The sequence below is a fragment of the Triticum aestivum genome, chromosome 5D, assembly GCF_018294505.1.
Source record: "Triticum aestivum cultivar Chinese Spring chromosome 5D, IWGSC CS RefSeq v2.1, whole genome shotgun sequence".
In the NCBI taxonomy this organism is placed as follows: domain Eukaryota; kingdom Viridiplantae; phylum Streptophyta; class Magnoliopsida; order Poales; family Poaceae; genus Triticum; species Triticum aestivum.
This window is the reverse complement of record NC_057808.1, coordinates 353164189-353236277: the sequence shown is the minus strand read 5'-3', so window position 1 is coordinate 353236277 and position 72089 is coordinate 353164189. Positions and strand designations below refer to the sequence as shown.

Sequence of the window (72089 nt, the reverse complement as noted above, 5' to 3'; positions counted from 1 at the left end):
AACTTGATATGGTCATGGAAGAGTCTTTGGTGATATAGTCTTGAAGCAATGAAGGGAAATGAAGAGTTCATTGTGGCTTTCAAGAAAGCAAGATGGAGCTTGGAGTAAAGATGTTGGTTGACCAAGATGAAGCTCGAAGATTATATCTAAGTGGTCAACTCTCAAAGCACAAACATTGTACCACGTGAGATCAAGTGATCTAGTGGTATGGTAAGTAATTGTGAATTGTGCTTTGTTACCTAACCCATGCTATGTGTTTGGTATGTCTATGTGGGTTAGGTGTTTCTCATGGGCTTGCATCAAAAGGAAAGATTTCAAGTAGCCTATGTGAGGATGACATCAAGTGGTGATGGTCATCGGGTTCGAGGTGTCCAAGTGCAAGATGAGAAGCCGGAGGTTATATGCTTTGAAGCTTGCGGTCCACATCATGATAATGCACATGTGAAGACGGGCTTAAGTTAAGGCTTCTCTCATTGCAATATGAGGAAGCAATTCGAGTATCTTCACCAAGTGGTTGTGGACAAGAAAGGGATTCCAACTTGAGGCATGCATTAAAGTCATCATTAATCTCAAGTTGAATATGCAAGGAAAAGGTATAACTTAGCTAGGTTTTTCTAGTTTTGCCGATCTCATAGTGCTTGGTGGGAGACCGGATTATAGGTTTGATAGCCGTACTATCAAGAGGGACTCTCGGGCAAGTAGCTTGATCACGTCGCATGTAGAGAGCTCAAACCTTTGCATTACTTGCATCATTCTTTCTTGTTGATCATGGGTGGTTCTCTATCTGAGGACCTTGGGCTTTTCCATAGCTTCAAAACGAGCCCAAGATCATCGAATTTGGAGTCCGTATGCCAAAGTTATCAACGTTTTAGTGGGCTGCTGCTGGCTGTCCTGGGGACTCCGTGTGCACGGGGTATTTGACCCCTGTGGGCACGGGGCCCCATGTGCACGGGGCTTGTACCGTGCGCACGGGACCCCGTGGGAACGGGTTCTAATCCCCCGTGCGCACGGGGTGTCCAGGAAATGCCCGTTGGAGCCCCAACGGCTAGTTTTGAAGTGGCCAAGGGGGGGACTTGCCCCCCAAGTCAAGTGGGCGCCCCCCCACCCCTAGGGTTTCCAACCCTAGGCGCAGGGGAGGCCCAAGGGGGGCGCACCAGCCCACCAGGGGCTGGTTCCCTTCCCCACTTCAGCCCATGGGGCCCTCCGGGATAGGTGGCCCCACCCGGTGGATCCCCGGGACCCTTCCGGTGGTCCCGGTACAATACCGGTGACCCCGAAACTTTCCCGGTGGCCGAAACTAGACTTCCTATATACAATTCTTCACCTCCGGACCATTCCGGAACTCCTCGTGACGTCCGGGATCTCATCCGGGACTCCGAACAACTTTCGGGTTACCACATACTAATATCTCTACAACCCTAGCGTCACCGAACCTTAAGTGTGTAGACCCTACGGGTTAGGGAGACATGCAGACATGACCGAGACGACTCTCCAGTCAATAACCAACAGCGGGATCTGGATACCCATGTTGGCTCCCACATGTTCCACGATGATCTCATCGGATGAACCACGATGTCGAGGATTCAATCAACCCCGTATACAATTCCCTTTGTCAATCGGTACGTTACTTGCCCGAGATTCAATCGTCGGTATCCCAATACCTTGTTCAATCTCGTTACCGGCAAGTCACTTTACTCGTACCGTAATGCATGATCCCGTGACCAAACACTTGGTCACATTGAGCTCATTATGATGATGCATTACCGAGTGGGCCCAGAGATACCTCTCCGTCATACGGAGTGACAAATCCCAGTCTCGATTCGTGCCAACCCAACAGACACTTTCGGAGATACCCGTAGTGCACCTTTATAGCCACCCAGTTACGTTGTGACGTTTGGCACACCCAAAGCACTCCTATGGTATCCGGGAGTTGCACAATCTCATGGTCTAAGAAAATGATACTTGACATTTGGAAAAGCTCTAGCAAACGAACTACACGATCTTGTGCTATGCTTAGGATTGGGTCTTGTCCATCACATCATTCTCCTAATGATGTGATCCCGTTATCAATGACATCCAATGTCCATAGTCAGGAAACCATGACTATCTGTTGATCAACGAGCTAGTCAACTAGAGGCTCACTAGTGACATGTTGTGGTCTATGTATTCACACATGTATTACGATTTCCGGGTAACACAATTATAGCATGAACAATAGACAATTATCATGAACAAGGAAATATAATAATAACCATTTTATTATTGCCTCTAGGGCATATTTTCAACAGTCTCCCACTTGCACTGGAGTCAATAATCTAGTTAGATTGTGATGAATCGAACACCCATAGAGTTCTGATGTTGATCATGTTTTGCTCTAGGGAGAGGTTTAGTCAACAGATCTGCTACATTCAGGTCCGTATGTACTTTACAAATATCTATGTCTCCATTTTGAACACTTTCAGGAATGGAGTTGAAGCGACGCTTGATATGCCTGGTCTTCCTGTGAAACCTGGGCTCCTTGGCAAGGGCAATAGCTCCAGTGTTGTCACAGAAGAGAGTCATCGGGCCCGACGCATTGGGAATAACTCCTAGGTCGGTTATGAACTCCTTCACCCAGATTGCTTCTTGTGCTGCCTCTGAGGCCGCCATGTATTCCGCTTCACATGTAGATCCCGCCACAACGCTTTGCTTGCAACTGCACCAGCTTACTGCCCCACCATTCAAAATATACACGTATCCGGTTTGTGACTTAGAGTCATCCAGATCTGTGTCGAAGCTAGCATTGACGTAACCCTTTACGACGAGCTCTTCGTCACCTCCATAAACGAGAAACATATCCTTAGTCCACTTCAGGTACTTCAGGACATTCTTGACCGTTGTCCAGTGTTCCATGCCGGGATTACTTTGGTACCTTCCTACCAAACTTACGGCAAGGTTTACATCAGGTCTGGTACACAACATGGCATACATAATAGACCCTATGGCCGAGGCATAGGGGATGACACTCATCTTTTCTCTATCTTCTGCCGTGGTCGGGCATTGAGCTGTGCTCAATTGCACACCTTGCAATACAAGCAAGAACCCCTTCTTGGACTGATCCATATTGAACTTCTTCAATATCTTGTCAAGGTACGTATTTTGTGAAAGACCAATGAGGCGTCTTGATCTATCTCTATAGATCTTGATGCCTAATATGTAAGCAGCTTCTCCAAGGTCCTTCATTGAAAAACACTTGTTCAAGTAGGCCTTTATACTTTCCAAGAATTCTATATCATTTCCCATCAATAGTATGTCATCCACATATAATATGAGAAATGCTACAGAGCTCCCACTCACTTTCTTGTAAACACAGGCTTCTCCATAAGTCTGTATAAACCCAAACGCTTTGATCATCTCATCAAATCGAATGTTCCAACTCCGAGATGCTTGCACCAGCTCATAGATGGAGCGCTGGAGCTTGCATACCTTGTTAGCATTCTTAGGATCGACAAAACCTTCCGGCTGCATCATATACAATTCTTCCTTAAGAAAGTCGTTAAGGAATGCCGTTTTGACGTCCATTTGCCATATCTCATAATCATAGAATGCGGCAATTGCTAACATGATTCGGATGGACTTCAGCTTCGCTACGGGTGAGAAAGTCTCATCGTAGTCAACCCCTTGAACTTGTCGATAACCCTTAGCGACAAGTCGAGCCTTATAGATGGTCACATTACCACCCGCGTCTGTCTTCTTCTTAAAGATCCATTTATTTTCTATGGCTCGCCGATCATCGGGCAAGTCAGTCAAAGTCCATACTTCGTTTTCATACATGGATCCTATCTCGGATTGCATGGCTTCAAGCCATTTGTTGGAATCCGGCCCCGCCATCGCTTCTTCATAGTTCGAAGGTTCACCGTTGTCTAACAACATGATTTCCATGACAGGGTTGCCGTACCACTCTGGTGCGGAACGTGTCCTTGTGGACCTACGAAGTTCAGCAGTAACTTGATCTGAAGCTTCATGATCATCATCATTAACTTCCTCCCCAGTCGGTGCAGGCACCACAGGAACATCTTCCCGCGCTGCGCTACTTTCCGGTTCGGAAGGGGTGACTATCACCTCATCAAGTTCCACTTTCCTCCCACTCACTTCTTTCGAGAGAAATTCTTTCTCCAGAAAGGACCCGTTCTTGGCAACAAAGATCTTGCCTTCGGATCTGAGGTAGAAGGTATACCCAATGGTTTCCTTAGGGTATCCTATGAAGACGCATTTTTCCGACTTGGGTTCGAGCTTTTCAGGTTGAAGTTTCTTGACATAAGCATCGCATCCCCAAACTTTTAGAAACAACAGCTTAGGTTTCTTCCCAAACCATAATTCATACGGTGTCGTCTCAACGGATTTCGACGGAGCCCTATTTAAAGTGAATGCGACAGTCTCTAAAGCATAGCCCCAAAATGAGAGCGGTAGATCGGTAAGAGACATCATAGATCGCACCATATCCAATAGAGTGCGATTACGATGTTCGGACACACCATTTCGTTGAGGTGTTCCAGGCGGCGTGAGTTGTGAAACTATTCCACATTTCCTTAAGTGTGTGCCAAATTCGTGACTCAAATATTCCCCTCCACGATCTGATCGTAATAATTTTTATTTTTCTGTCACATTGATTCTCAACCTCACTCTGAAATTCCTTGAACTTTTCAAAGGTCTCAGACTTGTGTTTCATTAGGTAGACATACCCATATCTACTCAAGTCATCAGTGAGAGTGAGAACATAACGATAGCCTCCGCGAGCCTCAACACTCATTGGACCGCACACATCAGTATGTATGATTTCTAATAAGTTGGTTGCTCGCTCCATTGTTCCGGAGAACGGAGTCTTGGTCATTTTGCCCATGAGGCATGGTTCGCATGTGTCAAATGATTCATAATCGAGAGACTCTAAAAGTCCATCAGCATGGAGCTTCTTCATGCGCTTGACACCAATGTGACCAAGGCGGCAGTGCCACAAGTATGTGGGACTATCGTTATCAACTTTACATCTTTTGGTATTCACACTATGAATATGTGTAACATCACGTTCGAGATTCATTAAGAATAAACCATTGACCAACGGGGCATGACCATAAAACATATCTCTCGTATAAATAGAACAACCATTATTCTCGGATTTAAATGAGTAGCCATCTCGCATTAAACGAGATCCAGATACAATGTTCATGCTCAAAGCTGGCACTAAATAACAATTATTGAGGTTTAAAACTAATCCCGTAGGTAAATGTAGAGGTAGCGTGCCGACGGCGATCACATCGACCTTGGAACCATTCCCGACGCGCATCGTCACCTCGTCCTTTGCCAGTCTCCGTTTATTCCGCAGCTCCTGCTTTGAGTTACAAATATGAGCAACCGCACCGGTATCAAATACCCAGGAGCTACTACGAGTGCTGGTAAGGTACACATCAATAACATGTATATCACATATACCTTTGGTGTTGCCGGCCTTCTTGTCCGCTAAGTACTTGGGGCAGTTCCGCTTCCAGTGACCACTTCCCTTGCAATAAAAGCACTCAGTCTCAGGCTTGGGTCCATTCTTTGGCTTCTTCCCGGCAACTCCCTTGCCATCCTTCTTGAAGTTCTTCTTACCCTTGCCTTTCTTGAACTTAGTGGTTTTATTCACCATCAACACTTGATGTTCCTTTTTGATCTCCACCTCCGCTGACTTCAGCATTGAATATACCTCAGGAATGGTCTTTTCCATCCCCTGCATATTGAAGTTCATCACAAAGCTCTTGTAGCTCGGTGGAAGCGACTGGAGGATTCTGTCAATGACCACATCATCCGGGAGATTAACTCCCAGCTGAGACAAGCGGTTGTGTAACCCAAACATTTTGAGGATGTGCTCACTGACAGAACTATTTTCCTCCATCTTACAACTGAAGAACTTGTCAGAGACTTCATATCTCTCGACCCGGGCGTGAGCTTGGAAAACCATTTTCAGCTCTTCAAACATCTCATATGCTCCGTGTTGCTCAAAACGCTTTTGGAGCCCCGGTTCTAAGCTGTAAAGCATGCCGCACTGAACGAGGGAGTAATCATCAGCACGCTACTGCCAAGCGTTCATAACGTCTTGGTTCTCTGGGATGGGTGCTTCACCTAGCGGTGCTTCTAGGACATAATCTTTCTTGGCAGCTATGAGGATGATCCTCAGGTTCCGGACCCAGTCTGTATAGTTGCTGCCATCATCTTTCAGCTTGGTTTTCTCTAGGAACGCGTTGAAGTTGAGGGCAACATTAGCGTGGGCCATTTGATCTACAAGACATATTGTAAAGATTTTAGACTAAGTTCATCTAATCAAATTATTCAATGAACTCCCACTCAGATAGACATCCCTCTAGTCATCTAAGTGAAACATGATCCGAGTCAACTAGGCCGTGTCCGATCATCACGTGAGACGGACTAGTCAACATCGGTGAACATCTTCATGTTGATCGTATTTTCTATACGACTCATGCTCGACCTTTCGGTCTTTCGTGTTCCGAGGCCATGTATGTACATGCTAGGCTCGTCAAGTCAACCTAAGTGTATTGTGTGTGTAAATCTGGCTTACACCCGTTGTATTCGAACGTTAGAATCTATCACACCCGATCATCACGTGGTGCTTCAAAACAACGAACCTTCGCAACGGTGCACAGTTAGGGGGAACACTTTCTTGAAATTATTGCGAGGGATCATCTTATTTAAGCTACCGTCGTTCTAAGCAAATAAGATGTAAAACATGATAAACATCACATGCAATCAAATAGTGACATGATATGGCCAATATCATTTTGCTCCTTTTGATCTCCATCTTCGGGGCGCCATGATCATCTTCGTCACCGGCATGACACCATGATCTCCATCATCGTGTCTTCATGAAGTTGTCACGCCAACGATTACTTCTACTTCTATGGCTAATGTGTTTAGCAATAAAGTAAAGTAATTTACATGGCGTTGTTCAATGACACGCAGGTCATACAAAAATAAAGACAACTCCTATGGCTCCTGCCGGTTGTCATACTCATCGACATGCAAAGTCGTGATTCCTATTACAAGAACATGATCAATCTCATACATCACATATATCATTCATCACATCCTTTTGGCCATATCACATCACACGGCATATGCTGCAAAAACAAGTTAGACGTCCTCTAATTGTTGTTGCAAGTTTTTACATGGCTGCTATAGGTTTCTTAGCAAGAACGTTTCTTACCTACGCCAAAACCACAACGTGATATGCCAATTTCTATTTACCCTTGATAAGGACCCTTTTCATCAAATCCGTTCCGACTAAAGTGGGAGAGACAGACACCCGCTAGCCACCTTATGCAACTAGTGCATGTCAGTCGGTGGAACCTGTCTCACGTAAGCGTACGTGTAAGGTCGGTCCGGGCCGCTTCATCCCACGATGCCGCCGAAACAAGATAAGACTAGTAGTGGCAAGAAAATTGACAACATCTACGCCCACAACAAGTTTGTGTTCTACTCGTGCATAGAAACTACGCATAGACCTAGCTCATGATGCCACTGTTGGGGATCGTTGCAGAAATTAAAAAATTTCTACGCATCACCAAGATCAATCTATGGAGTCATCTAGCAACGAGAGAGAGGAGTGCATCTACATACCCTTGTAGATCGCGAGCGGAAGCGTTCAAGTGAACGGGGTTGATGGAGTCGTACTCGTCGTGATCCAAATCACCGATGACCGAGCGCCGAACGAACGGCACCTCCGCGTTCAACACACATACGGTTGGGAAGTCGTCTCCTCCTTCTTGATCCAGCAAGGGGGAAGGAGAGGTTGATGGAGATCCAGCAGCACGACGGCGTGGTGGTGGAAGTAGCGGGGATCTCGGCAGGGCTTCGCCAAGCACAGTGAGAGGGAGGCCAGGGGCTTGGGTGTTGCTGCCCTCCCTCCCCCTCTTTATATAGGGTCCAGGGGGGGCGCCGGCCCCCTGAGATCCCATCTCAAGGGGGGCGGCGGCCAAGGGGGGGACTTGCCCCCCAAGTCAAGTGGCCGCCCCCCACCCCTAGGGTTTCCAACCCTAGGCGCAGGGGAGGCCCAAGGGGGGCGCACCAGCCCACCAGGGGCTGGTTCCCTTCCCCACTTCAGCCCATGGGGCCCTCCGGGATAGGTGGCCCCACCCGGTGGATCCCCGGGACCCTTCCGGTGGTCCCGGTACAATACCGGTGACCCCGAAACTTTCCCGGTGGCCGAAACTGGACTTCCTATATACAATTCTTCACCTCCGGACCATTCCGGAACTCCTCGTGACGTCCGGGATCTCATCCGGGACTCCAAACAACTTTCGGGTTACCGCATACTAATATCTCTACAACCCTAGCGTCACCGAACCTTAAGTGTGTAGACCCTACGGGTTAGGGAGACATGCAGACATGACCGAGATGACTCTCCAGTCAATAACCAACAGCGGGATCTGGATACCCATGTTGGCTCCCACATGTTCCACGATGATCTCATCGGATGAAACACGATGTCGAGGATTCAATCAACCCCGTATACAATTCCCTTTGTCAATCGGTACGTTACTTGCCCGAGATTCAATCGTCGGTATCCCAATACCTTGTTCAATCTTGTTACCGGCAAGTCACTTTACTCGTACCGTAATGCATGATCCCGTGACCAAACACTTGGTCACATTGAGCTCATTATGATGATGCATTATCCAGTGGGCCCAGAGATACCTCTCCGTCATACGGAGTGACAAATCCCAGTCTCGATTCGTGCCAACCCAACAGACACTTTCGGAGATACCCGTAGTGCACCTTTATAGCCACCCAGTTACGTTGTGACGTTTGGCACACCCAAAGCACTCCTATGGTATCCGGGAGTTGCACAATCTCATGGTCTAAGAAAATGATACTTGACATTTGGAAAAGCTCTAGCAAACGAACTACACGATCTTGTGCTATGCTTAGGATTGGGTCTTGTCCATCACATCATTCTCCTAATGATGTGATCCCGTTATCAATGACATCCAATGTCCATAGTCAGGAAACCATGACTATCTGTTGATCAACGAGCTAGTCAACTAGAGGCTCACTAGGGACATGTTGTGGTCTATGTATTCACACATGTATTACGATTTCCGGATAACACAATTATAGCATGAACAATAGACAATTATCATGAACAAGGAAAGATAATAATAACCATTTTATTATTGCCTCTAGGGCATATTTCCAACGGAAACCAGCTGCGGCTCCTTCACCGCCTTGCGGAAGCGGATGGCCTTCGCGGCCGCTTCATCCCGCTTAGTCGCCGCGGCCGAGCCCTTGGGCTTCTTCGGCCGGTTGCCGAACTGTTGGAAATATGCCCTAGAGGCAATAATAAATTGGTTATTATTATATTTCCTTGTTCATGATAATCATTTATTATCCATGCTACAATTGTATTGATAGGAAACTCAGATACATGTGTGGATACATAGACAACACAATGTCCCTAGTAAGCCTCTAGTTGACTAGCTCGTTGATCAATAGATGGTTACGGTTTCCTGACCATGGACATTGGATGTCGTTGATAACGGGATCACATCATTAGGAGAATGATGTGATGGACAAGACCCAATCCTAAGCCTAGCACAAGATCGTGTAGTTCGTTTGCTCAGAGCTTTTCTAATGTCAAGTATCATTTCCTTAGACCATGAGATTGTGCAACTCCCGGATACCGTAGGAATGCTTTGGGTGTACCAAACGTCACAACGTAACTGGGTGGCTATAAAGGTGCACTACAGGTATCTCCGAAAGTGTCTGTTGGGTTGGCACGAATCGAGACTGGGATTTGTCACTCCGTGTAAACGAAGAGGTATCTCTGGGCCCACTCAGTAGGACATCATCATAATGTGCACAATGTGACCAAGGAGTTGATCACGGGATGATGTGAGTTACGGAACGAGTAAAGAGACTTGCCGGTAACGAGATTGAACAAGGTATCGGGATACCGACGATCGAATCTCGGGCAAGTAACATACCGGTAGACAAAGGGAATTGTATACGGGATTGATTGAATCCCCGACATCGTGGTTCATCCGATGAGATCATCGTGTAACATGTGGGAGCCAACATAGGTATCCAGATCCCGCTGTTGGTTATTGACCGGAGAACGTCTCGGTCATGTCTGCATGGTTCCCAAACCCGTAGGGTCTACACACTTAAGGTTCGATGACGCTAGGGTTATAGGGAATAGATATACGTGGTTACCGAATGTTGTTCGGAGTCCCGGATGAGATCCCGGACGTCACGAGGAGTTCCGGAATGGTCCGGAGGTAAAGATTTATATATGGGAAGTCCTGTTTTGGTCACCGGAAAAGTTTCGCGTGATATCGGTAATGTACCGGGACCACCGGGAAGGTCCCGGGGGTCCACCAAGTGGGGCCACCAGCCCCAGAAGGCTGCGTGGGCCAAGTGTGGGAGGGGACCAGCCCCAGGTGGGCTGGTGCGCCCCCCCACCAAGGCCCAAGGCGCATGGGAGAGTGGGAGGGGGCAAACCCTATGTCCAGATGGGCCTTAAGGCCCACCCTAGTGGCGCCCCCCCCCTCTCCTCCCCTTGCCCGCCCCCCTAGATGGGATCTAGGGCTGGCCGCCACCCCTTGGGGTGGGAACCCTAGAGGGGGCGCAGCCCCCTCCCCCCTATATATAGTTGAGGTTTAGGGCTGCCCAACACATGAGTTTTCCTGTCTCTCTTGGCGCAGCCCTACCTCTCTTCCTCCTCCTCTCCCGCGGTGCTTGGCGAAGCCCTGCGGGATTGCCACGCTCCTCCATCACCACCACGCCGTCGTGCTGCTGCTGGATGGAGTCTTCCCCAACCTCCCCCTCTCTCCTTGCTGGATCAAGGCGTGGGAGACATCACCGGGCTGCACGTGTGTTGAACGCGGAGGCACCGTTCTTCGGTGCTCAAATCGGAATCAACCGCGATCTGAATCGCTACGAGTACGACTCCCTCATCCGCGTTCTTGCAACGCTTCCGCATCGCGATCTACAAGGGTATGTAGATGCACTCCCCTTCCCCTCGTTGCTAGATTACTCCATAGACTGATCTTGTTGATGCGGAGAAAATTTTGAATTTCTGCTACGTTCCCCAACAGTGGCATCATGAGCTAGGTCTATGCGTAGTTTCTATGCACGAGTAGAACACAAAGTAGTTGTGGGCGTAGATGTTGCCAATTCTTCTTGCCGCTACTAGTCTTATCTTGTTTCGGCGGTATTGTGGGATGAAGCGGCCCGGACCGACCTTACACGTACGCTTACGTGAGACAGGTTCCACCGACTGACATGCACTAGTTGCATAAGGTGGCTAGCGGGTGTCTGTCTCTCCCACTTTAGTCGGAACGGATTCGATGAAAAGGGTCCTTATGAAGGGTAAATAGAAATTGGCATATCACGTTGTGGTCTTACGTAGGTAAGAAACGTTCTTTCTAGAAACCTATACAAGCCACATAAAAACTTGCAACAACAATTAGAGGACGTCTAACTTGTTTTTGCAGCATGTGCTATGTGATGTGATATGGCCAGAAGATGTGATGAATGATATATGTGATGTATGAGATTGATCATATTCTTGTAATAGGAATCACGACTTGCATGTCGATGAGTATGACAACCGGCAGGAGCCATAGGAGTTGTCTTTATTTTTTGTATGACCTGCGTGTCATTGAATAACGCCATGTAAATTACTTTACTTTATTGCTAAGTGCGTTAGCCATAGAAGTAGAAGTAATCGTTGGCGTGACAACTTCATGAAGACACAATGATGGAGATCATGATGATGGAGATCATGGTGTCATGCCGGTGACAACGATGATCATGGTGCCCCGAAGATGGAGATCAAAGGAGCAAAATGATATTGGCCATATCATGTCACTATTTGATTGCATGTGATGTTTATCATGTTTACATCTTATTTGCTTAGAACGACGGTAGCATATATAAGATGATCCCTCACTAAAAAAATTCAAGAGACGTGTTCCCCCTAACTGTGCACCGTTGCGAAGGTTCGTTGTTTCGAAGCACCACGTGATGATCGGGTGTGATAGATTCTAACGTTCGAATACAACGGGTGTTGACGAGCCTAGCATGTACAGACATGGCCTCGGAACACATGCGAAACACTTAGGTTGACTTGACGAGCCTAGCATGTACAGACATGGCCTCGGAACACAAGAGACCGAAAGGTCGAACATGAGTCGTATAGTAGATACGATCAACATGGAGATGTTCACCGATGATGACTAGTCCGTCTCACGTGATGATCGGACACGGCCTAGTTTGACTCGGATCATGTATCACTTAGATGACTAGAGGGATGTCTATCTGAGTGGGAGTTCATTAATCAGATGAACTTAATTATCATGAACATAGTCAAAATGTCTTTGCAAATTATGTCATACGCTTTAGTTCTACTGTTTAAGATATGTTCCTAGAGAAAATTTAGTTGAAAGTTGATAGTAGCAATTATGCGGACTGGGTCCGTAAACTGAGGATTGTCCTCATTGCTGCACAGAAGGCTTATGTCCTTAATGCACCGCTCGGTGTGCTGAACCTCAGCGTCGTCTGTAGAGTTGCGAAACATCTGACATACACGTTTTGATGACTACGTGATAGTTCAGTGCGTAATGCTAACGGTTTAGAATTGTGGCACCAAAGACGGTTTTGAAACGTCGCAGAACATATGAGATGTTCCGAAGACTGAAATTGGGATTTCAGACTAATGCCCACGTCAAGAGGTATGAGACCTCTGACAAGTTTCTTAAGCCTGCAAACTAAGGGAGAAAAGCTCAATCGTTGAGCATGTGCTCAGATTGTCTGAGTACTACAATCACTTGAATCGAGTGGGAGTTAATCTTCCAGATGAGATAGTGATGGTTCTCCATAGTCACTGCCACCAAGCTATTAGAGCTTCGTGATGAACTATAACATATCAGGGATAGATATGATGATCCTTGAGCAACTCGCGATGTTTGACACCGCGAAAGTAGAAATCAAGAAGAAGCATCAATTGTTGATGGTTAGTAAAACCACTAGTTTCTAGAAGGGCAAGGGCAAAAGGGATACTTCATGAAACAGCAAATCGTTTGCTGCTTTGGTGAAGAATCCCAAGGTTGAACCCAAACCCGAGACTGAGTGCTTCTGTAATGAGGGGAACGGTCACTGAAGCAGAGCTACCCTAGATACTCGGTAGATGAGAAGGCAGACAAGGTCGACAGAAGTATATTGGATATACATTATATGAATGTGTACTTTACTAGTACTCCTAGCAGCACCAGGGTATTAGATACCGGTTCGGTTGCTAAGTGTTAGTAACTCGAAATAAAAGCTGCGGAATAAACGGAGACTAGCTAAAGGTGAGATGACGATATGTGTTGGAAGTGTTTCCAAGGTTCATGTGATCAAGCATCGCATGCTCCCTCTACCATCGAGATTTGGTGTTTGCGTTGAGCATGATTGGATTATGTTTATCGCAATACGGTTATTCATTTAAGGAGAATAATGGTTACTCTGTTTATTTGAATAATAACTTCAATGGTCTTGCACCTAAAATGAATCTCGATCGTAGTGATACACATGTTCATGCCAAAAGTAATGATAGTACCACATACTTGTGGCACTGCTATTTGAGTCATATTGGGATAAAACGCATGATGAAGCTCCATGTAGATGGATCTTTGGACTCGCTCGTTTTTGAAAAGATTGAGACATGCGAACCATGTCTATTGGTATATATATGCATGAAGAAACTCCATGCAGATGGATCGTTTGGACTCACTTGATTTTGAATCACGTGAGACATGCAAATCATACCACATGGGCAAGATGACTGAAAGGCCTCATTTTCAGTAAGATGGAACAAGAGAGCAACTTGTTGGAAGTAATACATTTGATGTGTGCAGACCAATGAGTGCTGAGGCACGCAGTGGATATCAATATGTTCTTACTTCACAGATGATTTGAGTAGATGCTGAGAATATTTACTTGATGAAACACAAGTCTGAATTATTGAAAGATTCAAGTAATTTCAGAGTGAAGTTGAAGATCGTCGTGACAAGAGGATAAAATGTCTATGATATGATCATAGAGATATATGAGTTACGAGTTTGGCACACAATTAAGACATTGTGGAAATTGTTTCACAACTAATACCGCCTGGAACACCACAGTGTGATGGTGTGTCCGAACATCATAACTGCACCCTACTGGATATGGTGCATACCATGATGTCTCTTATCGAATTACAACTATCGTTTATGGGTTAGGCATTATAGACAACCGCATTCACTTTAAATAGGGCACCACGCAATTCCGTTGAGACGACACCGTTTAGAGAAACCTAAGTTGTCGTTTCTCAAAAGTTTGGGGCTGCGATGCTTATGTGAAAAAGGTTTCAAGCTGATAAGCACGAACCCAAAGCGGATAAATGCATCTTAATAGAATACCCAAAACAGTTGGGTATACCTCCTATTTCAGATCTGGAAGCAAAAGTGATTGTTTCTAGAAACGGGTCCTTTCTGGAGGAAAAGTTTCTCTCGAAAGAATTGAGTGGGAGGATGGTGGAGACTTGATAAGGTTATTGAACCGTCACTTCAACTAGTGTGTAGCAGGACACAGGAAGTTGTTCCTGTGGCACGTACACCAATTGAAGTGGAAGCTTATGATAGTGATCATGAAACTTCGGATCAAGTCACTACCAAACCTCGTAGGACGACGAGGATGCGTACTACTTCAGAGTAATGCGTGATCCTGTCTTGGAAGTCATGTTGCTAGACAACAATGAACCTACGAGCTATGGAGAAGCGATGGTGGGCCCGGATTCCGACGAATGGCTCGAGGCCATAAAATCCAAGAGAGGATCCATGTACTTGATGGTCGTAAGGCTGTTGGGTGCAGATGGATTTTAAAAGGAAGACAGACAATAATGGTAAGTGTCACCATTAAGAAAGCTCGGCTTGTCGTTAAGATGTTTTCCGACAAGTTCAAGGAGTTGACTACGATGAGACATTCTCACTCGTAGCGATGCTAAGAGTCTGTTGGAATTGTATTAGCAGTCTTGCAGATAGGATGTCAAAACATTGTTTCCTCGACGATTTTCTTGAGGAAAGGTTGTATGTGATACAACCAGAAGGTTTTTGTCAATCCTGAAAGATGCTAACAAGTGTGCAAAGCTCCAGTAATCCTTCTAAGGACTGGAGTAAGCATCTCAGAGTTGGAATGTACGCTTTGATGAGATGATCAAATATTTTGGGTTTATACAAAGTTTATGAGAAACTTGTATTTCCAAAGAAGTGAGTGGGAGCACTACAACATTTCTGATAAGTATATGTGAATGACATATTGTTGATCTGAAGTGATGTAGAATTTCTGGAAAGCATAAAGGGTTGTTTGAAAGGAGTTTTTCAAAGGAAGACCTGGATAAAGCTGCTTACATATTGGGCATCAAGATCTATAGAGATAGATCAAGACGCCTGATGATACTTTCAAAGAACGCACACCTTGACATGATTTTGAAAGAGTTCAAAATAGATCAGCAAAGAAGGAGTTCTTGGTTGTGTTACAAGGTGTGAGTATTGAGTAAGACTCAAGACCTGACCACAGCAGAAGAGAGAGAAAGGACGAAGGTCGACCCCTATGCTTTAGACGTAGGCTCTACAGTATGCTATGCTGTGTACCGCACATGAAGTGTGCCTTGCCATGAGTTGGTCAAGGGGTACAATAGTGATCCGGGACTGGATCACATGACAGCGGTCGAACTTATCCTTAGTATCTAGTGGACTAAGGAATTTTCTCGATTATGGAGGTGAAAAGGAGTTCGTCGTAAAGGGTTACGTCGATGCGAACTTTGACACTAATCCGGATGACTCTAAGTAGTAAACCGAATTCGTATAGTAGAGCAGTTATTTGAAATGGCTCCAAATAGCGCGTGGTAGCATCCACAAGATGACATAGATATTCGTAAAGCACACACGCATCTGAAAGGTTCAGACCCGTTGACTAATAACCTCTCTCACAAGCATAACATGATCAAACCAGAACTCATTGAGTGTTAATCACATGGTGATGTGAACTAGATTGGTGACTCTAGTAAACTCTTTAGATGTTGGTCACATGGTGATGTGACCAGTGAGTGTTAATCACATGGTGATGTGAACTAGATTATTGACTCTAGTGCAAGTGGGAGACTGTTAGAAATATGCCCTAGAGGCAATAATAAATTGGTTATTATTATATTTCCTTGTTCATGATAATCGCTTATTATCCATGCTACAATTGTATTGATAGGAAACTCAGATACATGTGTGGATACATAGACAACACAATGTCCCTAGTAAGCCTCTAGTTGACTAGCTCGTTGATCAATAGATGGTTACGGTTTCCTGACCATGGACATTGGATGTCGTTGATAACGGGATCACATCATTAGGAGAATGATGTGATGGACAAGACCCAATCCTAAGCCTAGCACAAGATCGTGTAGTTCGTTTGCTCAGAGCTTTTCTAATGTCAAGTATCATTTCCTTAGACCATGAGATTGTGCAACTCCCGGATACCGTAGGAATGCTTTGGGTGTACCAAACGTCACAACGTAACTGGGTGGCTATAAAGGTGCACTACAGGTATCTCCGAAAGTGTCTGTTGGGTTGGCACGAATCGAGACTGGGATTTGTCACTCCGTGTAAACGGAGAGGTATCTCTGGGCCCACTCGGTAGGACATCATCATAATGTGCACAATGTGACCAAGGAGTTGATCACGGGATGATGTGAGTTACGGAACGAGTAAAGAGACTTGCCGGTAACGAGATTGAACAAGGTATCGGGATACCGACGATCGAATCTCGGGCAAGTAACATACCGGTAGACAAAGGGAATTGTATACGGGATTGATTGAATCCCCGACATCGTGGTTCATCCGATGAGATCATCGTGGAACATGTGGGAGCCAACATGGGTATCCAGATCCCGCTGTTTGTTATTCACCGGAGAACGTCTCGGTCATGTCTGCATGGTTCCCGAACCCGTAGGGTCTACACACTTAAGGTTCGATGACGCTAGGGTTATAGGGAATAGATATACGTGGTTACCGAATGTTGTTCGGAGTCCCGGATGAGATCCCCGACATCACGAGGAGTTCCGGAATGGTCCGGAGGTAAAGATTTATATATGGGAAGTCCTGTTTTGGTCACCGGAAAAGTTTTGGGTGATATCGGTAATGTACCGGGACCACCGGAAGGGTCCCGGGGGTCCACCAAGTGGGGCCACCAGCCCCAGAAGGCTGCGTGGGCCAAGTGTGGGATGGGACCAGCCCCAGGTGGGCTGGTGCGCCCCCCCCCCCACCAAGGCCCAAGGAGCATGGGAGAGTGGGAGGGGGCAAACCCTATGTCCAGATGGGCCTTAAGGCCCACCCTAGTGGCGCCCCCCTCTCCTCCCCTTGCCCGCCCCCCTAGATGGGATCTAGGGCTGGCCGCCACCCCTTGGGGTGGGAACCCAAGAGGGGGCGCAGCCCCCTCCCCCCCCTATATATAGTTGAGGTCTAGGGCTGCCCAACACATGAGTTTTCCTGTCTCTCTTGGCGCAGCCCTACCTCTCTTCCTCCTCCTCTCCCGCGGTGCTTGGCGAAGCCCTGCGGGATTGCCACGCTCCTCCATTACCACCACGCCGTCGTGCTGCTGCTGGATGGAGTCTTCCCCAACCTCTCCCTCTCTCCTTGCTGGATCAAGGCGTGGGAGACGTCACCGGGCTGCACGTGTGTTGAACGCGGAGGCACCGTTCTTCGGTGCTCAGATCGGAATCAACCGCGATCTGAATCGCTACGAGTACGACTCCCTCATCCGCGTTCTTGCAACGCTTCCGCATCGCGATCTACAAGGGTATGTAGATGCACTCCCCTTCCCCTCGTTGCTAGATTACTCCATAGATTGATCTTGTTGATGCGTAGAAAATTTTGAATTTCTGCTACGTTCCCCAACACTTCGGTCGGTTGCCGAACAAGCTCGGCGCGGCCCTGCATTTTTTCGCACCACCTTGGGCATCCGGCGCGGCAGATGAGCTCGCGCCCGGCTGGCCGGACCCTGGCTGGTGGCGCGGGGCGACTTCTCCCGCATCGTCGTTGGGCCAGTCCTCGAGGCCGGCTCCGAGCCTCGAGCCGCCTGCTTCGCCGCCTCCTCCCTCGACGTCGTCCTCCAAGGCCGCCGCCCCCAAGTCAGGGTCATCCACGTCACTCTCCGCTCGGTCGGGGAGGAATTGACGCTCCGGCCCCGCGGCGCCGGCGGCCGGCTGGAGGAGGGTCTCTGTTCAAAGGCCGATTGGTCAGGTTGGACAGGCAGAACTCGGCAACAAAAATGATAGAGAAAAAGAAATATAACTTACCATAGGCAGGGGGTCGGCGCGTGAATACGGCTCCTTGCCGAACCGCCACTCTTCCGTGAGCTCGCAGTTCGCAAGGTAGTTCACCATATGAGCTACCTCTGCGTGAGGCATCTCCTTGGTGCATAGCCGGCTTGGGTCCCGATGCCCGCTCATCTGACAGATCATATGAGGGCGGCCCTGGAGCGGGAGCACACGGTGCGCCACGAAGGCGGACAGCAAATCGGGACCGGTCAGGCCCTCCGACTGTGTCAACACTCGGAGCCGCGCGATTGCAGCGGCTCCAGAAGTCAACAAGTCTTGGCCCGGTACGACCAGTTGGGCCGCCTCCCAGCTGGCGGGCCGGTTACGTAAGCCGGCAAGTTGACCCAGTCGCCCTCCGGGAAGACGCTCTTCACGTAGAAGTACGACCGCTGCCACATCTTCACCGACTTGATTAGCGTGATGGGAGGAAACGGATTTTTGGCCGCCGGCCTCCGCACCGCAATGAAAGCGCCACATTGAGCCGGCACACCCGCGACGAGGGTGCCGAGCTTGGTGTAGAAGAACTCCCCCCAAAGCTCGATGGTGGGGAGGACGCCGAGGAAGCCTTCGCACAGAGTGACGAAGGTGTACAGCAACACCATCGTGTTCGGGGTGAGGTGGTGCGGCTGAAGACCGTAGAACTCGAGGAAGGACCGGAAGAAGCCGCTCGCCGGCAGACCGAGGCCGCGCAGGTAGTGCGAGCGGAAGACGACCCGCTCGCCCTCCTCCGGCGTCGGCGAGATCTCCCTCTCCGGCGCGAGGCAGACCTTCACGTAGTCTTTGCCGGGCAGCCGCCGCGTCTGGCGGAGGAAGTCGATGTGGTCTTCATGGACTTCGGAACCGTCCCATGCTCCGGAGCGCGCCATGGGGGGCATGAGGTTGGCAGACGAGCTCATCGGAGGCGAGCAGCGGCAGCGCCCCGGCGTGGCTTGGAGGTGCTACGGCGAAAGGAAGAAGGAGGAAAGAATGGGGTGGAGGGGCGCGCGTGCTCCGCCGCTCCCCCTCCTCACCCTACTTATAGGCCTACCGGCTACGAAGCCGGGGGGCGGGCGTGGGATCGTGGGATTAACTGTGCCCACGCCCCCACCTTTATCGCGCGAGTTACTGCGCGCAGTAACTCCGTGGGGAAACTCAACCGCCCACCTCGGCCGCAGCAGATCCGCTCGCGTGCCGAGGCCCGGTAGTGGCGGGCCCCGCCCGCAGGCGCGTCCCATCGCGCGCATGGGCTGGCAGGCCGACCCGACCACTCGATGCCACGTGGCATGCCCACGACGGGTGGCGGCCTCGAGGCTTAGCAAGCAAGCCACCAGGTTCCCGCCGTCGCGATTCGAAGTTCTGGACAAGTCCGCCTGGCTAAGGCCGACTCCCACCAGGCGGCTCGACAGAAGTTTGATAAAACTCCACCGCGAGCCCTCGAAGAAGGAAACTTCTAAGGCTCCTCGGCTGCTCAGCCGCGGCACCTCACCAGCTTCGGGGACTACTGTCGGAGTAATGGGCCACGGGTAGGCTCACCCGAGACCCAGAACCTTTCAAGACATCGGGGCTGGTTGCGCCCCTCAAGGCATCAAGACGAAGTGCCGCCTTCTGGTGGCCGGCTGGAGGAATAGCCGGCTGCCCGTAGACGGCCGAGTTCCAGAAGCCGGCATCGAGACAATTTGACTCCTAGTGGGCGGCTTCCAGAGAAGCCGGCCCCTAGCAGTCGGCCCATGGCGTCCACAAAGTCTGCACCCTCATCAAGAAAGACGAGACAGGGAGTGGCTACAGTGTAGCCCATCCCTCCCAAAATCCAGGGCCGGGCGTGGCCACAGTGCCCCGTACAGGCGGAGATCTCCGCACGGCGCGGCACTGTTGCCACTCCCCCCTTGACGTCACTCCTGACGGATGGAGCCTGTCCCCACGACGGCCTGTCGGTACGGCCCGCAGGCGGCAGGCCCTGCCAGGCAGTGAGAGCCGAGAAGGCGGAGGAACCAGGACCAGCCGGACCGGAGGGAAGCCGGGTTCCAGCAGGCGGCCCTTTCCTCCCTCGAGGCCCGCGCGCCATTAACCAGACAAGACACGGTGTGGCTACAGTGATCGCCCGCCAGGCGGCGGGACTGTAGCCACGCTCCCCTGACCAAGCCTGCGTCATTAGCATCACGGCTACAGTGATCAGCAGCCGGCCAGACCCGCAAACGGCGGGAGCGGCCTGTCGGCCCCGTACCTGACCAGTCGGCGGGGCCCACCAGGCGGCGGGCCCCAGCAGCCGGCGGAGAAGCCGGAGATCAGAGACACTAACAGCCGGGTCCTACACCCGGCAAGATTACCAATGTACCCCTGGGGGGTAGGCCTATATAAACCCCCCAGGGCACCCATGCAAAGGGTTCCCAACCTGTTAGAACTAGACTCACCCATAGAGAAAGGAGAGAGCTAGCCTTGCTTTCTTCCACCTCTAGGAAACAGCTTGAGGAGCACCATTGTACTCACTAGTGCCTTAGTGATCATGCGGAGATCCCACAGAGCAGGACTAGGGGTGTTATCTCCTAGGAGAGCCCCGATCCTGGGTAAAGTGCGCCAGCGTTCGTGTCTACGCCTCATCCCGCTTCCAGGCACCGACGACGTTCTACTCGCCCCCATCATGATAAGCCATCAATTGGCATATGTCGCACCCAACCCCCGACAATGGCCTCTCAATCCTCCATAAGAACACATGATACAAGTTAAAATATATAGTCAAATACATGATGCAGTCGAAAAAGTGCATTTGAAACACAATCATGTTAGAAAAGAAGGTACAATTGAGAAAGTGCATTGTGGTTGAAAAAATCTATGATGAATCAGCCGCATCGCTGATAACTACATGAAAAATGCAGCCAGGGTAAACGTGCACTATTTAGCTTTTCGTAAACAAATAACCAAGAAGCAGTGACTAATGATTCCAGCACGAGTGGGCAACACTATAGTCCCTCCGTTTCATAATATAGTGCATATAGATTTTTTGAAAAGTCAAACCTCGCCAACTTTGACCAAGTTTGTGGAGAAAAAATATTTACATCTAGAATGCCAAATATATGTCCTTAGATTCATGATAAGATGTAGTTTCATATTTCATATAATTGGTATTGTAGGTATAAATAGTTTTCCGTATAAACTTGATCAAAGTTTGCAAAAATTGATTTTTCAATAGATCTATATGCACTACATTATGGAATGAAGGGGTATGATTTTGAGTCTATTCATGCGAAGTATAGCTTTGCGCCCATTAGGTTCTACCATCCGCCAACCCAGACATGAGAAAATATCTTGTAGGGACCGATGAAAATCAAGTAAACATTAGGAAGCGGTTAGCTGGCGAACGTTTGCTGGGAGGGGTTGGCATTTACGAACGATTTTGCTGGCAATTTTAGTTGTGAGGGATTGCAAATTCTTTAAAACAACATGTCGGTTTCTTGAGAAGAAGGTATATTTTCTTACAAAAACTGCCACAATCTGATCTCGCGAAACAACTAAAACCGCTAGGAAAAACCGTTATCTTGCCACCCCTTCCCATCTGACATTATTATGGTTCAAGGTTTCTAAATTATGGTTGAGGAGGTCATGTTTCGCAAACTTATAAGATTCCTAGCTCAAAATCAAAATCGTTTACGAGGTACGGAAAAAAGAAATTCAACGGTAGTGACAAAAAGTGCAATATCACCATTTATACATCAAAATCATTGTTCTTGCCACCCAAATGAATGAGTTTGAACTTGAGGGATGAACTTCAGATTCCACGAGTTTATGGAACATCAACCTTCTTTTTTGAATTAAGAACATCATCTTTCTAACATAATACCCTTTTTTGAACTTTAAAAATAATAATTCAAATGTGATTTCTACCAAGTTTTTACTGCACCTTGCTTTTTGTATGCCTTTCCCCTAGGCACGGCAAGTGCGCTGTGAGCAGGGCTAAAAAATTCAACAAAATTTTAGTGAAATTTCAGATATTTCAATGGGGTTCAAAATATTTGTAACCCCAAAATTTCGATGCAGATTCAAACTGATTTGAAAATAAAATTAAATTATGTTAGGATTGAATAAAAGTAAGTAAAATTTGAAATCTGAAAAGCCAAAATAATTTCTGAAATTTTGCATATTTCAGCTGGGTCTGAAATTATAATCCTTGGCTGTGAGTGACTGCATTGTGCAATAAACATCCCTAGTTAAAATAACTCGCCACTTTCTCAAGCAGTACGAGCCTTCCTTGACAAGATAATTGCCGGGGAGTACTAAATTTCGAAGGATCCTGTCACTGACGTCCGCACGCCGGTAAAGAAAAAGCACGTGCAGCTCACAGAGACGGGAAATGCTGCGCACCGCTGCTGACGATGAGGAGCAACAGAGGGTACCGGTCATATCGGCAGCCTCGCGAAGCGAGCGAGACAAAACGCCAATGATTTCAGCCGTACCAAAGCGCTTAAATAAACAGCAGAGCAGGGAATGCTCCGTCATCTGCCTCTCCTGCAACTGCAATGATGGACAAGCATCTAAGCTCAGAACCGGTTTTATTTCAGGGGCAAAGACACCCCACCCCACCTTGCACATCAGAGCTTTCTCCCACCATACTGCTAACATCGATAAAAGAAAAGCGTTCCAAAAATTGTCCGTCCAAATTGTACAGTGTACACATCAGAACACGTGAAGCATCAGTGTTCCTCTAAACGCTAGGACGGTCTGAGAAATCACAATTCGTCGTTGGGTGCAGAGCTGTCCGCCATGAGCTCCTCGAGCGAGAACTCGTCCTCCTCGATGACCTCTCCGTCCTTGCCGTCCCATGGTTCCGACTGGACCACCGTGGGGGCGCCCTCCAGAGGAAGGTTCCCCTTTCCGCCGCGCCCCGCCTCCTTCACAAACTCGCTGCAGGGGACGATTCATTTTTGTTAGTCGTGCGCCTGATTGAACCTACTGCAATCATCGAAGCCATGGCAACAGGGAGCTTACGTGATTTCGGCGAGCTCGAAGGCGCTACGAAGCGGTGCGTATGCGCCTTTCTTCACGTTGAGAGCAACCATGGCTGGATACCCATAACCACCGACTCCGACCTGCTTCTCCAGATCAGCTTGCTTGCCGGCACCTGCCCAGACAAAACTGCAAGGCAATGCTATCCTGGCTCAGTATGGTCCATCTCAAGAACAATCAGGAAGTTTTAACACAAAATGCTCAAATTAGACCGAATCCTCTTGCTGCAGATGTCATTGCATATATAGTTACGATAACCCTGGTTCGGTTAACGCCGAAGGCATTTGATCTGATCCTTTCATGTATGTGAAATACAAACAAGTTGCTTCCAAATGTTATAGTTCATTGTTTTCCGGCCAACTCACTTAACGAGCTGTATTAATTAGACACTGCGTGCTTTTCTCACAAACAAAAACAGTTGTAGGTTAAATTCAAGTAAAATTGGGTCAGTTGACAACTTGCCTGTATGGACTCTTCTTAAATTTCTCAGCAACAGATAGTAGCAGCTCAAGGTACTTGTTTCTTCCTTCTGCCTTTGAGTCCAGGATGTCTGGAAGGAAAGATACAAAGCAAATGGCAGCAGAAGCACACTTCTCTTCCATCACATCCTAAAGAAAAGCCAACCCCACATCAGAACATCAATAATTCACTACCTGATCTGCAGAAATATTGTGAATATCATGAAGGCTTACTGCGCTAGTCAACTCAGAAACTTCAGGTGGTGCAGCATTCGCTTCCAGCTGCTCCAACGCAAAGGACTCGATGGCAGAAGCAGCTCTAGCCCCCTGGTAGGGGAACGGGCTCTCCTTATCGGCACCAAATACCAAAATAGTTGGAAAGCCTTCTACCTTGTACTTGCTCATCAAGGACTGCAAAAATCCGAAGTCAAAATATATATACTTGCAATATGTACTCGAGAAAGAAGCTGTATGGTGGGCCCAACAAACTATTTGGTGGCACATGCACGCATGCTTTAAAAATGTCGAGTTTCAACTCTAACTGTTCTGATAGTCTGATACACTGCCTGAAACATTTCAAAAAATCACTCAAACCTAGTAATCCAGTTGAATCTTCTGATTGACCTATTAAAGTTCAAAGTATTGTAGTATATCATGTCATCTATACCAATATAAAAAGACCCAAAGGGGCAGATCCAACTGATCTCGGCCATCAAACTAAGTCAATCCAACGACCTAGACTGCTCCAATGGCGAGCGTTCAACGTGTTTAACATGCAATTAATATCATACCAAATATTGCACTAATCATAGAATTAACACACAAATAATAGCATATCTAATATCCGCGTGCAATTAATATATTGCCTAAATATTAACGTGAGTTGCACGTGCGCATTTACTAGTCATGTTAAAAAGGCACCTCAAACAAAACATAGGCGACAACTCAATCAAATGGCTCATGGATAAGTTAGCCAACTGAAGCTTTCCTCGATAAAATTTCCAAGATAACCATAGTTATTTGCTGCCAGACTCCAGCATTTGTATGATATGCAAATTTATGATGTGACCCCAAAGTGATATTGCTGAGTTAATTTCATTATAAAATTGCAATAACTGCAAAATAAACACTTCATTCCAGTCTTGCTGATCACAAGAATGCCAAGAACTCGCTAAGATTTTCAAACCAAATGTTACCAACAACAATTTCCCTTGTATAATTTCAATTTTCAGTGAAATCAAAGTGCACATTCATTAGTATGGCAAATACATTCTTAAATTTAACCTATAAAATTGGCCTGAAATATATATTTTTTCCTATGATGAAATTCAACCAGAAGATGAAAATGTTAAATGAGGATATAATCCCAAGGTTGTACCTTATCAGAGTCACAATCAATATGGCCTAGTTTCACTTGACCCTTCAAGTTCTTTGCAGCCCTTTTCCATTCAGGAGCCAATTTCTTGCAGTGCCCACACCTTAACAAGAAAAACAATACAGTCGACGAGCCGAAAAGTGTATTCAGTTAACAGGATTTATTCTCAACACACAAGTAGCAGAAATACAATACTAAAATTCGAATACATCAAACAAATGGATTAACTTGTAAAATGTGATAATGTGTACGAACAGTAGAGGAGATCAGACAAAGCTTAAGCATAGGAACCAAATCAAGCAAGATCCCATGGAAAAGGCTCATCTCTCTATATTGGCAACCGATGAAAGGGGATGTATCGACTTTACTTGTAGCATCATGTGAGCTCGTGTAGTCTAGTTAGAAGGTAGGTCTCATATATGTCAACCAAAATCACGAACTTAATATTCTTTTTTTCTTGAGAAGGAAGGTTAAACCTCCTAGCCACTGCATCCTCAGATGCACACAACCATACAAACTCAAATTTCTATGGTTTGGTTATAACTCAAACTTCTGAAGCCCTATAGTTAAGCAAGAATGTGCTAGAGTATACATAAGAAATAATAAGAGATGATTACATCGTGCAGAATTGTGTATATAATTCTCTTAATTTGGAGAAAAAGCTACACCCAATAGGAAGTAAAGAATCGATTAACATGATGAACAATATGGGTATTGAGCTACATACCACGGTGCAAAGAACTCCACAATCCAAAGATCCTTGCTTTTGACGACGAGTTCGTCAAAGTTACTCGAATTCAATTCTACTGATTCATTTGGTTCAGTTTTTTTCTCCCTTGAGCCACCAGAGGTTTTGCCACTTGAACCTCCTGATGTCTTACCATCCAACCTATCTCTGAGAAGACCTTTGACCTGTGCATCATAAAACAAACAGATATTTTCCCTTGTAATGAAAGTGGAAGCTCACATCTTTTGCAACATAACTGACAATTTCGTACTCCCTTCGGTTGGGTTTATAAGCCGGGTACGGGTTTTTAGGTCTTCAACTTGGCAAATGAAACATGTATAATATGCCACAAAAATTATATGGTTATTAGAATGTAAAGATATATTTCTTATAGAATATAATACACTTTTCCCTAGTTAAATTGAAGACCTAAAAACCCGTGCCCGAGTAATAAACCCAACCGGAGGGAGTATAAAATAATACAATATAAAGAACAAAGATTGTCGATTCACAGCATGCAACAGTGATGACCGACGAACAATTAAATTGAAACACATGACACGTTGAAGAAACTCAAGTCAGCTAACATTAGTGCAAGAGTAATTACTGAACTTCATAGAAGAGTAAAAACGGAGTAAGAAGGATCATTGCATGCTAAGCTCCGCAGAGTGGCTGCCTCAAATTCATTAGGAAAAGTTGGTAAGTAGAATCATGGGCTACCCGAGACACCATTTTCAGCCAACAGAAAGATGGCACTTGTTGTTCATAGCATTACACCCTGTAAGATCCGGAGTTATTTAAGTGGGTACAAATTTCACTCTTCAGATTCAGACAAAGCAGATAATGTCTCCGGGGAAAAGGATGTACATATTGGTAGAGTAGCAGAGGAAACATCACATCAAAAGCATAAACAACTTGTGGAGCATAAGAAAATGCAATTGAGAATACATCATGCAAATTAATGGAACAAAATAAAATTACAAGACAAATAGGGTTTGCTGCAACTAACCTGCGACAGAGCAAAATTTACAATTGCCTTTACATCTCTTGCTCCTTCATAATCCACTGGTGGCTTGCCAGGGAGAAATACTTTTATGGTTGGGAATCCCTGTATTCCATATTGCTGCAAAAGTAACACAATTCATCACGAACTGTATCAGTAGCATTCCATAAAAGTTTATAAATTCTAATTATAAAAGCCAGATATTTTGTGTGATTGTCATTAACTTAGAATATAAAGTGTTTAAGAAATGACTCAGGCATACAATTGTATAGGAAAGCGAAAGAAGGTAGTCCAGATGCATGTTGCCTAAGTTTAGTTTTAACTAAAGTATTCATCGCCATAATAAAGACTTGATGTTCACTCATCTGGCCCTACCTATCAGTCTGCTATGCTAAACACAACTTAAAACCACGCTGTAATGAATAGCCTACAACCATCAATAGTAATGCACATGTGGAACACAAGATGGTTTGGAGGAATTGTCGTGGTTAAGTTTCACTGCAGGTATATTGGTAAAGCCATAACGGTCTTAATTCACAGTCAATATCTTTCTTGTTTTCTTTAATCGGGGGTATCCATCTTCTGTGCGATAATATCTGAGATAAGAGTGATTTGATGCAAAAACTAATTTCTGACACACACAAAAATTATAGTAAACAAACTCGTAAGCAATGCCAGAATGGCAACATATCACCCTAATAAAGTTGCAATTCGTTGGATTTTGGCCTATGCATATACTTAACAAAGATTTGAAAACAAAATCAGGCTAGTAATCAACTGGGAGGATACCAAAACAGCATTAGCAAGAGACCAAATCCTGATTATTGATAAGCCCTTGTCAAACTATGTCTTTCTTCAGCAGAATTCAAATTCATTTACTCCTATATAAAAAGCATCGAAGCACCTTAGTAAAATTTACTGTCTGAAGTACAATGTCCCACTACATTTTGGTACTGAACTGGTTAATGTCTTTCTATCCAACAAAAATGCACGGCGGAAGCACCAGTAAAGCCATTACACGCTAACAATCGATAAATTACTGTGACATCGCTGCTACCGATGCCGAGATCACATCAGGAAACAAGCAGATCAGCACGCACATGCGGAGTGTGGGCGGGTCAAAAGGAAACGAGAGGCCGTGCTCACCTGCGCGAGCTCCTTGTGCGCGTCGGCGTCGAGCGCGGCGACCGTGGCGACGCCCTTGAGGACGCCGGCGGCCTTCTCCCAAATCGGCGTCAGCTGCTTGCAGTGCCCGCACCAGGGCGCGAAGAACTCCACCAGCACCACCCCGTTCGCGTTCAACACCTGCGCGCAAGCGAGCGGCGGCACGCCCCTCGGGGTCAGAGAGAGAGCTCAAATGGGAGGAGAGCCGATCTGGCGACGGGGGAGAGGCGAGACCTTCTTGAAGTTGTTGGGGTTGAGCTGGAGGACCGGGGAGCCGGCGGAGTAGAGCGCGGCCGCCGGGGAGGCCGCGGCGGCGAGGAGGAGGAGGACGGCGGCGAGGATGGCCGGACGCATGGCGTCGTCGAGAAGCTTCTGGAAGCCGGAGGGGGGACTAGATGGCGGCGATCGATCGGCTGCGTCACCGGGGGGCGTGGTGGTGCGGATTTAAGTTTGCTCGCGAGAGAGGAGACGAACGCGTGTGCGGACCAATCGTTAGCGTCCACGTCTGGTGCTCTGCCACGTCGGTATGGTTTCGCCTCCTTGGCGCGACGGGATTGGTCGCGACCGTGGCATGGTTGGAGGACTGGGTGCACAGTTGTTCGGACACTCTGGAGTCTGGGTAGACCTGTTCGTCGCCATAGGCCGCGCATATGCGCGACAACTATACCGGCTCGTTCGTTCGCTCGCACGCTGAGCTCGCTACATTCGGTGCATTCGCTTCGTTTTTTCCCTTTTTCTTTTCTTTAGGTTTTTCTTATTTTCTTTTCTTTAGGTTTTATCTATTTCTTCAATGATTTTCTTTCTTTTTTTGTTTTTTCTCTGGTTTTATTCTTCTCACCTGTCTTCTTCATTATTTTATCAGTTTTCACCGGGTTTTTTTTGTTTTCCTTTGGTTTTCTTTGTTTCCTTCTCTGGTTTCTTCTTTCTTTTCCTTTTCTTATTTTCTTGATTTTTCTCCCATTTCCTTGGTTTTTTTTCTTTTCGGCACTGGTTTTCCTCTAGTTTCTTTTTTTCCTCTTCCGCATTTTTTGTTTTTTTCATGTTTTCTTCTCTTTATTTATGTTTCTTTGTCATGTTTCACCATTTTTCCTCTTTCTTCAAACTTAAATAATTTTCGATGCACGGTGTACATTTTAGTACACGTGAAATATTTCTGGATACACATTCTATATTTCTCAAATGCACAATGTTTTTTTTTCTAAATTACATTATGAACATCATTTCGAATACGTTGTCAATATTTTTCAAATTCACGCTGAATATTTATTTATTGCAATAATTAATTTTTAAAATTCTGTGAACATTTTAATATTTTTTTCCAACATATGTTTTTAATGTCTAATTTTTCCATACACAGTTGTAGATTTATCGCATACACTAGGAACATTTTTTATATACACGTTTAGCATTTTCCATATACGTGATTAACATTTTTGAAACTTATAATTTTTTGACTGCTTTTTTTATACACATTCAACATTGTTCGTATACACCAGGACATTTCTTATATACATATCTAACATTTTTGGCAGGCATGATTATTTTTCGTTAAACATATATTTTTTCATGACTACTTTTTTCATACACATTCTATATTTTTCTTTATATACACGTTTAACATTGTCCAAATACATGATTACCATGTTTAAAAGTGTTTTTTCTATGTCTACTTTTTCTATAAATGCTGTACATTTTTCTTATACATCGGAAACATTTTTTCTAGACACATTTAATATTTTATAAAATCATGATTAGCATTTTCAGGAAAAAGTTGAAAACCTTTATTTATTTCTATTTTTTTCTAAAGCGTACTGTATATTTTTTTACATTTTCCTTATACATCAAAAATACTTCCTCCGTCTCATAATGTAAGAACGTTTTTGACACTACACTAGTTTAAAAAACACTCTTATATTATGGGACAGAGGGAGTATTTTTCTATACTTAATTAACATTTTTTAAATGCATGATGAACATTGTTTGACTTTTGCATGTAAAGTGATTTCACAATAGATATACTAAGAATATTTCGAAATACAAGAAAATGGAAAAAGGTAAAACAAAAAACCAGTGCAAAATGTGAAAAGAAAATGAAAGGAAAAATGCGCTAATGGCATGTGTCCGAGATGGGCCGGCCCAATCAGGTGGCTGGAGCGAGACATACGCGCGCCCGCACATATGGGCCTCGGGCGTGTTCTTGTTCGAATTTGTGGGCGGTGCGCTTCAGCCGTGTTGGTGGACTTTTTTCTCTTGTTTTTGCTGTATTGATGATCTTGTCAAGAGTAAGATTATACTCAAAACAAGGATGCAACTAACTAACAGTCATCCCTTAGGGAGCTACTTCAAGGGTCATCTTTTTAGTCAGGAAGCGCGTCAACTGATGTGCCCAGCCGTCGCACATGCGCGTGTTGGGCGCTCCTCTGGATTTCGTCTTCTTTTCTATACGTGTTTTCGGATTTTAGATGTTTTTGTTTTTGTTTTTTGCTTGATTCCCTAGGTTTGGATGGATTTTTTTTAAGCAGTGCTTTTCTGCATGAAGCACAATGTGTGCTTCTCAAAAAGGAAAAAACAGAGCATGTGCTTCCACGAGAATCACAATTATGCATTCTGAAAAAGAAAAGGCACAACTATGCTTCCATGAGAAGCGTAACTGTGCTTCCATAGAAAGAAAAGCATAGCCTGTGTTTCAACGAAAACACAACAATGCTTTCTTAAAAAAAAAGGGAAAACATAGTCTGTGCTTGCCCAGGAAGCACACTTTCAGGTTTCATTTTTTTCGTTTTGAACTAGTTATTCGTTTTTTAGGGTTTCATTTTTTATCCCCTCTTTTTGAATTTTTCGTGAAAAAAGTTCATCGAAACCTATTAACATGAGATCTACTTTCGAAGATCTCAACACAAGATATCCAACCGTTCATGGTTTGGACGCGCGGTTCAAGAGATAAAATATTATAAATAAAAGTATCAACCAAAAAAGGGAAAACACCTAGATTGCAAAAGGTGCCACACATACAGTGTTTCACTTGTCAACACATACAGTGAAATTTGCAAGGGATGCACCTTAATTAATGATCTCCTGAAAACGGGGGCAGATCCTCACGACTACTATATGTCAGCTGATAACAATCGTTTGTTAGCGATCGGTTGCTAGTGCTAGATAGATGGGCTGGCCAATTACAAATCAAGGTGAAGCGAGCAAACCGAACGGGTTTAGGAACTTGTTGGAAGGTTCGTGAACTGCTGTTTTTTTACCGTTCTATCCGGGTTTTTTTTCTATTTTTTTGTTTTTTAAAATACTTGAAAATTTGAAAAATGTCCATGTTTTAAAAAATTGTTCATGTATTTCCCAAAAATACTTGAAATTTGAAAAGTTCTAGTTTATCTATCGTTTAGGCTTACCGTACCTAGGTGATGATGACCATTTTGTGTCCGGTTGTATCTATGTGATGATGAAACTTGTTATCCCAGTTGCTATGTTCAAGTTCGATCTACCTAAGTTGATCATGTTGCATGCGTAGCATGGATTTGAGGGGGCGTTGCGGACATGAAGAAGCGGTCATCTGCACTAATAAGATTCTGCGCTCAAGATGACGTGGAGACACATTTGTGAGTTGCGTTTGTAGATGCTCAAAGGCCAGCGAGAGGAAGCACTATGAACAGTACAACCAATCAAGGTAATGCATACTGGTGTTGAGTGGTACGGAAGTACTACGGCCCTAGGCTTTCTTAGCGCGAGAAAAGTGGTGACCACTTCTGGGAAGAGTAATAATTCCGGCACCGTTGTGCACACTGAACTACATTATGCGGTGGGGCAAACCTGACCCGGGAAATATTGGCAAGGCATGTTCTGCGCGAATAACACAAATGGTGGCAAGTTCAGCTCGCTGCGATGCTGCCGTGTTGGCGTGATGGTGGCAAGTTGGCAACACTCATAGAAGCGGTAGTACTCTCACACAAGGAGGCAGCACGTAGTACATATTAAAAGAGACAACCGATACGATGCCCCTGGGAATAAGAACAGACACAGAACAATACAGCTCTCATGCTGGTCGGAAGCAGCACAACACAGCGAAAATGACAAACACTCCTACTTACTACAGATCCTAGCTAGGCGTAGCACACAAGCCAGCACAGGCTCGTTTATTCGGCACCAAACAGTAGCCAGTGGTCTAGCACGTACGTACGTACGAACTCTGGAGCATCCTATGTGCCATCGTCCTCAACCATTAACCGAGGCCACGTACGGAGAGCAGAGCAAGGGTTGCTTCTAAGCGGTGGCGATGAGCTTGGTGCTCTGGCTCTCCATGGACTTGAAGGCCTCGAACCTGGGCTCCTTGTCCTCGAACTTGTGGCGCACGTACAGCTTCATGTAGTCCTCGAACACGAACCTGGGGTACGCCCCGCCGGCCGCCTCCGCCTCCGCCAGCGCCGGCGCCGGGAAGATCACCGCGTCGCTGGCCGGGTTGTAGAAGGAGGCGATGGACATCCGGTTGCCGTCGGCCTGCGCGACCACGCGGTGGAGCACGCTCTTGTACCGGCCGTTGGTGATCACCTCCAGCTGGTCGCCCAGGTTGACGACGATGGAGTGGCGCGTGGGCGGCACGTCCACCCACTCGCCGTCCCTGAGCAGCTGGAGCCCGCCGACGCGGTCGTCCTGGAAGAGCAGGATGATGCCGCCGGCGTCGGTGTGGGCGCGGAGGCCCTTCACGAGGTCGGGGCGCGGGCAGGGAGGGTAGCTGCTGACCTTGGTGCCGAAGGTGGGGACGCCCTTGGAGCCCCGGAACGCCCGCGTGAGGTACCCCTTCTCGAGGCCGAGGTTCTCGCAGAGCAGGTCCAGCAGCCGCTCCGCCAGCCTCTCCAGCTCCGCCGCGAACTGCTTCATCACCCGCCTGTACTCCTCGTCGAGGTCGGGTATCTCGGCGATGTTGGGCTCCGGGAGGTGGCGCACGAAGAAGGTGCTCTCCCAGTCCAGGTTCTCCGCCGCCCTGCCGCCGTCCTCCAGCGTCTTGCTGGCGAACTCGAGGAACCTCTGCTCGCGCACCCTCTTGTAGTGCTCCTTGGTCATCTTCTCCACCTCGTCCATCAGCTCCGTGGAGATGCCGTGGTCCAGGACCTGCTCGCACGATCGCACGCACCACAAGAGCAGAGCAAAATCAACGTACAGCTCAATAAGAAGGGCACGAAACTATTCATGCAAGTTGTTGATCGAGTTATGGAGTTGCTTATTCACCTGGAAGAACCCCCAGTTCTCGCATGCGTCATGCAGCAGGTCCATCGCCGCCGGCCGCTCCTCCCCGGCCAGCAGCCCCATGTCGATGATCGGGAACGACGAAGCCGGCGCCATTTCTAGCTCTCGAGCTGCTTGTGCTGCGGCGCCTGGTGCTGGAACTGATCTCAGGTTGCTCTATGGCTTCTCTGCAATGCAAGCGCTTGCTGTGCGTTTGAGTAGTCAGTGTGAGTGAAAATGCAGCAGGGCGGGTGCGAATTTATAGGCTCGCCGGCCGGGCGGTCGCGCCAATCAAGTGTACGTATTGATGCGCGCCGTAACAGTAACCAGTTTTTTTGCCGCTAACCGTAACTGTAACCTGAGCGTATCAGTGTTGGAATAACTCGGGTGGTTGACCGGGCGGAGACCGGGCCATGTGGGATATCCGCGTGCTGGATCGTGGATCTGTCGTCCAGCACGGAATTATTTGGACAATAATCCAGCGACCACGGACGTTTCGGACAATCATTTGGTATCGCCCATTGGTCACCCCGGCTCCCACTCGCCGCCGCCCCGCTCCCCTCCCCTGTGGCACCCGGTGTTACTCCCGCTCTTGGTTTTCCAGTGGTATGTGGAAGCACGTGCATGTCGCCATTGGCATTGAAATCGTCGTGCGAAATGTTGGGTGGCGGTCGTCCGTCCCCACGGCTGGCTAACGTAGCGAGTAAGATTAATCTGAGACGAGTGAGATTGCCAAAGTTAATGCCAGTCGATGGGAGGATAAGCTACTGGTACTAGCAAGCTAGCATGCGTTAGGTCGGCAAATGCATGCCCGAGCCAGGGCAACCTTTACGCCTTTGGTTTGGAGGAATTTCATAGGAATTCTAGAGGATAGAATTTTTATAGGATTTTTTTTCTTTTAGAGCCCTTTGGTTTATAAGAATGGATTTCTATTCCTACATAGGATTAGTTCCTATCCTTCATATTTCATAGAAAAATAAAAATGAACCTAGATTCAATGAAAAAATTCCTTTGATGTCAACCAAATGACATCTCGTTTCTTATTCCTACTCATAGGATTTGAGATACATATCATCTCATTTCCTACAAAATTCCTATTCCTACGGTAATTCTATCCTATGAGCCAAAAGAGGCCTTAGCTTTTCCTTGACCCATTGTAGATTAATTATGATCGCCGTCGCCCATATGCATGATCGCCTGATGACAAAGATCCCAAGCTGTCAGCGCAGAACAGGTCAAGGTGCACCACGTAGCCATAACATGCCTACGAAGTCGTGGCACGCCTCACCTTAGGCGTGGCGAGCTGAGGCTCCGAACCAAACAGCCTCTTAATGTGTCGGTTGGGGCGAACGAATCACCCTACAGTAGGATACCACACACCAGCGACACCCTCAAACAGGAAATGAACAATAGACAAACCTCATGTCTTGACCAAGCATCGATTTAGTGCGGCGTTTGACCCAGCGGCTAGGCGATCGATCTAGCGCAGAAAAAGACTCGCGTAACATTAACACGGCCCCTAAAGTTACAGACGTCTCTCCATCTATATAAAAGTTACAGACACGAACACAAGGCGGCAAGGCATGCCATGCATAGGCAGTTTTGACAATTTTAATTTGTGGACGAAATCATTTTACAAAATGAACTGCCCTAAAAAATTTCCACTCAGCTAACCTTTTTGAGTGGCGCCTGACACAGAGGCGCCACACCCTACGGTGCAGCGCCTATCTCTGAGGCGTTGCACTTCTGTCCAGCATGGCAGCCCCGGGGCCCGCACCCAGCAGTGCAGCGTCTCAGAGCTAGGCGCCACACATGTAATGTGCAGCGCCTAGCCCCTAGGCGCCGCAATGTATGTCGAGTTGGCTGGCTGGCCCCCCTCCCCCACTCCCCCCACACACCCCAACCATCAAAGCATCCCCATCCGAGATTTGCCCCCTCTCTCCCTCTCTCCCCCTCTCAAATCCTTCTCCAAATCTTTCAAATTTGAAGAATTTGTCCGTGGATTTTGAACTCAACCCTCCCTCAAGGTAATCTTCTCCGACCCCCTTGTTTTGATCCAAGTAATGTTAACAAATTACTCATGTTGCTAGTTTGGGGAAACCCTAGTTTTTTATGGATCTAGATATTTGTATGGAGATATGAGATGCTTGTTTGCCAATTTCCTATGATTAGGGTTGTTAGTATGTTAGGGTTATTCTTATGGGTGTTCTTATGTTGGTGCTAGGGTTAGGCTTGTTAGTATGTTAGGGTTAGGGTTATGGGTGTTGTTATGTTGGGCAAGGGTTAGGGTTAGGGTTGTTGTTTCATATCTATGTTAGGGTTTGTATTTTGTGTTAATCATTGGATTAGTACTCATGGAAGAAGTGTTACATTTTGTTGTTTGAATGCTTATAGGGATGGGAAGAACATTCGTGTTTGTTCATTATGGGGACAAAGACGTCTTCTTGAAAGGCAATATTGAACCGGACTCGAATGAGCTTGACATGTTGTCTGATAATAGTCCTAGCTATGCAGAGCTCTTGGAAAAAGATTTGAATTGGATGGACCCTAGTGATATCGTTGAGTTGGAGGGAAGGCATAATGTTGGTTTTGGAATGCACATCCGTTGGAAGACAATGCGTGTGAACTCGGAGCAACGTTGGGTTGCATACAAGGAGACGGTGGCCGAATCACTAGACAAGGCTCTTGAGTTATTTGCAACGAAGAAGGTTGATTCAAGTTTGCATTTGGACTTGAACCGGAACACCTCCCCTTTGGTTGCTAGTAGCCCCCACCCTTGAACCGAGATGAAATTGTTGAACCTCTTTTGACCCAACAAGTGAGGCCAACATTGAGCCCATTTCCAAACAACCAAAATGAAGCTTTGCAAGAGGAGAATGATGAGTATGCGGACGATGACAATGAAGTTGATCTCCATGACAACAATGTGCGTGATCTCGACAAATATCATTTGCAAGAGACAATGGACCATTCCATCCCTTATTCCTGTGGCTATGCATCGGATTCGGATGATGAAGGTCCCGATGAACAAGTTGATGAGGAGGGGTTCACGGTGAAGGAGGCCGAAGCTTTCGAGAAGGTATTCGGGCGGGATCATCAGACTACATTGTTCAAGGATGTTAGTCTCGCGGATGAAGTCATGGTAGATGGTGGCCAAGGTATATCTCTTGGGGTTAGGCCAAGATCTCACCGTGATTTGGAAGACGGCAAGAACGGGATTGCTCGCGGGTCTAAGTTCGAAACCTTCTTGGAATTGAAGATGTGGCTCGACAACTACTCAGTTACACATTATCGTCCACACAAGGTGGTGAACTCGGACGTCAATGTGCGCTACACGGTTGCATGTGAAGATGAAAAATGCCCATGGATTGTGCATGCAAGACCATGGAAAGGAGGTCCCACTTGGCACGTTGTGAGTTGTGTACCAACTCACATGTGCCGAGGCAAAAGGGTGGATGGCAAGGTTGTGTCCCAAGACCACAGACAACTCACGTCCGAGTTCATCGCTTACAGGCTCTCCAACTCAATATCCACACTTCCAACAATGGGCATCCAACATGTCATAGACCTTGTGAAAGCCATCTTTCATTACAAGGTGAAATACGGCAAGGCATGGAAGGCGAAGCAAGCCACATTTAAGATGTTGTATGGTAATTGGGAGGAAGCATACAACTGAATCCCTAGGTTGTTGTTAGCCATGGCCGCCACAAACCCGGGCATGGTTCATGTGGTCGAGCCTCATGGAAAAAAAACAACGATTCATGATGGAAGGAAAGTCTGAGTATTTAGCCGTGCATTTTGGGCGTTCGAGCAATGCGTGAGGGCTTTCAAACGCTGTAGGCCGGTCATCGCCATTGATGGCACGTTCTTGACTGGACAATACAAGGGCACCTTGTTGGTTGCGATAGCAACTGATGCCAATAACCGGGTGTTGCCATTGGCATTTGCTTTGGTTGAGGTGGAGAACAATGAAAACTGGGAGTGGTTTTTGCGTCTTTTGAGGACGAAGGTGTTACCTGCTCAGAGGGAAATTTGTGTCATATCGGATCGGCATCCAGGAATTCTTAACGCGGTGGAGATTGACATTCCCGGGCATGCTCCGTTGCACCATCGATGGTGCATGAGGCACTTTTGTTCGAACTTCTATAGGGCATGTGGCCTTAAGGAGTTGGCCGATGATCTTCAAGATTGTTGTCTCGCTTTCTCCGACAAGTGGTTCGCCACTTTGTACAACAAATTGCTCGCACACAAAAAACTTGATCCCGGGGGTCAAGACTTTCTCAATAGGCACATTCAATACCAGAACAAGTGGGCACATGCTTTTGATGAAGATGGCCGGAGATATGGTCAAATGACAACCAATATGGCCGAATACTTCAATAGGGTGCTCAAAGGTGCACGTGCATTTCCCGTGACAGCAATAGTTCAATACACATTTGACAAGATGAATGTGTACTTTCTAAAGTACTCAATGGAAACGGATGCACGGATAGCAGGTGAGAACAAGCGCAAGTACAAGTACAAGTTCCCACCCAAGGTTGATGAATGGTTGGAATTTCAATCACGGAAGGCGGACTCACAAGAAGCTATACTATATGACAACGAAGTACGAAGTGAAAGAGCCAGGAGGAACCACAAACGATGGCTGCCAACATGGAGGTCTGGCTTTCAAGGTCTCGTTAACACGGTGTGATTGCTCTTGCGGGAGGCCATTGTTGCTTCATCTCCCATGCTCACACTTGTATATTGCCGGCCGCGTTAGGAATGTGAACGTCAATCGCCCCCTCACTGTGAGGGAGTCGGAGTTCTCAATCATGACGGTCAAGAATACATGGGCTCCCCGCTTTCACCCATACTTTGACCAATCACAATGGCTGGAGTACCATGGACTTCAACTATGGCCGGATTCGGAGTTGAAGGTTGTTAAACGGGGTAGACGTAAGACAAAGCATCTTCGAGGCGACATGGACGGATGGGGCCACGGTGGCCGCCGCAAATCGGGCAACGACCAATCCCAAGAGCCTCGTGAGAGCTCCCGTTGTGGGGAATGCAAAGGTCGTGGCCACAACAAAAGAAAATGCACCAAACCAAGAAAGAGGTTGTTGGTGTCAAAACCGGCTGATCTCGGGTAGGGGGTCCTGAACTGTACATCTGAGCATCAAGGGTATCAGAAGGCAGGGGACACGATGTTTACCCAGGTTCGGGCCCTCTTGATGGAGGTAATACCCTACTTCCTGCTTGATTGACTTTGATGAGTATAGGGGTTACAAGAGTTGATCTACCTCGAGATCATAATGGCAAAACCTTAGATGTCTAGCCTGTATGATTATGATTGCCTCTACGGACTAAACCCTCCGGCTTATATAGACACCGGAGGGGCCTAGGGTTGTACAGAGTCGGTTTACAGAGAAAGGAAACTTCATATCCGAATGCTAGGCTTGACATCCACGCAAAGGAGAGTCCTATCCGGACACGGAGGAAAGCCTTCAATCTTGTATCTTCACGGCCCATCAGTCCGGCCCCATGTCACATAGCCCGAACGCCCGGGGACCCCCCTAATCCAGGACTCCCTCAGTAGCCCCTGAACCAGGCTTCAATGACGATGTGCCCGGCGCGTAGATTGTCTTCGGCATTGCAAGGCGGGTTCCTTCTCCGAATACTCCAAGGAAGTTACACAAAAGAACTGTATACGACTCTGTACAACAGTTACAACCCTGAACCGCAAGGGCAAAATACTTAAAACAAAATAAGTCACGCCTACTGACAACTTTTCCAGCGATGCGTTATGCCTGGCCTTATTATTATTTCAAACCGTTTTTTAGCCTCTCGCTTCGCGTTTCGAGGTGAGGTCTTCATTGACACGTCTTGTCAAAGCAGAGATCGCATCCCCTTATTGCGGGGTTTTCATCAATACGGGTTTGGGTAATCCAAACGTGTCATTCGCACGACCCCTTGGGAATAGGCGAGCTTTAAGGCTCGTGAGGGGGCGCCTGATATTCACTGCCTTTATAAGAGGATAATGATCCATCTTTCTACCCCACGCCTTCTTCCCTAGCCCATCCGCCTTCGAGCTCCAGCGCCCAAGTCTCAAGCCTTTCCGTCCCCATCAAACACTCTACCCATGTCTGGATCTGGAGCACAGGACAAGTGGATGGCTTCCTCCATCATGGAGGGGAACGTCAATGAACTCCGGGAAGCGGGGTACTTGGCCGTGGATATAGCCCACCGGCTCCCTGCCAAAAAGCAGATCATTCCCACCTCGGAGCCTAATGAGAGGGTAGTGTTCATCCCCCATTTCCTCTGGGGACTAGGGTTTCCCCTCCATCCTTTCGTCCGCGGCCTCATGTTTTATTACGGGCTAGATTTCCATGATCTGGCCCCAAATTCCTTCCTCAACATCTCGGCGTTCATCGTCGTGTGTGAAGCATTCCTCCGCATTCCCCCCACTTCGGCCTATGGCTCAAGGTCTTCAATGTGAAGCCAAAGGTGGTCGAAGGTCAACATGCGGAGTGCGGCAGCGCCATGGTAAGCAAGCTTCCCAATGTCACCTGGCCCAAGGGGACCTTTGTGGAGACCGTGAAGGGATGGCAACAGGAGTGGTTCTATATCATGGAACCTCGCGACACCACATGGGCCGCCCCTCCCGAGTTCAAATCCGGGCCTCCAATGCGGCTTGAATCGTGGATAAACAAGGGCCTGGATTGGGCGTCGTTTGACGAGGTGATGACACTGCAGAAGCGCATCAAGAATATGATAGAGAAGAACACCACTCTTGCCAATGTGATTCAGGTGATGTTTTTTCGCCGGATTCTCCCCTGCCAACGCCGATCTCTCCACCTATGGGAGTTTGATCCGGCCGGCCCTCGGACCCTGCAGCGGTTCTTTGGCACGACGCACGAAGACATCTGGAAGCTGCTTTTCAAGGCCCAGAAGTCATGGCCGGAGACGACCGAAGACATCAGCCACGACTGCACTCATCCGGCCAGTCTAGTAAGTTTTCCGATTTCTGAACACAACTTCCACTTGTAGATCCAAGGGGTATGTTGAGCCTTCTGTTCTTCCCTCAGGGCTGGACAAAGAAGGCGGAGAGGATCCGATGTCCGGCTCCGTTGCTCGAAGACCCAGCCATTCCTCTGCTGACGAAGATGCTGGTTCCGGCGCCATACCAGGCACCGGAGAAGAAGGCGAAGAAAAAGGCCAAGGAGACCAGAAGTGGCCTCCGCCTCAAAGGCACTTCGGAAGCGATATCTGAAGAGACCGAGACTCACTCCTCCCCCGAGGGAGACGAAGACGAGGAGGAGGAGGAAGAAGAAAGCAATTCTCCTCCTAAGGGGAGGAAGAAGAGAAGGGCGGACTTCGCAGACCTAGAGGCGGAGGCATAAAAAAGGAGGAGAGTATCCCTTTCGGATGATTCGGGTTCGGATACCGAAGTCACCCCCCAGCAGCGCCCCAGGGTGAAGCCCCTATCCAAGTCGTAAGTAATCAAAGATACCATACACATACCCGACCTTCTACGGATTGTAGGATTACATATTATTTATGCATTTCAGTCCGGCCCGCGTTCTCCCCCAACAATCATCATCGGAGGGGAATTCTCTGGATCCGCGGATGATGGAGAGCGAGACGCCTCTGCGAGCTTCCCCGCCAACCGCCACGGATGACGCCGAGGTGCTGTCCCGAAGGGCCTCTCCGGGCCACGGAGAGGTGCGGGAGGCCGAAAAGACGACGCCAGAGGGCAATACCTCGGCTACCGGAAACATGGGGAGCTCGATCCCCATGGAGACTGACGGCGGGGGCCCTGACCAATCCGGCCCCCGGCCGGATACCGCTTCGGAGACTCACACGGCTCCGGAGCCGAACGAGCAGCCCCTTTTGAAAGAGGGGGGAATGCCGGCTCCACCGACGACCTCCTTCAATCCAGAGGCGCCAGATGCATTGAGGGAAGCACTTCACCGTGCTTCCATTATGGATGAACACCGTACCCTAATGAGTACGGTGGTTGACAAGATTTAGTTCGCTAAAAGCGAGCTGAATGAAGCCTTCGCCAGCCTGTTAACAGGTTTTGAGGTATGCGGTGCAATATTTTTAGCCACTTTTCATATGGAAAAATATGCCTGTATATATATAGTAGCCCCTGAGACACAGTTCGGTTCTTTGAAAAAGGGCCGAATAGAGGATCAAATATTTGCAGGAAATAACATACTTGTCTACTTTGATTAACATGCGTCATTGTTAGCGGCGACCGCCCAGGCCACCGAAGTGTCCGAGCTCAAGCGAAAGCTGAAGCTGGTGGATGATGAGATCGACCGCGTTAACAAGCGGTTCGATGAGGCACAGGGTATGTTGTTTTTGAAAAAATCTAGTACAAGCCTGAATTGCAATACAAACTTAGAGTGTAAGCCCATGTGTTGCTATATGTACGAATGTAGGTAGCGCGACCGAGGTCGAGACCCTTAAGAGTGCCCTTGCCGTAGACAAGGAGGAGGCGCAGGCAAACAAAGCGGCCGCAGACAAAGCGGCTGCAGATTTAAAGGCCGAACAGGTCACCCGCCGCCATATGAGGAGAGGGTGACCGAAGTGGAGAAAGAGCTTGAGGACGCCTCCAATAAGTGCGAGTCCTTGGAAGAGCAAAATAAGGCTCAGGCCGCCGAACTTGCCACGGCTCTCCAAGAAGCCAAAGAGGCGTAGACTGAGTCCCGGGCGGCTCGCGAGGAGATCAAGCAAGCCGAACAAATAGCGGCTGGTAAGCCTTTTCTTTTACAGAGTATATTCGCCGGTCGGAGATATATTTTATTGAATCGACTATGGAGTGTTCCAGACGCATTTGAGGATGTCCCAAGGAGTGCTGCCGACGCCGCACAACATTTTCGGGCCCAAGAAGGGAACACGACGGAGAAGCTCTTTTGGTTGCAGTACTTGGCGCCGGAGCGGCCAACACTGCTAAACAACCAGATGACGCAGTTGGCCGAGCTACATAGGATGTCTGGTCTGGCCATGAAGGACATCATAGTCTGGCTATGGCCAGCCGGACCCATTCCGAGCAGCTACTTCGGCCTGGTCAAGCGGTTCGGCGATGCCTTATCCCGAGTTGATGCTGTGAAGCGCTCGGCGTGCATAGAGGGTGCGCGGATGGCCTTTGCCCATGTGAAGATGCACCGGGCGAAGATGAAGGCCGTCGACGTAGCAGTTAAGGGCCTGCCCAGAGGCAAGCCCTACCAGACACCGGAGCGTTACTTTGAAGACGTCCTAGAGAGGTGCCCGTTTGATAGAAGGTCAATGCTCGAAGGACATCATGTTCGAGTAAATGTATCGGGCTGCCCAAACATTTGTAATATGAAACAAGGCTTTGTAATATATATGTGTTTTTTGGCTAAACGAATTACCTCCTGTGCGGCCGTATCTTATTATTCCGAAAGTTTGCCAGTCGTCGGCTTCAGCCCCCACGTAGATGCACGTAGATGCTACGGGGGTGTTCGGGATAACGTGTAGTCACTCTTGATCCAACGTCTTGGTCCGTAAAGGAGGTGACTTACGTAGCAAACCAGGCAATCAGACTATGCGGCTTTAGCACTTTCACTTAGCCAGAGGAGTTTGACAGTGGGGCTAAGAGCTAGCCCCTGGTGCACGCGCGGCAGTCCGAACTAGGAAGCTTTAGGCGCGTGACCGAACCGAAGCCCGTCCTTCGTATAATACAGAAAAAATCACAAGAGATTTATATTAAGTCGCCGAATTGCTGATCAGCTCTCACCGCATCATGACAGTCAGTTTTCTGCTTTCTCTACTGAGGTGCTTGACCGGACAAACCAGAAACACAATCGCAGTAGTTCCCCCTTTACTACCTTAGCCGAATAAACAGAACGTAAGGTGGTAACCACAGGAGCCGGGCAACCCAACTATTGACCAAAGACATGATTTGGAGCCGATGCATATAATGCAGTATTCGGGACGCCGAAGTCTACTCTAAGAGTGTTCGGACTTTCTGTTTTCGAAAATATATATGGCTGAATAAAGCCCCTGGCGATTTTGATCGTGCCGAGGTGCAAAATGCCGATCTGCCATAAAAATGGAATACAAATGAGGGAACAAGCCGATACGAGCTAAGGTTGAGCAAAACTGTTTCCATTACAGTCGAACAGATACGTCAAAACGTGTTTTTACAGAGGATGCTATAAGCACCAAGGCTATTTAACATGCCAAAAATTTGTGAACAAGGGAAAGCTCTATACAGGTCCTAGAAAGAAAAGGTGGTCTTGAAGATCCCTTGCGCGCCCTGCCGCACGTCTGCGTCGCTTTCGCCTTTGAGGAGGATTCCTTGAGAGGAACGGCCCGCGGTTGTCTTTATGAAACCAGGCTCGGAAAGAGTCCTTGTACGTCCGTAGAGTAGCTAGGTTTTAATGCACCTGTGGTATTGATGGAGAAAGGAAAAAATGATCTAAGAAAAAGGAGCAAGGTCATATAGGGTCGAACCGTACTATAGACCTGTCCGTATTGTGCCTCCGTTGATGCCCAAGGTATTTTCAGTGCGTAGTTATGCACCCGCGGTACAAATGCCGCGGATGTGTGAGGCAATCAACGGAGGCGAAACTGCTAGTCGAGCTCTGGCGTGGCCGAGCTATCATCGTGCGGGATGGACCGGACTCGTTTAACATTGTCCGGAGGCTTGATTGCTGATGAGGTGTGCGGCTTGATAGGGCCGCTTTTTGCCTCGGTTGCCAGGACCGCAGTGTGCTCCTCGGTGCGGAGGGAGCGCTCCGTGTTTCCATTAACTATAATAATGCCGTGGGGTCCATGCATTTTAAGCTTTAAGTAAGCATAATGCGGGACCGCGTTGAAGCTGGCGAAGGCGGTTCTTCCGAGCAATGTGTGATAACCACTGCGGAAGGGGACGATATCGAAGATCAGGTCTTCGCTTCAGAAGTTGTCCGGCGAACCGAAGACTACTTTCAATGTTATTGAGCCCGTGCAGCGGGCCTCTACACCAGGTATTACTCCTTTAAAGGTAGTTTTAGTGGGCTTGATTCTTGACGGATCAATACCCATTTTGCAAACTGTGTCCTGATAAAGCAGGTTAAGGCTGCTACCGCCGTCCATAAGGACTCGCGTAAGGTGGAATCCGTTGATACGTCTCCAACGTATCTATAATTTTTTATTGTTCCATGCTATATTATATTCTGTTTTGGACATTATTGGGATTTATTATACACTTTTATATTATTTTTGGGACTAACCTATTAACCGGAGGCCCAGCCCAGAATTGCTGTTTTTTGCCTATTTCAGAGTTTCGCAGAAAAAGAATATCAAACGGAGTCCAAACGGAATGAAACCTTCGGGAATGTGATTTTCGGAACGAACGTGATCCAGAGGACTTGGACCCTACGTCAAGACATCAACAAGGAGGGCACGAGGTAGGGGGCACGCCTACCCCCCTGGGCGCGCCCTCCACCCTCGTGGGCCCCCTGTTGCTCCACCAACGTACTCCTTCCTCCTATATATACCTACGTACCCCCAAACTACCAGATACGGAGCCAAAAATCTAATTCCACCGCCGCAACCTTCTGTACCCGTGAGATCCCATCTTGGGGCCTGTTTCGGAGCTCCGCCGGAGGGGGCATCGATCACGGAGGGCTTCTACATCAACACCATAGCCTCTCTGATGATGTGTGAGTAGTTTACCTCAGACCTTCGGGTCCATAGTTATTAGCTAGATGGCTTCTTCTCTCTTTTTGGATCTCAATACAATGTTCCCCCCCTCTCTCGTGGAGATCTATTCGACGTAATCTTCTTTTGCGGTGTGTTTGTTGAGACCGATGAACTGTGGGTTTATGATCAAGTTTATCTATGAACAATATTTGAATCTTCTCTGAATTCTTTTATGTATGATTGGTTATCTTTGCAAGTCTCTTCGAATTATTAGTTTGGTTTGGCCTACTAGATTGATCTTTCTTGCAATGGGAGAAGTGCTTAGCTTTGGATTCAATCTTGCGGTGTCCTTTCCCAGTGACAGTAGGGGCAGCAAGGCACATATTGTATTGTTGCCATCGAGGATAACAAGATGGGGTTTATATCATATTGCATGAGTTTATCCCTCTACATCATGTCATCTTGCTTAAAGCGTTACTCTGTTCTTATGAACTTAATACTCTAGATGCATGCTGGATAGCGGTCGATGTGTGGAGTAATAGTAGTAGATGCAGGCAGGGGTCGGTCTACTTGTCTCGGACGTGATGCCTATATACATGATCATACCTAGATATTCTCATAACTATGCTCAATTCTGTCAATTGCTCAACAGTAATTTGTTCACCCACCGTAATACTTATGCTCTTGAGAGAAGCCACTAGTGAAACCTATGGCCCCCGGGTCTATTTTCCATCATATTAATCTCCCATCAACAAGCTATTTCCGTTGCCTTTTATTTTGCTTCTATTTTACTTTGCATCTTTATCATAAAAATACCAAAAATATTATCTTATCATATCTATCAGATCTCACTCTCGTAAGTGGACATGTAGGGATTGACAACCCCTTATCGCATTGGTTGCGAGGATTTATTTGTTTGTGTAGGTGCGAGGGACTCGTGCGTGGCCTCCTACTGGATTGATACCTTGGTTCTCAAAAACTGAGGGAAATACTTACGCTACTTTGCTGCATCACCCTTTCCTCTTCAAGGGAAAACCAACGCAGTGCTCAAGAGGTAGCAAGAAGGATTTCTGGCGCCGTTGCTGGGGAGTCTACGCAAAAGTCAACATACCAAGTACCCATCACAAACCCTTATCTCCCGCATTACATTATTTGCCAGTTGCCCCTCATTTTCCTCTCCCCCACTTCGCCCTTGCCGTTTTATTCGCCCTCTCTTTTCAGTTCGCCTTTTTTTCGCTTGCTTCTTGTTTGCTCGTGTGTTGGATTGCTTGTTTGTCTCGATGGCTCTACCAAGATTTGGTGATCCCCACCTTAAAAGGCTAGAAGAGATCGAAAGCAACGTTAGGAGTTTCATGGTCTTACAATTTGAACATAACAATTTCTTTAGAAACGAGCTTAAGGAACAAAAAAGCTTTATGAGTTATATGAATAAAGAGCTCGATGATATTTCTAAAGAATTTGATGGTTTGAGATCCCAAATTGCTCATCTTGAGAAGTTAATAGCTGAAATTTCGGATAAGCAGGCCACCTTAGTTAATAAGATGGCCGCTAAGCCGGAGAACTTTGAAAATAAAGATGAAGATCTAAAAGTTATTGATGTGTCCCCTATTAAATCTTTGTTTTGCAATATGAATCTTGATAATGATGGGACTGAATATGATCCACCTTTACCTAGAAGGCGTTCCAGAAATTCCGAGTTTTCAGATCTTGATGCTAAAATTGATAAAAGTGGGATTGAAGAGATCAAAACATTAGATATTAATGAACCCACTATTTTGGATTTCAAGAATTTAATTATGATAATTGCTCTTTGATAGATTGTATTTCCTTGTTGCAATCCGTGCTAAATTCTCCTCATGCTTATAGTCAAAATAAAGCCTTTACCAAACATATTGTTGATGCTTTGATGCAATCTTACGAAGAAAAACTTGAGTTGGAAGTTTCTATCCCTAGAAAACTTTATGATGAGTGGGAACCTACTATTAAAATTAAAATTAAAGATCATGAATGCTATGCTTTGTGTGATTTGGGTGTGCTAGTGTTTCCACGATCCAAAAACTTTATGTGATTTATTAGGTTTCTGTGAATTTGATGATTGCTCTTTAAACTTGCACCGTGCGGATTCCACTATTAAGAAACCTATGGGAAGAATTAATGATGTTCTTATTGTTGCAAATAGGAACTATGTGCCCATAGACTTTATTGTTCTTGACATAGATTGCAATCCTTCATGTCCTATTATTCTTGGTAGACCTTTCCTTAGAACGATTTGTGCAATTATTGATATGAAGGAAGGGAATATTAGATTCCAATTTCCATTAAAGAAAGGCATGGAACACTTCCCTATAAAGAAAATAAAATTACCTTATGAATCTATTATGAGAGCCACTTATGGATTGCCTACCAAAGATGGCAATACCTAGATCTATCCTTGCTTTTATGCCTAGCTAGGGGCGTTAAACGATAGCGCTTGTTGGGAGGCAACCCAATTTTATTTTTAGTTTTTTGCTTTTTGCTTCTGTTTAGGAATAAATCTTTGATCTAGCCTCTGGTTAGATGTGTTTTTACGTTTTAATTAGTGTTTGTGCCAAGTTTAACCTATAGGATCTTCTTGGATGATAGTTATTTGATCTTGCTGTAAAATCCAGAAACTTTCTGTTCACAAAAATAATTGTTAAAAATCACCAGAACGTGATAAAATATTGATTCCAATTGCTGCTGATCAATAAAAAAATTCTAGGTCGTCCTATTTTGGCTGAATTTTTGGAGTTCCAGAAGCTTGCGTTAGTTACAGATTACTACAGACTGTTCTGTTTTTGACAGATTCTGTTTTTCGTGTGTTGTTTGCTTATTTTGATGAATCTATGGCTAGTAAAATAGTTTATAAACCATAGAGAAGTTGGAATACAGTAGGTTTAACACCAATATAAATAAATAATGATTTCATTACAGTACCTTTAAGTGGTCTTTTGTTTTCTTTCGCTAACGGAGCTTACGAGATTTTCTACTGAGTTTTGTGTTGTGAAGTTTTCAAGTTTTGGGTGAAAGATTTGATGGATTATGGAACAAGGAGTGGCAAGAGCCTAAGCTTGGGGATGCCCATTGCACCCCAAGATAATCTAAGGACACCTAAAAGCCAAAGCTTGGGGATGCCCCGGAACGCATCCCCTCTTTTGTCTACTTCCATCGGTAACTTTACTTGGAGCTATATTTTTATTCACCACATGATATGTGTTTTGCTTGGAGCGTCTTGTATTATTTGAGTCTTTATTTGTTAGTTTACCACAATCATACTTGCTGTACACACCTTTTAAGAGAGTCACACTTGATTCGGAATTTATTAGAATACTCTATGTGCTTCACTTATATTTTTTGAGCTATATAGTTTTTGCTCTAGTGCTTCACTTATATCTTTTAGAGCACGGTGGTGGATTTGTTTTTATAGAAACTATTGATCTCTCATGCTTCACTTATATTATTTTGAGAGCCTTAAAATAGCATGGCAATTTGCTTTAATTAATATCATGAGAAATTTGATGCTTGATAATTGTTTTGAGATATAAAGGTAGTAATATCATAGTTGTGCTAGTTGAGTAATTGTGGAATTGAAAAATACATGTGTTGGAGTTTGTGATTCCCGTAGCATGCACGTATGGTGAGCCGTTATGTAACGAAGTCGGAGCATGAAGTATTTGTTGATTGTCTTCCTTTGTGTGGCGGTCGGGATCGCGCGATGGTTAACTCCTACCAACCCTTCCCCTAGGAGCATGCGTAGTAGTACTTTGCTTCGAGGGCTAATAAATTTTTGCAATAAGTATATGAGTTCTTTATGACTAATGTGAGTCCATGGATTATACGCACACTTACCTTTCCGCAATTTTCTAGCCTCTTCGGTACCGCGCATTGACCTTTCTCACCTTGAGAGTTGGTGCAAACTTCGCCGGTGCATCCAAACCCCGTGATATGATATGCTCTGTCACAGATAAACCTCCTTATATCTTCCTCAAAACAGCCACCATACCTACCTATTATGGCATTTCCATAGCCATTCCGAGATATATTGCCATGCAACTTTCCACCGTTTCATTTATCATGACATACTCCATTATTGTCATATTGCTTTGCATGATCATGTAGTTGACATTATATTTGTGGCAAAGCCACCGTTCATAATTCTTTCATACATGTCGCTCTTGATTCATTGCATATCCCGGTACACCGCCGGAGGCATTCATATAGAGTCATATTTTGTTCTAAGTATTGAGTTGTAATTCATGAGTTGTAAGTAAATAAAAGTGTGATGATCATCATTATTAGAGCATTGTCCCAAGTGAGGAAAGGATGATGGAGACTATGATTCCCCCACAAGTCGGGATGAGACTCCGGACTAAAAAAAAGAGGCCATAAAAAGAAGAAGGAAAGGCCCAAATAAAAAAATGATGAGAGAAAAAGAGAGAAGGGACAATGTTACTATCCTTTTACCACACTTGTGCTTCAAAGTAGCACCATGATCTTCATGATAGAGAGTCTCTCATTTTGTCACTTTCATATACTAGTGGGAAATTTCATTATAGAACTTGGCTTGTATATTCCAATGATGGGCTTCCTCAAATACCCGAGGTCTTTGTGAGCAAGCAAGTTGGATGCACACCCACTTAGTTTCTTTTTTGAGCTTTCATACACTTATAGCTCTAGTGCATCCGTTGCATGGCAATCCCTACTCCTCGCATTAACATCAATTGATGGGCATCTCCATAGCCCATTGATTAGCCTCGTTGATGTGAGACTTTCTCCTTTTTTGTCTTCCCACATAACCCCTACCATTATACCTTATTCCACCATAGTGCTATATCCATGGCTTGCGCTCATGTATTGCGTAAGAGTTGAAAAGGCTGAAGCGCATTAAAAGTATGAACCAATTGCTTGGCCAAAACCGGGGTCGTACATGATATGAATATTTTGTGTGGGGAAGATGGAGCATAGCCAGACTATATGATTTTGTAGGGATAACTTGCTTTGGCTATGTTATTTTGACAAGATAATTGCTTAGTTAGTATGCTTGAAGTATTATTGTTTTTATGTCAACATTAAACTTTTATCTTGAATCATATCAAATATGAACATTCATGCCACAATAAGAAGAATTATATTGAAATTATGCCAAGTAGCATTCCACATCAAAAATTCTGTTTTTATCATTTACCTACTCGAGGACGAGCAGGAATTAAGCTTGGGGATGCTTGATACGTCTCCAACGTATCTATAATTTTTGATTGTTCCATGCTATATTATATTCTGTTTTGGACATTATTGGGCTTTATTATACACTTTTATATTATTTTTGGGACTAACCTATTAACCGGAGGCCCAACCCAGAATTGCTGTATTTTTGCCTATTTCAGAGTTTCGCAGAAAAAGAATATCAAACGGAGTCCAAACGGAATGAAACCTTCGGGAACGTGATTTTCGGAACGAATGTGATCCAGAGGACTTGGGCCCTACGTCAAGACATCAACCAGGAGGGCATGAGGTAGGGGGGCGCGCCTACCCCCCTGGGCGCGCCCTCCACCCTCGTGGGCCCCCTGTTGCTCCACCGACGTACTCCTTCCTCCTATATATACCTACGTACCCGCAAACTACCAGATATAGAGCCAAAAACCTAATTCCACAGCCGCAACCTTCTGTACCCGTGAGATCCCATCTTGGGGCCTGTTCCGGAGCTCCACCGGAGGGGGCATCGATCACGGAGGGCTTCTACATCAACACCATAGCCTCTCCGATGATGTGTGAGTAGTTTACCTCAGACCTTTGGGTCCATAGTTATTAGCTACATGGCTTCTTCTCTCTTTTTGGATCTCAATACAATGTTCTCCCCCTCTCTCGTGGAGATCTATTCGTTGTAATCTTCTTTTGCGGTGTGTTTGTTGAGACCGATGAATTGTGGGTTTATGATCAAGTTTATCTATGAACAATATTTGAATCTTCTCTGAATTCTTTTATGTATGATTGGTTATCTTTGCAAGTCTCTTCAAATTATTAGTTTGGTTTGGCCTACTAGATTGATCTTTCTTGCAATGGGAGAAGTGCTTAGCTTTGGGTTCAATCTTGCGGTGTCCTTTCCCAGTGACAGTAGGGGCAGCAAGGCACGTATTGTATTATTGCCATCGAGGATAACAAGATGGGGTTTATATCATATTGCATGAGTTTATCCCTCTACATCATGTCATCTTGCTTAAAGCGTTACTCTGTTCTTATGAACTTAATACTCTAGATGCATGCTGGATAGCGGTCGATGTGTGGAGTAATAGTAGTAGATGCAGGTAGGAGTCGGTCTACTTGTCTCGGACGTGATGCCTATATACATGATCATACCTAGATATTCTCATAACTATGCTCAATTCTGTCAATTGCTCAACAGTAATTTGTTCACCCACCGTAATACTTATGCTCTTGAGAGAAGCCACTAGTGAAACCTATGGCCCCCGGGTCTATTTTCCATCATATTAATCTCCCATCAACAAGCTATTTCCATTGCCTTTTATTTTGCTTCTATTTTACTTTGCATCTTTATCATAAAAATACCAAAAATATTATCTTATCATATCTATCAGATCTCACTCTCGTAATTGACCGTGTAGGGATTGACAACCCCTTATCGCGTTGGTTGAGAGGATTTATTTGTTTGTGTAGGTGCGAGGGACTCGTGCGTGGCCTCATACTGGATTGATACCTTGGTTCTCAAAAACTGAGGGAAATACTTACGCTACTTTGCTGCATCACCCTTTCCTCTTCAAGGGAAAACCAACGCAGTGCTCAAGAGGTAGCATCCGTCGATAATTGGATCGAGGACCAAAGCTGCCGAACCTCCATGACGGATACTGGTCGGGTGATCCTTTCGATCGAAGGTGATCGGACAAGCTGACCATGGGTTGAATTTTGGGGCGACCGGCTCTACAGCGTAGACGTCCCTTAGCGCACGTTTGCGCTCCCTCTTGGGGATGTGTGTGATGTATATCATGTTCACCATTTTTACCTCGGGGGGAAATTTCTTATGTCCCCCTGTATTCGGTGGGCGAGGTTCTTCATCGTCGTCCTTGCTGGGAGGCCCTTTCCCCCGATGTTCAGTGTTTAGTTTAACGGCCTGTTTAAAGACCCAACAATTTCTGTTGGTATGATTGGCAGGCCTGTTAGGGGTGCCGTGAATCTGGCAAGGTCGATCGAGTATTCGGTCCAAGCTAGATGGACTGTCTTTGTTTCCTTTGAATGGCTTCTTCCACTGACCGGGTTTAGAGCCACTGAATCCGGCGTTGACTTTCGTATCTTCGGTATCTGCATTGCTGCTTCGGCGCTTGTGTTTGTTGTGTCGAGGTCTTCTGTTGCAGTCTCTGGCTTCGGAGGTGCCAGGGTCGCTGGCGCTGTTGCTTCGGCGAGCTAGCCAGCTATCTTCTCCCGCGCAAAAGTGGGTCATGAGTGCAGTAAGAGCTGCCATGGACTTAGGTTTTTCTTGGCCGAGGTGTCGGGCGAGCCACTCATCCCGGACGCTGTGTTTAAAGGCCGCGAGGGCTTAGGCGTCCGGACAATCAACAATTTGGTTCTTTTTAATTAAGAACCTGGTCCAGAGCTTCCGGGCTGACTCTCCGGGTTGCTGGACTATGTGACTAAGGTCATCGGCGTCCAGAGGCCAGACATAGGTACCCTGGAAGTTTTCTCGAAAGGCGTCTTCCAAGTCTTCCCAGCTGCCGATGGAGTTTTCTGGGAGGGTGTTTAGCCAGTTCTGAGCTGGTCCCTTTAGTTTTAATGGGAGGTACTTGATGGCATGGAGATTGTCACCGCGGGCCATGTGGATATGGAGAAGCAAATCTTGGATCCATACCGCGGGATCTATTGTTCCATCGTATGATTCAATGTTTACGGGTTTAAACCCTTCTGGGAACTCGTGCTCCATTACCTCATCGGTGAAGCATAAGGGGTGTGCGACGCCTCTGTATCGGGCGATGTCGCGACGGAGTTCGAATGATATCCGTATGCGGTTTTCGGCCCGGACGAGGTTGTGCTTATCACGCAGGGCTTGATGTCCGTCCTCTCGTGCTGGGGCACGTCCCGTTGATCTGTAGATTGATCTAGTCTGACCGGCTCTATTGTCCAGGTCCTGTCGTAGGTCGTAAGTGTATCCTGGGGCCGCTGTTCCCCTACCTCTACGGCGGGGTGGTGCAGGCTGGTGTTTGGCTTGAGTTGCTGCTCTGTCCCACCCACGTGGTGGTCGGTCAGGTTCGTCTGCAGTGTTATGGTTTGGCGGTATTGGCTCAAGGGCCTCATCGTCAAATTGTGGTAGCAGCTTGCGCTTCGGGTAGCTTTTTGTTGGGCGTTTGAGGCCATATTCCTCGGCTGCCAGGACTTTGGTCCATCTGTCGTTGAGCGTATCCTTTTCGGCTTGAAGTTGTTGCTGCTTCTTTTTTAGGCTTCTCGCAGTAGCGATTAGCTGGCGCTTAAAGCGCTCTTGCTCAAGTGGTTCCTCTGGCATGATGTAGTCTTCGTCGCCGAGGCTCACTTCATCTTTGGAGGGTGGTAGATAGTTACTATCCTTCGAGTCCTCGTTCCCCGCCGGACCGTCAGGGTTAACTTGTGCCTCGTGCAACACTTAGAAAAATTTTGGCCCTCAAACTGGGTGAAAAGCTTCTGTTGCTCTCTGGATAGCTCTACCCAGACGTGCAACGCCTCAGAGCTAGGTGTTGCACTTCATGGTGTGGCGCATAGCTCAGAGGCGTTGCACGTCTGGGTAGAGCTATCCAGAGAGCAACATAAGCTTTTCATCCAATTTGAGGGCCAAAATTTCGCTAAGTGTTGGTGCGGCGCCTTGTACAGAGGCGCCACACTATATTGTGCAACGCCTAGCTCTGAGGCGTTGCACAATACAGTGTGGCGCCTCTATGCTAGGCGCCACACCAACACTTAGTTTCTTTGGCCCTCAAACTAGGTAATTTCAGGCACATTTTCAATAGTTATACGTATACTTGCATCACGGAAAAAATAGTAATGATCATCATTATGACATTTTCAACACATCTTCAACTTCAACAAAGACAACATTACTAAGAGTGACCATCACTTCAAGTTCAACATTACTAAGAGATACAACTACTTCAAGTTCAACATTACTAAGAGCTACCATCACTTCAGTTTCAACGACATAACAAGTTTGACATAAGAAAATGCCCACTAGGTGAGTTACATAACAAATAGAGGAAGACGACTAGTTCCTTCCACGCTTACTGCCGCCTCTTGCCCCCCTCCTGACGGATATCCTGTTCTTCTTAGCACGAGCAACCGGCTCCGGCTCCAATTCCTCCACCTCATCCACATAGTCATCCAAAGCCGCCATCCGTGAGGTGCCGACCGTCCTCTTGCCTCTTTCGGTGAAGTCTTCAGGTGTGTATTTATTGATTACCCTCCTAGGCTTTAACATGTATGCTGACCGAACTTGATAGGTCTCCAAGGTCATGTGATACGTCCATTTTGCATCATGTTTACCTACTGTTATTTATAATGTTTTTATGCATAATAATGCTTTTTGGAGTAATTCTATTGCCTTTTCTCTCATAATATACAAGGTACACACAAAGAGGGAGAATTCCGGCAGCTGGAAATCTGGACCTGAAAAAGCTACGTCAGGCTACCTATTCTACACAACTCCAAATGAGCTGAAACATCACGAGGAATTTTTATGGAATAAATAAGAAATACTGGAGCAAATAACTACCGGAGGGGGGCTACCTGGTGAGCACAAGACACCAGGGTGCGCCTGGCCCCCCAGGCGCGCCTTGGTGGGTTGTGCTCAACCCAGCCCACCTCCGGTGCCCCTCTTCTGGTATATAAGTCATTTTGACCTAGAAAAAAAAATAAGGAGAGGACTTTCGGGATGAAGCGCTGCCGTCTCAAGGCGGAACTTGGGCAGGAGCACTTTTGCCCTCCGGCGGAGCGATTCTGCCGGGGGCACTTCCCTCCCGGAGGGGGAAATCATCGTCATCATCATCACCAACAACTCTCCCATCTTGGGGAGGGCAATCTCCATCAACATCTTCAGCAATACCATCTCCTCTCAAACCCTAGTTCATCTCTTGTGTTCAATCTTTGTACCGAAACTATAGATTGGTACTTGTGGGTGACTAGTAGTGTTGATTACATCTTGTAGTTGATTACTATATGGTTTATTTGGTGGAAGATTATATGTTGAGATCGATTATGATATTTAATACCCCTCTGATCTTGAGCATGATTATCATTTGCGAGTAGTTACTTTTGTTCTTGAGGTCACGGGAGAAATGTTGTTGCAAGTAATCATGTGAACTTGATATGTGTTTGATATTTTGATAGTATGTATGTTGTGGTTCCCTTAGTGGTGTCATGTGAACGTCGACTACATGATACTTTAGCATATTTGGGCCTAAGGGAATGCATTGTGGAGTAGTTATTAGATGATGGGTTGTGAGAGTGATAGAAGCTTAAACCCTAGTTTATGCGCTACTCCGTAAGGGACCGATTGGATCCAAAAGTTTAATGCTATGGTTAGAATTTATTCTTAATACTTTTCCCGTAGTTGCGGATGCTTGCAAGGGGGTTAATCATAAGTAGGAGGTTTGTTCAAGTAAGAACAACACGTAAGCACTGGTCCATGATACGTCCATTTCGCATCATGTTTTCCTACTGTTATCTATGATGTTTTTATCCATAATAATGCTTTTTGGAGTAATTCTAATGCCTTTTCTCTGATAATATGCAAGGTACACACAAAGAGGGAGAATTCCGGCAGCTGGAAATCTGGACCTAAAAAAGCTACGCCAGGCTACCTATTCTGCACAACTCCAAACAAGCTGAAACTTCACAGAGAATTTTTATAGAGTATATGATGAATATTGGAGCAAATAAGTACCAGAGGGGGCCCACCAGGTGGGCACAACCCACATGGGCGCGCCAGGGAGCCCAGGCGCGCCTTGGTGGGTTGTGCTCACCCAGGCCCACCTCCGGTGCCCATCTTCTGGTATATAAGTCATTTTGACCTAGAAAAAACAAGGAGAGGACTTCCGGGACGGAGCGCCGCCGTCTCGAGGCGGAACTTGGGCAGGAGCACTTTTGCCCCCCGGTGGAGCGATTCCGCCAGGGCAACTTCCCTCCCGGAGGGGAAAATCTTCGTCATCATCATCACCAACAACTATCTGCTACCTCTTGAGCATGCATTGGTTTTCCCTTGAAGAGGAAAGGGTGATGCAACAAAGTAGCGTAAGTATTTCCCTCAGTTTTTGAGAACCAAGGTATCAATCCAGTAGGAGGCCACACGCAAGTCCCTCGTACCTACACAAACAAATAAGAACCTTGCAACCAACGCGATAAAGGGGTTGTCAATCCCTTCACGGCCACTTGCAAAAGAGAGATCTGATAGAGATGATAAGATAATATTTTTGGTATTTTTATGATAAAGATTGAAAGTAAAGATTGCAAAATAAAATAGATTGGAAATTTATATGATGGAAAATAGACCCGGGGGCCATAGGTTTCACTAGTAGCTTCTCTCAAGATAGCATAAGTATTACGGTGGGTGAACAAATTAGTGTCGAGCAATTGATAGAAAAGTGCATAATTATGAGAATATCTAGGCATGATCATGTATATAGGCATCACGTCCGCGACAAGTAGACCGAAACAATTCTGCATCTACTACTATTACTCCACACATCGACCGCTATCCAGCATGCATCTAGAGTATTAAGTTTATAAGAACAGAGTAACGCTTTAAGCAAGATGACATGATGTAGAGGGATAAACTCATGCAATATGATATAAACCCCATCTTGTTATCCTCGATGGCAACAATACAATACGTGCCTTGCTGCCCCTACTGTCACTGGGAAAGGACACCGCAAGATTGAACCCAAAGCTAAGCACTTCTCCCATTGCAAGAAAGATCAATCTAGTAGGCCAAACCAAACTGATAATTCGAAGAGACTTGCAAAGATAACAAATCATACATAAAATAATTCAAAGGAGATTCGAATATTGTTCATAGATAATCTTGATCGTAAACCCACAATTCATCAGATCTCGACAAACACACCACAAAAAGAGTTACATCGAATAGATCTCCAACAAGATTGAGGAGAACTTTGTATTGAGATCCAAAGAGAGAGAAGAAGCCATCTAGCTAATAACTATGGACCTGAAGGTCTTTGGTAAACTACTCACACATCATCGGAGAGGCTATGGTGTTGATGTAGAAGCCCTCCACGATCGATTCCCCCTCCGACGGAGCGCCGGAAAAGGCCCCAAGATGGGATCTCACGGGTATAGAAGGTTGTGGCGGTGGAAATAGGGTTTCGTGGTGCAACTGGATGGTTTCGGGGTATATGGGTATATATAGGAGGAAGAAGTAGGTCGGTGGAGCTGCGAGGGGCCCACGAGGGTGGGGGCGCGCCCAGGGGGGCAGGCACGCCTCCCTGCCTCGTGGCCTCCTTGATTCTTTCTTGACATCCACTCCAAGTCCTCTGGATCACGTTTGTTCCAAAAATCACTCTCCCGAAGGTTTCATTCCGTTTGGATTCCGTTTGATATTCCTTTTCTGCGAAACACTTAAATAGGCAAAAAAACAGCAATTTGCACTGGGCCTTGGGTTAGTAGGTTAGTCCCAAAAATAATATAAAAGTGTATAATAAAGCCCATTAAACATCCAAAATAGATAATATAATAGCATGGAACAATCAAAAATTATAGATACGTTGGAGATGTATCAAGCATCCCCAAGCTTAATTCCTGCTCGTCCTCAAGTAGGTAAATGATAAAAACAGAATTTTTGATGTGGAATGCTACCTAACATAATTTTCTAAGTAATTCTCTTTATTGTGGCATGAATGTTCAGATTCGAAAGATTCAAGATAAAAGTTTAATATTGACATAAAAATAATAATACTTCAAGCATACTAACTAAGCAATCATGTCTTCTCAAAATAACATGGCCAAAGAAAGTTCATCCCTACAAAATCATATAGTTTGGTCATGCTCCATTTTCGTCACACAAGAATGCTCTCATCATGCACAATCCGATGACAAGCCAAGCAATTGTTTCATACTTTAGTAATCTCAAACTTTTTTCAACTTTCACGCAATACATGAGCGTGAGCCATGGATATAGCACTATGGGTGGAATAGAATATAATGATGGGGGTTATGTGGAGAAGACAAAAAAGGAGAAAGTCTCACATTGACGTGGCTAATCAACGGGCTAGGGAGATGCCCATCAATTGATGTCAATGCAAGGAGTAGGGATTGCCATGCAACGGATGCACTAGAGCTATAAATGTATGAAAGCTCAACAAAAGAAACTAAGTGGGTGTGCATCCAACTTGCTTGCTCATGAAGACCTAGGGCATTTGAGGAAGCCCATTGTTGTAATATACAAGCCAAGTTCTATAACGAAAAAATTCCCACTAGTATATGAAAGTGACGAAACAAGAGACTCTCTATCATAAAGATCATGGTGCTACTTTGAAGCACAAGTGTGGAAAAAGGATAGTAGCATTGTCCCTTTTTATTTCTCTTTTTTTTCTTTTTTGGGCCTTTCTTTTTTTATTTAGCCTTTCTCTTTTTTTATTTGGGACAATGCTCTATTAATGATGATCATCACACTTCTATTTATTTACAACTCAATGATTACAACTCGATACTAGAACAAAATATGACTCTATCTAAATGCCTCCGGCGGTGTACCGAGATGGGCAATGAATCAAGAGTGACATGTATGAAAAATTATGCATGGTGGCACTACAAAAAAATACACTTCCGTGATGATACGTGTTTGTCACAGTAGGTCGCGTTTTTTGTCATGCATGTACATCCATGACGATTTTATGACAGAATCAAGATAGTCATACCTGTGCTGTCATAGAAGTGTTCCATGACATTACCAAAATTATCATCACGGAAGTGTCCACTTCCATGACGATAAATCACGCGTCACAGAAGTGCTTTCGTCAAGGGTGACCGACATGTGGCATCCACCGTAACGGAACGCCGTTAAGCTATCGGGTCCGGTTTTTGGATCCGATAACCCGTTAACAGCCCGGACCAATGGGGATTTTCCACGTGTAAAATCATCATTGGCCGGAGGAAACACGTGTTGCCTCACCGTTGGGACAGATGTCATCCACTCATTGGACAGGAAGCGCCTATGATAGGTCGACACGTGGCACGGCACAACAGTGGCCCATTCTAGTGAAAAAGGCCGGCCGAGTAAAAAATAGCAGGCCGGCCCATATAAGGCCTACTTGTGTCAGGTCCATTTAAGCCCACGGCCCATACGAGATGTGCCAATTCGGCCCGTCAACGGCCTGTTAAAGATTTGACACCATTGCAGCCAATCGTCAGTTCGAGCCTGTTAACAGCCCACTATATATTTGGGCTCAATATCGGCCGGATGAGATTTCGGCCTGTTAACGGCCCATTCAGTGGATGGGCCAATTTTCACGATGTACATCTTTCGGCCTTTTAGCGACCCATTTAAATGTTGGGCTAATTTCCGGCCCGGTGTGTCTTTCAGCCTGTTGACGGCCCATAAATCAGTTGGGCCATTTGTAGTCAGACCTGAGTTTCGGCCTTTTAGCGACCCATTTAAGTGTTGGGCCAATTTCTGGCCCGGGGTGTCTTTCAGCCTGGTGACGGCCCATATATCTGTTGGGCCATTTGTAGTCGGACCTGATTTTTGCCCTTTTAGCGACCCATTTAAGTGTTGGGCCAATTCCTGGCCCTGTGTGCCTTTCAGCCTGTTAACGGACCATAAATGAGTTGGGCCATTTGTAGTCAAACCTAAGTTTTGGCCTTTTAACGACCCATGCCCTTCATGGTCCAATACCAGCCCGGTTTCTCTTTTGGCCTGCTAAAGGCCCACAACACAGTTGGGCCATTTACAATACAACCCGACTTTCGGCCTCTTAGCGGCCCATGCTCTTCATGGTCCAGTACAAGCCCGCTGTCTCTTTCGGCCTGCTAAAGGCCCACAGTATAGTTGGGCCATATGTAGCCCGAACTTAGTAACGGCCTATTAACGGCCCGTGAAATCAATTGGGCCCACCTGTTGCCCGCTTCGATGTTGGCCTGTTAACGACCCGGGAGTTAAGAGGGCCGACCATTAACTTTCGGCCTAGTAACGACCCATTAACTTAATGGGCCCACTAAAGTTTGTACATGTCTTTAGGCCAAATTAGATAATTTGAGCCCATTACGACAAGCAATTATGCACAGAACCAAAACCGATCAAGCAAAGGTACGGCATACAGGGAAAAACGTTGCACATCCAGCATATATTACAGGAAATTACATCCACTGGGAAATCAAAGATTGATGCCAGTGCAAATAAATGAACAGAACCTAATGATCTACAACGTCACAATCTGCAACCTCAGCATAGATGACACCCATAAGCATGTGGGCAAGTTCTTGCTGCTTTGCTACACTGTCTCTGAAAACATTGATCAGTTGTTGTGTCGCACGACTCTGCACCTCTGATTCCTCCACCATTTCCATCATTCCTTCAGCCATTAATTGGTTCACAAACATACATTTTTTCCGTTGCATTCGAGACAGAGGATACTGAACAGATTCAGATGGCGATTTTGGCAGGCTTGTATTATTGATAGTGGAGAGTGTCTCGACCACTGCATCATAACATAAATTAGGAGGGGAACCAAACAGATTAATCATGAGTTATTGGCATATTACCTGGCCTAGATTTATTGGAAAGAAACAATGGGGTTGCCTTGCTGTTTTCAGAGTTTGTCTTCTTATCTTCAGCAGCCTGCACCAAATTAAGACACTAGCATTGCTATCATTGGCCAAGTCAGATAATAGGAAAGCAACATTGGCACAACGAACGTTTGGGCAACTAGCCAACACCAAATTAACACAATATGGCACAGCTATCATCAGCCAAGTAAGGTAATACGAAAGCAACATTGACACAATGAATGAATGGGCAACCAGAGCAGCACTACAATTCAGTAATGTGCATGATATGAGATAGTACACTCATGCAGCTCAGTATGCAAAACTACCAGGCAGTTTTCTTTACAAAAATCAACATTGGCGCCTTTAACATTTTGCTACAACTAATTTTAGATCAGATAAAGGTTGGATTCACGACGATTAACAAAATACATGCTGATGTAAAAATATAGTGATATACAACAGGTACTTACATCAGCATTGGAGCACAGAGAATTCCCGCAAGATATTTTCCTCGAATACAATCCCAATGAAGGAAGTCTTCTATCATTTAACCTTATTTTCTAAAATAGAGATGGGTGAGAAACATGTAGAAAATATGATCAGAATGCTATGAAATTTCATGATGTGAGGATACGCACACGCTTCTTAGAATGCAGTTGACATAATTTTTGCTGGACTGGAGCGGACTAGTTCTTTGGCCACTGGAATCTGCTTATTATTAGTAGGAGTTGGGTTTCTCTGTGCTGGAGCAGTATCTATAAAAATTGGAGTTGGTTTACTATCTCCTGGCGTTTGGATCTTTTGCAAAGACCTGGTTTGTAACCCTTCAGATTCTAACATAGTCGTCTTCCCCTTGCATGCCTTGTATAGAAGAATGGTGCTTCAATTATAAAACATGCTACAGCAGAGAGATGGAATAGGTACTGAAGAATAGAAAGGCATGACATATTGACATGTATTCCCTCCATCCGGAATAAAATGGATGGGTCTAGGCGTATTTCAGTTCTAGATACATCCTTTTTTATCCATTTCGGCAACATGTAATTCGGCCGGAGGGAGTATGGTGTAAGAGCTAGGGATACGACAGGACAACACAGTAAAAAAAACACTAGTTGAATGTAAAACTGTATGCTAGCGGAATACATACAGAAAAAACTAAGGCAACATACACGTGTATGATTGGGAAACTAAGATGGCATTGCAACAAAGCACTAGAACATCACTTCAATGTAAAAAAACATGGTATGGTAGACATATGAAGTACATACTGATGAATAACAATGCATAAGATATTCAGAAGCGTGATATCCAAATTAAGCAGATGGCATTGCGATAGAGTAGAATGATAGTACTTGAATTTGAAAACATGTTATCATGAATGGAATAGGTACTGAAAAACAGGAAGGCATGACATATTTACATGCATGATCAGCATGCTAAGCACATGGCATTGCAACAGAGTAGATACACTCAAGGACATTATATGCATGTTGTACCCATATCACGGGTCAAGTTAGAGCAAGGACCTTGTGGGGTGAAGAGGATTCAACATCTTTCTGCAAGTCTTCTGAAGAACTGCCTTTACATGTTCCATCATATTGGGTATCATTGACATCAAGTTTATTGGCCTTTACATTGCTCCGTGAGGTTCCTGTGGATATATCAGTGTGTGCAATTACATCTGACATGCATGGAAGACAACTAGTAGTTAGATTTATGTAATGAGTGCCTGTAGGAGACGACATAAATAGTAGGACCGGGGTTAACTAGCAGCAACAGGTCTCAAAAACTAAAGGGAGAATACATATGAAAGCTACAGAATATGTATCGTTTGTACTCGAGATTAACTATATGGCACACAAAAGTATTAAAGAACATCATAGGTAATACTAGAAGTGGTATAATACTATAATAACCAGCCTGTGGGATAGCATTGGTCGATGGATGATAACTATGGAACAACGTTACCTAAAGAACAAGTATCTTAGCTGAACTATGGAACAACGTTAACTCCTGAACAAGACCCGTAAGAGATCAACATGAATATATAGTGAAATGTGATAATCTATTTTCCATGCTTAGATGAATAACAAAGCCATAAATGTTGCACACAAGTAAGATGAGGGTACAACCTATCTGGCCGCCATCCATAGGAGTGAGCATCATGTGCTGACTTGTCGATGGCCCTGCAGTTGTTGTGGCTATCCATGTCGGGCACGCGCATTCGATGCAGGGAACTGTTGAGTGGGGACTATATCTCCCTTCTGGTGTATGCTTCCCTTGTTGGAGCAGCTACGGTGAGTCGGAAGACGGTGTGGTTGAAGATGCAGATAACACATAATGTTAAGAACGACACATCTCTTTGATCTGAAGAAATACACTAAGAGATCAACAGCAAGGTACGAGAGTGGTCACACGTCTATTGACTGAAGACTAAATTGGGGTCACACGATTTTATTTTATTTTGGTACTATCCGATCTACGCCGGATGGCTTGATGGCCGTCTTGTGCCTCCCGGCTGACACTGTTAGGAATCTTCCCCGAAGAGCCAGCGACCAACGGCAGAGTAGCCTGCCTCCGCCGTCCGTGGCCCCGGCCAAAACCCTGCTCCCCACCCCACTGCACTGCCGTGGTTGCGCCACCCTCGGGCCAATCCACAAAGACTCCCCGTCATCCATATCCGGCGGTGGCAGTACCTTAAACCCACGCAACTCTAAGATAGCCATCTAAGCGCTGCTTCCGTGGCGAACTTGCGGCCCCGCACCCTTACGTTAGACACCAGCCAACCGGCATCCTAGGAGCTCCGCCGCCATGAGGGGTGCTGCTTCCCATTGGGAATCGATTGGCCCAGAATAAAAATTCAGACAATTGACGCCTAAATAAAGTGATTTGAGATGAGGGTGCGACCTATCTGGCGGCATGGTGAAGTAGGCAGGTCCAGCTGCCGAGTCGGTGAGGCCGGCGCGGTTGCGGTGGTGACCGGCGGCAGGGAAACAACGATGTCGCGACGGTCGACAGCTACGGGGAAGCAACGCCGGGACTCTGGACGGATCCGAAGTTGGAGCCGCTCTGGCACCGTGAACAACGGCGGGGGTGAATCGGCTCCGGTACGGTTCACGCGGCCGTCGTCGAGGCAACTCCAGCAGCACGGAGTAAGAGGCACACGGCCCAGTGCACGACGACAAATGGACAGCGTCTCCGGCATTAGGGAGGAGGGCGGCTGTGAAATTGGTGCGGTGGGGGGCGCCATGGAGGAGGGGCTGAGGTTTCGTGGCTCGGGAGAAGGGAGCTTTCGGGGAGAAGGTGATTTGGCGCCCACGAGGTATGAATGGGGGGGGGGGATTGGGAGGGGAGTGGAACCATGTTTTACGGACGCATTTGTCTGAAATGTGAGGGGGAGTTACAGTTCTACCCCTGCCTTTAGGCTTCTCGGCTTGGGTCTGTGTACTGAGGGTCGGGGATAGTAGAGTAACTTTGCTTCTCCCCAAATAGTGGGCGGGAGCGATTTCGGGCGAGGAGGGCGTGTTTTGAAATATAGTGGGCACGAGCGATTTCGGGCGAGGAGAGCGTGTTTTGAAATAGTGGGCGCGAGCTATTTCGGGCGAGGAGAGCGTGTTTTGCCGACCATGGTTTATGAATTATTCGGCACATGTCATTTCGGCCGAGGAGAAGGCGCGCTTGGATGAAGTTACGAACCTACCCTCGATGTACAATGGGCCAATTAATGTGTGTCCCACATAGGACGGTAATTTCGCGTCTCCCATTAATTTGCTCGGGCGAATTCCACCGAGCAGAGGATGTTTAACGGTCCGTTCAAAATTTGGGAGAACGAGCATCCACGTCTACCTTACCAAGTCGATTCGAATCAAATTTTGAAATATTAGCTTGTCACTTCTTTTTTAGATGGAGAGATGATGCTCGGGAGTAATGTGTTTTTACATGCTCGTTGTTAGCGATTTACTATATGACAAATAGTTGACCCACTCAAAAACGGGAATCAAACCCAAAATGAAATATCTCGATTCAATGAAATAGCTCGTTCACCAGGTCAAAATAGCGAACTAAATCCAAAATTGAACACCTCAATTGAGTAGCATGTTGTACAGTATTATAGTACTCCATGAACATGTTGAAAGTCAAATTAATGAACTTGTTTGATATACGCATATATCCGTTCATGTGTGGATTGCAGACAACATGTTCTCCAATTTAAATATTTGAATGGAAGTTTATATCGAAACATGGTTTATACCAGTCTTTGATGCATAAAACGCGACCTCCCCCTCTCCCAGACTCCTGCTCTCTCTCTCTCTCTCTCTCTCTCTCTCTCTCTCTCTCTCGCCGACAATCTTCAATTCTGTCGCACGCATGCAACACACAAGCCTTGTTGGTCCCTCTCGCTTTCTCTCCATCTCTCTCTCTCTCTCTCTGTGTGTGTGTGGGGGGGGGGGTCTTTCTAGTTCGCATGCATATATACTCCATCTATAGGTCTCTCTCGCACACTATGTGTAAGTGCATCTAGTGCCACCCCTAGTTGGTTTTGGAGTATTGACGACAAACCTGGTTGAGGGACTAATGTGTTTGTCAGAATTGCAGGATAACACAGGTAGTAGTCCCTCATTGATTCGGTTTACCTACCGGAGATGACCCCTAAAAATGTATGAAGACATTGAAGACAGTGGTGGTATGTGAGGATATTCACATTGAAGACTATGACAAGAGAAGACATCACGTGAAGACTATGGAGCACAAAGACTTAGTTGTTTCGTTGTTTCCTTTTCTTCTTTGTTGAGTCATAGGAACCACCGTACTGTTAAGTGGGGTCCCAGTGAACAAAGTCAGAGTGACTGAAGTGATGCTCAACCAAATCCTATGTCTTTGAGCGAAGGCAATGAGAGCAAATCTTATCCAGAGCTGGATGAGTCAGCTTTACTTGTAGCCCAAGTCAAGCTGCCGCGTGTGTTTGAAATCTGACCATTGGAACACATGTCAGTTCCTTAGTGACCCAGGATCATTTCGGACAAATCAGGTCGGGTTGCCTAGTGGCTATAAATAGCCCACCCCCTACACCATAAATTGGTGGCTGCTCAAAGTTAGTGCACGGCTTTTGTCGTTTGAGAGCAACCCACCTCCGAAGCTTTTGAGAGAGAGAAATCCTTGCGAGGACAAAGCCCAAACACCCAGAGCCAAAGAGTGTTAGGCATCACTGAAGTCTTTCTGTCCGCATGACTTGAAGACTTGTTACACTTGAGGACTGTGAATCCTCCAGCCGGTTAGGCGTCGCGTTCTGAGCATCCAAGAGTCATTGTGGATCGCCGGTGAACGAAGTCTGTGAAGGTTTGGAAGTCTACCTTGAAGACTTACCAGAGTGATTGGGCAAGGACTGGGTGTCCTTAGCTCAAGGGGAATAAGGTGAAGACATGGTCTTCTGAGTTAAATCTCAGCCTCCCCAACCAGACGTACAGTTGTCACAGCAACTGGAACTGATCCAACAAATCTTTGTCTTCGCCAAGCGACTGGTTCTATCGTCTCCCTCTCTTTACTTATAGTTTGTCTTCGTAAAGTCATTGCCTATTTGCACTACCTGTTTGACTTCACTGTGTGACTACTTTTGTTGTTTGGCTTCATACTATCTTCCATCCCGATCTTTACTACCTAGCTGCTATTAGTCTTCGTGCTTTCACTTCATTGAATACTTGACTATGACTTGCCTAGTGTAGTCTACCTTCCGCTGCATGTTTATAGGTTCATTTCTATCGTTTTTCTTCGAAACTCCCATGTTTTGAAGACTTTCATAAAAATCGCCTATTCACCCCCCTCTAGTCGATAACTAACACTTTTAATTGGTATCAGAGCAAGGTACTCCCTTGTTCTGTGTGATTAGGTTTAACCACCTGGAGTTTTAGCTATGTCGACTACAGGGATAATCAAAGTCTCCGCTGCTTGCCCCGTCTTCGATGGAACTGAATATCCCTACTGGAAGAATAAGATGCGCATGCATCTTGAAGCCATTGATGTCGACCTCTGGTATGTCGTCAAGAATGGTGTTCCCAAGACTGGTGAAGGTGTCACCCCTTGCTGATGTCAAGAAGTTCATTCAACTGGATTCTACTGCCAAGAACATCATCTGTGGTCATCTGACCAAAGGACAGTATGGCCGTGTGAGTGCTCTGGAAACGTCGAAGCTAGTCTGGGACTGGCTCTCCAAGGTCAACGAAGGTGTCTCAACCCAGAGATATCAAAGGATCAGTGTTCTTCGCAACCTCTTCAACCGTTTCAAGAGAAACGACAATGAGAATGTCCAGCTCACGTTTGATCGCCTCACTGACATCACAAATGAGCTTCGTGCTCTCGGCGCCACTGAGATCACCAAGCATGAAATCGTCAAGACACTCCTGAGATCACTTGACAGCTTGTTTGACACCCTTGCCCTGATGATACAAGAACGCCCTGACTTCAAGACACTCGATCCGTTTGACATACTTGAGAGGCTCAACACACATGAGTTCCAGCTATCTGAGAAAAGAGATATGTATGGTCCCAACTATGGCCGAACTCATGCTTTGAAGGCAAAAGCTGTTTCCTCATCTGAAGAAGAATCTGACTACAGTTCTGATGATCCTAAAGACATTGGAAAGGAACTTGCTATGCTTGTGAAGAAGTTCCAGAAGTTCACTAAGAAGAAGGGCTTCAGAAAGTCTTCACGATCCAGCTCAAGAAATGATGAAGCTTCCACTCATGACTACAAGAAGAGAACATGTCACAAGTGCAAGAAACCTGGACACTACATCTCTGAGTGTCCACAGTGGGACAATGAGAACAAGAAGAAGAAGAAGAGCAAGGAATATGATTCTGGTGACAACAAGAAGAAGAAATCCTCAAAGTCTTCTTCCAAGTCCTCATCCAAGTCTTCATCTCATAAGAAGAGCTCATTTGGCAAGGCTCGTGCCTTTGTTGGCAAGGAGATGGATTTAGAGGAGGAGTCTGCTTCTGAGGAGGCGGAGGTGGAGTCTGAGGAGGAGTCCGACCCTGGTGTTGCAAGTCTGGCTCTAGCTATAGCCTACGTTTCCAAGTCTATCTTCAACACTGAAGACAATGACCCCGTCACCAACGCTGATGCTAATGACAAGGACGACTCTGCTCCCACCTACTGCTTCATGGCACGTGGTGCCAAGGTAAAATCACGCGATGCTTACTTTCAAACATCAAGTGAAGATGACTCTGATTGTGAATCTAAACCCAGCTACAAAACACTTGCTAAAATTGCAACTGAACAACAGAAAGCTATGGAACATACTCAAAAACTGTTAGACAAAAGCAATGACCTGTTGGACGCGGAAATGACCCGTTCTCAGTCCTTAATTGAAGACATAAAAAATCTTCATGTTAAGTACCAGGAACTTGAAAGTCGTCATGAAACGCTCTCAACCACTCATGAAAAGCTTTCCTATGATTATCTTCAAAGGAAGCAAGAGCTTGAGAAATTGAGAGCGGCTCATGAAGATCTTCAAAAAGAAAATGAATCACTTCGCGCTCAACATATCAGTCCCGCTCAGGAAGGATTTGACCCACCATGTATAAAATGCCTTGAGCGTGATAACGCTACTTCTGTTGCTGAATGTTCTACTGCTGCTACTGTTGCAACATCTTCAACTGTTGATGTGGTAACTAACCCCTCTGCTGAGGATACCACTACTATTACTGATGAAAATGCTAGGTTGAAGACATTGCTTGAAACAGGGATGTACAAAAGTCTCAAAGGGCATCAGACACTGTGCGATGTCCTCAAAAAGCAGATTCTGAACCGAAACCCTAGGAAAGAGGGTGTTGGGTTCGAGAGGAAAATGAATGTTGATGGCTCCTACTGGAAGCCTGAGCAGTACCCCAAAACCACATGGGTTGCTGCAAAGGGACCTTCAGTGGATCCATCTACCTTATCCGGCTTCACCTGTGCTAACCCTATTATCATTGATGAATCCTTTGATGCAAACTATAAACTGTTTAAGAATCAGAATGGTGAAGTGTTTGCCAGGTATATTGGTACTAACTGCAGGAATGGGCCACCTATGAAGAAGATATGGGTTCCCAAAAGTTGTCTTGAGAATCTTCCTGTGAATGTCATCATGACACCGCCTGGGAAGAAGACAAATCCCGGACCAAAAGCTTCATATGGTCCAAAGGCTTCATACAGATACAGGACTCAACTGAGTCACCCTAACGCCAATGTTTTGCAGGGAAATCGTACTCAATCTTAGGAATATGAGCGTGTGTCTTCAAACCACTATGTTCATAAAACTAAGAACTTTTCTGCTTATTCATATGAGTATCATTCATCTCCTGCAAGGCTATTTGCTAGGGCTCCAAAGCCGAAGTTCTCAGATGCTGCACTTAGACTCATTGCTTCTAAGCCACCCCTGAAGATGTGGGTGGTTAAGAAGAATTAACTTTATTTTGCAGGGAAAGGTCTCCAGCCGGAAATCAAAGGCGTCTGATGCTATTGCTGGGGACCTAAAACATCTTGTAGGGCGCAAGATCAAATGCCCAAATGGTCTCACTATGTATTTTGTTCCTGAATCGTTTGCCAATCATCCTATCAGTCCTAATCTTGATCTGAGCTTTGATAATCCTCTTGCCCGTCAAATGTTTATGCTTCACAATACTCTTGGTGAAGCCTATCCCCCTAACTGTACTATAGGGTATGACACCTCATGCTTTAGAATGGATTATGGACAGCGGATGCACTAATCATATGACTGGTGATCGAAGTCTTCTCATGGACTCAACCTTACGTCCATCTGACAAGAGTCACATCACATTTGCTGACACTGGTAAAAGCAAGGTATTGGGTCTAGGTAGAGTTGCAATCTCAAAGGATCAGCACATGGATAAAGTGATGCTTGTTGAATCCCTTGGTTTCAACTTAATGTCTGTCTCAATGCTTTGACTAGAACATGATTGTGATATTTGGAAAATATCGTTGCCTTGTACTAATGGAATCTGACAAGTCTCTAGTCTTTGAAGGGTATCAGAAGGATGATCTATACATGGTAGATTTCTCAGCAGGACCACAGCTTGCCGTATGTCTTCTAGCAAAAGCTTCAGAGTGCTGGCTCTGGCATCGAAGGCTAGGGCATGCTGGCATGAGGAACTTGCACACTCTCACAAAGAAGAAGCATGTCAAAGGCATCGAGGGCGTCAAGTTCAAGAAGGATCACTTGTGCGGTGCCTGCGAAGCTGGAAAGATGACAAGGGCCAAGCATCCCTCGAAGACAATCATGACGACATCTCAACCCTTCGAGCTGCTACACATGGACTTATTTGGCCCTACTCACTACTCTACTCTCACTACTACTGCTTGTCTCTATGGCTTCATCATTGTTGATGATTATTCAAGATATACGTGGGTGCACATAATTCTCTACAAGACTGAAGTGCAGGATGTCTTCAGACGCTTCGCCAACCGTGCCATGAACAACTATGGCGTCAAGATCAAGCATATCAGGAGTGACAACGGCACTGAGTTCAAGAACACTGGCCTCGACCTTTACTTGGATACATTGGGAATCACTCATGAGTTCTCCGCTCCGTACACACCTCAGCAGAATGGTATCGTGGAGCGCAAGAACAGAACACTCATTGAGATGGCTCGGACGATGCTCAATGAATACAAGACTCCAAGAAAGTTCCGGCCTGAAGCTATTGATACTGCATGCCATGTCATCAACTGTGTTTATCTTCACAAGCTTCTGAAGAAAACATCCTATGAACTTCTCACTGGTAAGAAGCCAAATGTCAGTTACTTCAGAGTATTTGGTGCTAGGTGCTGGATCAAGGATCCACATGACACTTCAAAATTTGCACCAAAAGCACATGAAGGTTTTATGCTTGGTTACAGAAAGGATTCACAGTCCTACAGAGTATTCAACCTCTTTCACTATAAAGTGGTTGAAACTGTGGATGTGCGGTTCGATGAGACTAACGGCTCGCAAAGAGAGCACCTGCCAAATGTGCTAGATGAAGTTCCACCTAGTGAATCCATCAAGCTCATGGGAACTGGAGAAATCATACCAAATGAAGCACAACCTGAAGAGGAACTTATCATTTCTGCACCAAATCAACCTGAAGACAATGCTCAGCCTGAAGACAATCCTCCAAATGATGACAATGATCAGCAAGAGCAAAATCTTCGTCCGGTTCATCCTCGTGTTGCAAATGAAGTACATATTGAGAAGATAATTGACACCATCAATGCGCCTGGTCCACTCACTCGTTCAAGAGCAACACAGCTAGCAAATTTCTGTGGGCACTTTGCATTTGTCTCAATATCTGAACCTAAGAAAGTTGCTGAAGCCTTCATGGAACCTGAATGGATTCAAGCTATGCAAGAAGAGCTTCAACAGTTTAAGCTGAACAATGTTTGGGAACTTGTCAAGCGTCTTGACCCCCGCAAGCACAACATAATAGGAACAAAATGGATATATCGCAACAAGCAAGATGAGCATGGTCAAGTTGTCAGAAACAAGGCTCGTCTCGTTGCTCAAGGATACACTCAAGTTGAAGGGATTGACTTCGATGAAACATTTGCTCCGGTGGCTAGGCTTGAAGCGATTCGCATACTGCTAGCCTATGCAAATCATCATAACATCTTGCTGTATCAAATGGATGTGAAGAGTGCATTTCTCAACGGCAAGATTGAAGAAGAAGTGTATGTTGCACAACCTCCTAGCTTTGAAGATCCAAAACATCATGATATGGTGTACAAGCTAAACAAGGCACTGTATGGCCTCAAACAAGCCCCTCGCGCTTGGTATGACACACTCAAAGACTTCCTGAAGAGCAAAGGCTTCAAACCTGGTTCCCTGGATCCCACACTCTTCACGAAGACATATGATGGTGAACTGTTTGTGTGCCAAATATATGTGGATGACATTATCTTCGGCTGCACCAACCAGAAATACAGTGATGAGTTTGGACACATGATGCAAGAGCAATATCATATGTCCATGATGGGTGAGCTGAAGTTCTTCCTTGGTCTTGAAATTCGTCAGCAAAGCAATGGTATCTTCATATCTCAAGATAAATATCTCAAAGATTGCCTGAAGAAGTTTGGAATGCAAGACTGCAAAGGTTATACGACGCCAATGCCAACCAAGAGTCATCTGGGTCCTGACGCCAATGGTAAAGAGTTCAATCAAAAGGTATACCGCTCCATGATTGGTTCTTTACTTTATTTATGTGCATCTAGGCCAGATATCATGCTTAGTGTTTGCATGTGTGCTCGATTCCAAGCGGCACCAAAGGAATCACATCACTTAGCTGTGAAGCGAATTCTTCGATAT

The 72089-nt window shown here is 46.0% G+C and overlaps 2 protein-coding genes across 2 annotated transcripts; both read right to left on the bottom strand.

The window, feature by feature from the left end:
- Positions 1–22921: 22921 nt before the first annotated feature.
- LOC123121705 (protein disulfide isomerase-like 2-3) lies at positions 22922–28645 on the bottom strand. The gene is made up of 9 exons (XM_044541723.1): positions 28354–28645; positions 28102–28260; positions 26962–27075; positions 25953–26137; positions 25229–25328; positions 24085–24261; positions 23855–24000; positions 23375–23521; positions 22922–23290 (listed from the first exon to the last, which is right to left on the bottom strand). The coding sequence occupies exons 1-9, from the start codon at positions 28471–28473 to the stop codon at positions 23116–23118; spliced, it is 1323 nt and encodes a 440-aa protein (XP_044397658.1). The 5' UTR covers positions 28474–28645; the 3' UTR covers positions 22922–23115.
- A 3420-nt stretch (positions 28646–32065) lies between these two features.
- Positions 32066–33584, bottom strand: LOC123121703 (1-aminocyclopropane-1-carboxylate oxidase 1). Its single transcript, XM_044541722.1, has 2 exons — positions 33349–33584; positions 32066–33231 (listed from the first exon to the last, which is right to left on the bottom strand). Exons 1-2 carry the CDS (start codon positions 33460–33462, stop codon positions 32386–32388), a joined length of 960 nt encoding a protein of 319 aa, XP_044397657.1. The 5' UTR covers positions 33463–33584; the 3' UTR covers positions 32066–32385.
- Between the last annotated feature and the right edge of the window lie 38505 nt (positions 33585–72089).

Bases quoted from the DNA above. Each gene is read 5' to 3' on its own strand.
- LOC123121705 (XM_044541723.1), bottom strand. From the start codon at position 28,473: ATGCGTCCGGCCATCCTCGCCGCCGTCCTCCTCCTCCTCGCCGCCGCG. The intron at 25,329-25,952 runs GTATGTAGCTCA...TTTCTTGTTAAG, and splicing joins GTGGAGTTCTTTGCACCGTG to GTGTGGGCACTGCAAGAAAT. The intron at 24,001-24,084 runs GTAAGCCTTCAT...GCTTTTCTTTAG, and splicing joins TTTCTGAGTTGACTAGCGCA to GATGTGATGGAAGAGAAGTG.
- LOC123121703 (XM_044541722.1), bottom strand. From the start codon at position 33,462: ATGGCGCCGGCTTCGTCGTTCCCGATCATCGACATGGGGCTGCTGGCC. The intron at 33,232-33,348 runs GTGAATAAGCAA...TCGTGCGAGCAG, and splicing joins AGAACTGGGGGTTCTTCCAG to GTCCTGGACCACGGCATCTC.